The sequence below is a fragment of the Cavia porcellus genome, unplaced genomic scaffold, assembly GCF_034190915.1.
Source record: "Cavia porcellus strain 051 isolate PalLab524CR breed Dunkin Hartley unplaced genomic scaffold, mCavPor4.1 scaffold_34, whole genome shotgun sequence".
Classification (NCBI taxonomy): Eukaryota; Metazoa; Chordata; class Mammalia; order Rodentia; family Caviidae; genus Cavia; species Cavia porcellus.
The window spans coordinates 6,117,035-6,189,123 of record NW_026947517.1 but is presented as its reverse complement, the minus strand read 5'-3'; the positions used below and the strand labels follow the sequence as shown (position 1 = coordinate 6,189,123).

The window sequence follows — 72,089 nt, the reverse complement described above, 5'->3', positions numbered from 1 at the left end:
CACAGTGTATTAACCACTATTCTGTTATGAAAAAAATTAATCTATTTATAAAAGTGTTTTCATACTTTATTAATATCTACCTGTGCTACATTAAAATAAAAAAGAAGAAAAAATTGTTTGTTTGTTTGTTTTATTTTCCTTTGAGACAAAGTATTGCTATGTACTGCATGCTGACCTTGACTCAACATGTATTTCAGGCTAGCCTTGAACTCCCTGTGATCCTTGTGTCTAAACCTCCCATGTGCTGGGATTACAGGCATGCAACACCATGCCTTGAAAGAAAGTTTTTTTTTAATTGTCAAGAGGATAAAACCAAATGAAATAAAACAGAATAGAGTGAATCAAAACAAAAGGATGATCATGGTGCATCAGTTAAAAATAAAATCCAACAGTAGGTTGTGTTGCCTCTCAGCTGGTATAGAAAATGACTCAACACCTTGCTGAACTCCAAATTTCTCCAGATAATTGTGAAAATACCTAAATTTTGCAAGGTGTCTATTGTTAACATGTCTTGTCTAAGAAGCAATTCATATCAAGTACCACGGAAAGAACACAGAACTTTGACTTACTATTTCCAATGTCTAGAATTTATCCCAAGAAAAAAAAGATATATTCTCAATGCAGTTTTTCTAAGACGAACTAGACTTGTGTACATGGTCAGTAACAGGATAACTAAGTAAAACTCTACCTATGCATATAATATAAATATTCAACTGTACGCAAATACACAAAAGATGTGAGCAGAACTGGGGAGTATGGTAAGAGACAGCCGAATACGGACAAGATGGGTATTTTGCAGTAGGTTCAACAATCTGCGTGAATTATTTTTATTTGTGGATATAAATTGTTAAACTGCTGATCACACTTCCTCATCCCTCAAAGCCCCATGCCACATTCAAACTCCTCACAAAGCTTAAACACCCAAGAGGCGCCAATATTAAAACAAGCAGAAAGCCCTTATCAATGGAATGGACTGGAGACAAAGCATGTGCAGGTAGAATAATAACTGCTATCTTAGTATAGCATCTGGGTCCTCTCTCAGTCTGCAGGGAGAAGCTCCATGTGGAATAAAATCGTCCTATTGGGGTAAATGTCCTTGGCTCAGCAGGGCCAGGCTAACTGAGAGCAGAGGCCATGTGAGACCCTGAGCTGCCCTGCCCACAGGTCCCACACCAGGGCTGGGCTCTCTATAGCACCTGGGGGAGGGCGCTGCAAGGATCTCCGGCTACCAGCCAGGCCTGGACCCCGACAGAGAGGAGGGAGAAAAGGAGAGAGAGCCCTGTAGACCTGATGCGAGGTCGCCCCAGTGCCGCGCCCACCGCCTCCCCGGACCCCCGACAAAGGGCACCTGTGCTGCTAAAGTCGGGGCCACCAGGCCGCGCCGCCACTCAACACCGGCTGCCCTGGCCCGGACCCCAGTCCCAGCCCAGCCACAGCCTAGGCCAAGGAAGGAAGGAAGAATGCTCAGGTCTCCAGAAGGGGTCGCTAGCGGCAAAATGGCCACTCCTTGCATCCACTGTGAAGGGAGGCCAGAGGCGGGGCGGGACTGAGTGGGATGAGGAGGCCAGGGGCTAAGGGACTGTCCCTGGGCGCGGACCGCCCAGGTTGGGCCGGGTGGAGTGTAATCTTCGCTGGCGGACAGGGGGTGGGGCCAAGCGATGTGAGGGGCGGGGCCAGAAGCTGGGACCCAGGAGGTGCAGAGCCCTCCAGGAGGCAAGAATGAGGCGGTGGGCGTGGCAGTGGGGGTTAGGGTTTCTCTGACGCTGGGTGTGGCTGCAGGTTGAGCTTCTGAGAGACTGAGCCCCAGGCCTGCTGTGAGAGGAAGCAGAGGAGTGGGCTGAGTCTGAGGCTTGGAATTTATAAATGTCTGGACTCAAATCTTCCAGGGCCAGACACTTAGGTACACTGCTTCTCTTCTGGGAGCCTCAGTTTCCATTATTGTTATTCTATTATTTTGCTTTGAAATATTGCGTGTTTTTTTCCATTAAAAAAACAAACTGTGATGAATGGCAATACTCCTCTCTTGGCACTGTTGTGAAGATTCAATGAAAACCCTGCAGAGTCTTCCCATGGTTCCTACCATACAGCAAGTGCTCAGATGCCATTGTTATTTGCATTGTTGCCCTTCTTTTATTACAGAGAAATGAGTGCTTTTGTTATCTGTCATCTGATATCTTCATAACTTAAATATATGTTTACATGTTAATATAACATACTAACAAGCATATGTAACACAGGTGTAAGGCTATGGCCTCTCTGAGGTACTTTACATATGTTAATTCTTACAAGAGTAGGAGTTAGGAATTATCTTCATTTTCATAGCTGTGTGAGCCAAGACACCAACATTTAATACCTTTTCCAATGACAAACGAGTGGACAGAATTTTAACCCAGTGGGCCTCATATCAACACCTCTCTTAACTATCCTATACTTTGCACAGAACTGCTACATGGATTTTTCACATGAGTGAGGCATGAAATTGTTCATGGGAGGTTTCACAGGTAGCTAGAGGCAATTTGTGTCAGGGTTCACCAGAAGGTCAGATTTAATTTGTGTATGTGTGTGTATGTGTGTATGTGTCACACGTAAAGGATTTATAAAGTAGGATTAGAATGGCCATCTGCAGAGTCATGGGGAGAACACAAAAGGGCCATGTTCTCCTTGGAAATGCAGAAAAATTGGCTGAAGGTTACATGGGATGTTCAAGGGCACTGTGGGAACACTTGTTGGCTTGCCTTGGGAACTCAAGGAAGATTTTTTTGGATGAGGTCCCAAGGTTAGAGAATGTACATGTTCAAGACATCAGCAACAGTGGTAGTTAGTGTGGAGCAGAGCAGAGAACCACTGTTTTTGTTGTATAATTCTTACAGTTTGTTATCTCATATTTACATTCTTGTATAGTGCTCTAAGCAGTCCATGGTGGCCAGCAGAGTAGAGGGACAGCACCAGGGAGGAAGGAGCCACAGACCAGATGGAGTACCTAGCGTCATTCCTCCATGACCCATACAGATGAACCCAGAAATACACTTTACTAATCTCTTGGACAGCTCTCAAGGCCATAAAGTTGACAATGAAGTTAATCATCACATAGCAGAAGTTTTGTGATGTTAAAATTATAGGTGATTTACATATGTGCATATATACAGTATTTTGGGTATTTTCCACCTTTAAAATTCTATCCAAAGTCAAAAAATGCTGAATTTTATGTTATAGAAGTAAACTTTCCTTAGATAAATTTTATAAAATGAACTGAAAATGACTGAAAAATAAATGAACAAGAATTTTAAAAAGAACAGGGTTTAAAAATACTCACAGGAAGAGCCAGAAATCTTTACTCTGCTTTGAACAACTACTTGAAAGACAGTTAAACAATTTCTGAGTTAAATATGCAAGACTTGAAATATTCAACCTCAGACTAAGTATCTTGCCCTTGGAAATCAGTGCTACAGCTATACAAACACAAGAATGACTACAGCAACTTTATTTCTGAGATCAAAACTGGAAACACCACACAGGGCCTCAGCTGATGGACACATGATGATCTGTGGTTCATCCACACAGTGGGAAGGGATGGCTCAGCCACTGACAAGGAGCAGCACATAAGAAACTTAACATGGCTATGAGGATTGAATAAACCCTACCAGCTCCCCCCAAAACAAAAACAAAAACAAAACACCCTGCATCCTGTGTGATTACAGACCTGTCACCTCTGGGAAATACAAAGTGTTTCCCAGAGACAAAATGCAGACATATTGCTTGGGATGGAAGGAAGCAATTATAAGGAGGCATAAGGAATATGTGAAGGTGATGTATACATCACCACTTTGGTGACTATTTTCAAGGGGCTCATGTATGACAAGATTCCTAGAGGATTTTTGTTTGATTTTAGGTTTAGTTTTGTTTATTTTGGTACCAGGAACCAAATTCTGGACCCTGTCCTTGCCAGGGAGCACTTTGCCACTGAGCTATATCCCTGGCCCATGTCAAGATTCATCCAATTTTGTAGTTTAAACCTGTAAGTTCATTGTATGTCAATTATAATGAAATAAAATTGCTTTTAAAACACTTCTCATCTGAGCTACCCACAAAAGATTTATTTACCTATAGATTTCCTAATAAGCAATTGTGTTTATAGATTTATTTCTAAGCAGTTTTATTTATTTATAGATTATTTTATAAGAAGTTTTATTTATTTACAGATTTATTTACTTTTTGCTGCACTGAAGACTGAATCCAGTTCCTTGCTCCTTTTATCATAATTTATTCCCAGACAGGGCCTTGCTAAGTTGCTAAGTTGTTTACATTGGGCTGAAATTTTATTACATTTACTAACATTTTTGTATACTGAAGTATAACAAATGTAACTAAATTGAATAGTCTCCAGTAAATCAATAAAAACAGCTTAACAAAAAATTGCTGGGTGTGATGGTACATGCGGGTAATCCTGGCACTTAGGAAGCTGAGGCAGGAGGATTTTTGTAAGTTTTAGGTCAGCCTAATTTACATAGTAAAATGAAGTCCAGCCTGAACTACACAGTGAGAGTCTCAAAAACCAAATTAATAAAATAAAATAAGATAAACCCTGGACTAAGGCAAGGAATTATCTTCTAGTCCAGAGCATGGACATCTTCAGAGGATTTACTTTCAAAGGTGTTATGGTTTGTATCTGGGTGTCCCCAAAAGCCTCATGAAGTCACAGAGCTAGCCAAACCTAGCATCTGTCATTGGTTCATTATTTAGTGCTATGATTGGTGATGAAAGTGCTTCACCTTCCCGGGGTATGAATTACCGGAGTAAAAGAGGTCTCACCAGTCCATTTTGTGAGAGAAGTGAGGAAGTCTTATAATTCAAAACCACCACCTGTGGCCAACAGCTGCAGAAAACATTCAGCCTCCCAAAGTTGATTCATGCAGGCACAAATCACTGAGATGTGCTGTGTCCCCATCCAATGTCACATTTTAAGGCAGTAGCTGAACAGCACTGGAGAGAATATCAGGGACAGAGCAGAGTCCCGTCCCGCAGCTCCCACCACAGCTATATTCGGAGCCATCCTTAGACCTCACAGGACTAAAAGAAAGGTTTCTCCTACACAGAATGCTACAAAAATGTTCAAGATTTCTTTTCAAGAGTTTGATTCACAGTACTGTTTGAAGCAGGAAGGAACTGGGACCCTCCCTAGGCTTCACGTAGGGCATGCACAAGAAAGCTGTTGGAGAATGTCTTGCATGATTGTTGGAGGGAACTCTGGCCAGGGCCATAGAGGTGCAGGTCTAGGGGTGAAAAACTCATAGCACAGCAAGCTTTTTCATGGGCTAACCAGTGCGCTGGGAGTCTACACTGCAAACCAGTGCTTCCCAACACCAGGGACAACCCCAAGCAAGGGCATTTGGATCCAGAGTGGCCAGTCATGTGAGGGGCAGCCCTGACTGACACAGCTGAGCAGAATATCCCTCTGGATCTGAACCCCCAGCAGGTCCACCTCACTTCCTTTTCAGGTCTGTCAGCAAGGACATCACACAGAAGCAAGGCAACACAATTGAAGTTTGCTCAAACTAAATCATTTAGCTTCCTTTTGAAGAAATGATTGAAAATGCACACGTGTGAGAAAAACAAGGCTGAGAACAGCATTCTGCATGTTGTGTAAATAAACTGACCCTTTACATGTCGTGGAAATAATGCCTGTGGGTGAGTCTGCAATGGCAGAGGTGTGAAACCTCATGCATGCAGGTTTCACAATTGCAAAAGAATAACTCCAAATAAATGCTACATAGACATGACTTCCCTTTGGAACTGCACTACAGCAACCTAGATTTAATGAGCCACCTCAGTAAACCCAAGGCAAAACCCACCAGGTGATTGCATCACCCAAATATGAGGGTTCAGGAGCTCTGCTTCCTGCTTGGTGCTGCTGCTGGTTAACGATTTCAAGGTGTTTCTATCATCACAAGCCATCTCTGCCCCTGTCAGCTCATGATTGCCTGGGTGTGGATCAGACTATGTCTTTACATAAAATCCCATCATGATTTCAGGATGAGTCTCTTGTTTACTGGAAATCATTTTTGAAGTTTGGGTATAAGAATCCTTAGACCATGTGCTTAGCAAGTTGAGGGGAAATGAGATTGTTTGAAGTAAATGTAGGAAACTCATTTGTCAGTGGCAGATTCAGTTGGTACTGAAGCCCATATGTTATGGGTAAACAGGCATGATTCAGGGTTTGCTGTACAAAATGCTGGAAGGCACAGCAGTGACCCCAAGTTCAGTTTCTGCTTTGCTTCCCTCATTCTACCATCTTGAGAGTGGATTCTCAGCATTCAAGCACATAGGGTTTGAACTACAGTAGAAATCTGTAAAAAGTCCTGTTAACTAGAAAGTGAAAACACAAGGAAATGATTTTGGCAAAATGCAGTTCTAAATATATGCTTACATAAACAAGGAAGCCAGAAAAAAAAATAACAACAAAAAGAAATGTCAACAATAAGAACCCAAATGTTTATCAAATCAGAAAGGAAGAATTAAGAGGTGTCTCTGTTTTCTGAGGACACAATGTTTCATATAAGAAACAAAACTCCACTAAAAAACTTTTAGAATAAACTGGCAAATAACTTCACTTTCAAGGTGCAAAATCCACAAGTCATAATCAATTTATATCTATGTGCTTCAAACGAACTGCAGCCCCAAATAGTAGGAACACCATTCATTTCATAATTCATGAAAAAGAGTTAATACTTATGTAAAATTTAAACCAATATCACCTGTTCTTGGAAAATTGTAGAAATTGAAGCAATGAGTGAAGTGGCACTAAGAGAAGAAAAGACAGATTGTGGTGGTGGATGAGAAGAATTCATGTTGTTATAATGTACATACTACCCAGAGCAACCAGGTGTTTAAATGCCATTCCTGTAAAAATATCAGTGCCATTTTCCTATAAATAGAAAAAACAATATGAAAATTCAAATGGAAGGACAAAGAGTCTATCCTATAGCCATGGGAAAAATATTAAAGTTAGAGGCAACAAAATAGAGAGTTATCTGGTATATAATAAAGTGACAACAGTCAAAAGGGTCCTATACTGCAAGAACTGGACCACAGACTAAAAAGGCCAGCCCAGTAGAGACCAAATCATACAGTCACCAGGAATTTTGTTTTGTTTCTCCTTTTTCCTTCCCTTCCCTCCCCTCTCCCTCCCCCTCCGTTTTCCTTCATTTCCCTTTCCTTTAGTTTTCTTTCTTTTTCTTTTTAAGTTTTTGGTCAAGTTCTTCCTGTGTAGCTCTGGCCTAAGCTGAACCCAGAGTGTGTTGCAGGCTTGTCTGGAACTCCCAGGAATCCTGCTGCCTCAGCCTCCTGAGTGCAGGCATTGCAGGCATTTTCAACATTCCATGCTCAGCCAATGAGTTTTTAACAACACTATGATGAAACCAGGTTTGGTGGAGTGTCTTGTAATGCCAGCAGTCTGGAAGGCTGAGGCAGCAACATCACAAATTTAAGGACAGCCTCAGCAGTGCAACCACTTATCCAGAATCTGAATGAAAACAAAAAGAATTTTAAATGTGGAAAGCCATGGAGCTAAGTGAAAATCTCAGTATTCAATCCATAGAACCTGAACGCAAAACAAAAAACTTGGAAAGTCCAATGGTAGAAAAAAATAATATTTTACACTTTCCTGGCCTTCTGGAGGGCAGTGTGCCCCTAGTGGCATTAGCTTTCACACTTTTCTTGTGGTTTCACTTCAAACAATCATGAAAATCCATGAGGGATTAAGAAGAAAAAAAACAGAATGTGCTTCAAGGACACCAAGCCTCAGTCCTAGTGCAGAAGGCATTTGCAGTGATATTCTGAAGTGCATGATGACCACAGTTACAAAACAGAGAATCTACAGTGTTAATGGGATTTTCAATCCTACTTACTTTGAAAAAACTGCTATTTAGGACGTTGATAGATGGCTTAACTAGATCCACTCATTCTGCAAAGTGTCTAAAGATCAAAGCCAAATATTTCATTCTATGAATGCACAAAATTACTGCTGATTACCAACTCAAGATAATACCTGTAATCCTAGCACTCTGGGAGAGGGAGGGAGATTGAATAAGGAAAGGTTTAAGCCTGGCCTGGGAAACTCACAATCTTAGTGAGATCATGCTTTAAAATTTGTAAAAAAAAATAACACATTTTATAAATGTATGAAAATATAGATCATTAAGAAATCATTGTCCACAATACAGTAGCCAATGTTATTCTCCCATTATTCTTCTGTATTTTGTCCTTTTATAGACTTAACAATAGCATCTTTTATGTGGTCCTTATTAATATGTACTTGAGTTACATTAAAATAAGACAAGAAAGTCTTTTCAAAAAACAGTAATCCTTTGCTCAAATCCTACTTCCATATATAAAGTTAGTACAAAAATAAAAAGAACCATCAAATTCTCTTTATACTATGCTCTCCAAATCCTAAGAGTGTATACTCAGTAGCATATACTACACTCATCTCAGTTAAAAGGTCAAAAAAGTTGAAACAGTGCAACTTCTTGGCAATAGATCAATGTCTACCTCATGGTAAACATAATGCTCAGTGTGCGGACTAATGTATGTATGTAAGAAAAATTCACCAAGATTTGATTTGTTGATTTATAGATGATTTTTGTGTCTTTTTCAACCTTATAAATGTATTTTTTATTTTGATTTATTTATTTATTTTTGAGACAGATTTTGCTATGAAGTTTAGGCTTTCATTGAACTCACATTATAGCCCAGGCTGACCTCAACTCACAGCAATCTTACTGCCTCAGCCTTGTAACTTCTGACATTAGAGATGTTTACTACCAAACTTGGCTCTCGTTTACTTTTTAAAATTTTTCCAAAATTAAATTACCCAGGATCATGTGATATGTCATAGTTTATCAGGCGAGTTTTACAAAATGAAATCAGAAAGCACTGAAAATGCACTGAAGGAGACTCAAAATCTTCACCAACATTAAACAGAGTGTAACATAACATAACATAACAACATATTATAGCATAAAAAACAGGATAAAACAAAGCAAAACAAAATAATAAAACAGGGTTGGAGGTTTAGTTCAGCGGTATAAGTGCCCACTTGGCAAACCTGAGGTCATATGTTCAATCCTCAGTACCAAGAAGAAAACAACCACCTAAATCTGATCTTAAAAAATGCTTCCAAGTGTACCTTAACAGTTTGTAATCTAATCACACATAAGACATATAATCTGGCAATTTCATATCTAAATACTTTTTCTTTGAAATAAAAGTCTATGTTCACTCAAAACCATGTATAAGAATGGTGGTGGCAGCTGGTTTTCCAGGGCCAACCCAGAAACAGAGCAAATGGGATCAGTAGATGGGTGACAGATGCATGAACAACTTGCAGTTGGTGGGTTGAGCCCCATGAGAGTGTGTGGTGGCTCCACTACCAATTAGCAGCAGTATGTGGAGAGCCCAGCACAGAGATGCTGCTTGAAGGAGACCAACCAAGAGCATTGACACTGAACAGGCTCAGCGCCATCACCTCCAGGAAAGGCAAACTAACCAGCCCATGGTCTGCTTGGGATGGGAGAACAGGAAGTGAAAACAGTGATTAGGAAACAAACTCCCCAGGAGTGATGCCCATGTGTCCTTCATCAGCACAGGGTTATGATGTCCACAGCCTTGCAAAGCCTCCCCTGGCCCTCACCACCCTCCTCAAAGAAGGTCAGAGTACAGAGCACTACAGTGTGTGGTTGAGGTAAACTTCTACGGATGAGTAAATGATCAATCATAGACATGTGAGAGTAAAACTTGCTATGAATCCTCCTTTCCTGGACACATGGGCGTTATAACATGAAACATTTCATATCCTTCAAGGAAAACTATTATTGGCATTCTGGGAACATCTCTATGCTCCTTAATGATAATGAAATGAAACTAACATAAGTCCAGAAAAGACAGTCAAAATAAAATTTGAGAAATCTCTAAATGAAGAAACTGTGCACCTCATCCTCAAGGGAAAGGATCTTATGGATGAAAAAATCTAAACACACAAACATTTTGCTAGTTTTTAAACTTACTATTTCTAAGGAGGACACAGATTAGCTCACAATAAAAACAAAGGAGGCATCAGAGGGGCAGCCTCAAGTGTGGACGCCAGTAGATGACCACACTTCCTTGGTGACAAGTCCAAACAGAACTCTGAAGGCTCTGGTCACTAGGCACTGTGATCTGGTGATAGTTGGCCTTCATAGATAGCTGGCTTGAGAGAGTGAACAAGGAACATGCTATACTGCTTTCCCAGGGCTAGTGGCCCCAGCATCAGGACCCCGTGTCAGGGAACCACGTGGGAACATATGGAGAGGATGGTTCACTTGGTCCAGATGCTTCAGGAAGCTCACCTGGAAACAACCAGGTGTCAGCAGCTCATGCCAGGACTCATTGGCACACAGAGGCACCCAGAGGCACCCAGAGATAAGAGGAAGCCCAGAGCACATATCCCTAGGCTCAACCACCAGCCACTCAGAGACACTGAGTCCAGGGCTAGTTCAGATACAGGGAAGTTAAGTTCTCACTTGAGCAGCCACATGGGACTTGGCCACCTGTGTATTGATGTCCTGGCCATGTGCAAGCTCCTCAGTCTCTGTTTACAACACTGAACTCTGGGTGCTGAGTGGATCCAGAGTGCAGGGTCACTGAGGATGAAATGGCGATCCATGGCAAGGGATTAGCTGTGGCCTTGGCCCCATGAAGTCCTACTACAGAGGCTGTCCTGATTCCCAGGGATGACCTTCCACCCCCCTCACTGACACACACATGGGGAAAACTGTTCTGTTCTTTGGAAAGGAGATTGGAGAATCACTCTAGGGGTTTCAGGGTATGCTCAGGGCAGGAGTTCTTAGGGATGGCAAAGTGTCCATGGTCCACAAGTATCATTGCAAAGAGGGTGGGTGTCATCAAGCCAAAATACACATGAAGACACCCTGTGTGAAGACACTTTTCTGAGTATTATCTATGATCTTGTAAGCAGAACACGTGCAACCACTGCCCTTTTGAGTTTTGATGTTCTTTGCAGGGCACAGAGTCAGCATTGGCAGTAGAACAGATATAGTTCACCTCAAGGAAGTATTTCTATGTCCATGGCCTCCCTTAGAAGTGGTTATGTACCATCTAGGAGGAGTTCTACAGAGACCAAGAGAAGTGGGCAGCAGATCTTTGCCTGACCTAGACACTGCAAAAAGGCGGGATAGACATCGATGACTCCTCACTTCTCAGATATTCATGGAGCACCAGCCCCAGTGCAAATACATGGCAGATATCAGTCTTTGCCTTTGTTGAGCTGACCTGCAGTGGGGAAGGGCAGGGAGAAACTGTGTCATGCTTCCCTAAAGAAAGGAGTGGTGTCATAAGCAAGGACTGCCTTCAATGGAGCATTCTGTCAGCCTCTCAGGGATCCCAAGGCCCACATTGCCACACTGTAGTTGGGAGAGGGCAAGAGGGGACAATAACTTGCTGGGCTAGAGACCTATGTGCCCCCCCTAAGGTAACCTGTGTAGGTAGTGTTAGAAGAGAGGCCAGACCTCTCACTTTGCTACCTCCCTGTTTGCTCAAGGTCCACATCTCCTGTCCTTCACTCCTCACTGGAGCTGAACTCCAAGGTCTGTCACAAGCCCAAGCTTCTCCTGGACCAGCTTGACCCTCCTAAATCCCTGGCACCTAAGTCTCAGGGTAAGGAGCACTGGGATGTGGGTTGTGGCCTTGAGAGGATGGAATGTGCTAGGGAACTCAGCAATGTGTCCAGATGATGGGAGACCCAGGAACATGAGCCCCTCAGCAGTCAGTGTGGGGATGCAGTCTGGGAGGCTTTACTGGGGCTGTGTTCATGCACACAGCTGCCTCTGACAGGCAGTGGGAAGGTTTGGCCCTGAGAAGTCCCTGGAAAGTCAGTGATGTTTTCTTCTCCTGCAACTGCAGAGGCAATTCCAGTGCATGCTGAATGTGCACCAGCAGAGCTCATGCCAGCTCTACCTGCAGCTCCTTCACCAGCTCTAACCCCACAGCAAGAGCAGACACATGTTTTCCTTTCTCCACTAGCTGCAGAGCTGGATCTCCTGGTGGCTCCCCAGAAGGAGTCATCTCTTGACCTCTACCTGCAGGCAGCTCTTGACCCACACCTGCCATTCCCCTCTCTTCCAGATTTAGTTCTTATTCTATTTATTATTATTCTATTCTGGGCTGCCAGTGATAGAATCACTGTAAATGAAATTCAAGGGTTTATTCTTGTTTCAGTTGATGAGTTTGGTACGATTTAGTGCATTCTCCATATAGTGAATCCTTCACCAGTGTCCTCTTCCAGAACATTTTCATCAACTCACTACCCAAATATATTTTCTTTTACTTTCCTTCCTACTAGATCCTGGCCACCACTCATCCAATGTCCTGGTAACTTACCTGTCCTACTTTTTCAACATTACTGAAGTTATATTTCTCCTCTGCCTTACCCTGCTGTAAGTAACTGTTTATTCTCGCCTTGTCTGAGAAGGGAAAATCCAGACAGACTACATCAATTTGTCATTCATGTATTCATGGACTCTTGGCAGGGCATAGAAAAAGAAATCAGGAATTTTTTGTAATTCTTAGGATTCTTTGTTTTCTTAATTATGTTCCTGGCTTTATAGACATATACACGTCAAAACTGCTCCATGTTTAATTACATGTAGGTCATTTCATGTCTATTTCACATGAAGGAAATTAACACACTCTCTTTTGTTACAGAGCAGCACTATGGGAGAGTCTCACTCATGTTTATACTTTAGATATTTTTAATGATAAATTATTAATTTTAATTTATGAGTGCTTAAAAGGAAAAAATCACAGAAGTAATGTATTGTAGTTATAATACAACCATTAAAATGTGAGGCACTGTTTGGTTCCAAGGAAAGTCTATAACCCAGTATAGAAACTGCAGTGTCACAAGCAGCATGTCCATTGAATTCCCCTGTGGTTTATTTCCATACAATGTCATTAATATGGCTGCCTATGTCCTCTTCTCTAGACAGAGTAAATTTGCATAATGTCTGGGTCAGCATGTCACCACCTACAAATTTCAGTTCTTACCCAGTAGTTCAGTCAAAGAACAAGACACATGAACACAGCCCAGTTAAGAATAATGAGGCCTTGTTTACATAAGAAAAGAAACATAATGTTCAAGGAGGCAAACAAGTGGGAGAAATGAGCACTGGGAAACAGCAGTGGTATCAGGTCCCAGGTAGTAAAAGCCAGCCCAGAACGCGAATCCACCAGGATCCTGGCAGGGCTGGGGTAGATGGGGGGACCCAAGAGCTCTCCATGACTCCTCAGGGTCTGGGGTGCAGTCTTCAATCACAGATCTGCTGTGTCATGGTGTAAACCCCTGCAGCCTTCACAGAGGCCAGCTGACTGGTTGCTCCAAGCTATAAATGCTCCAGGCTGAAATTTCTCCCCCAAGGCCTGGCTGCACTGTGCTGCCACTGGGGGCTGGGCAGCAGGAGAGGTTAGGTCACTGATTCAGCAGCCACTAGCCTTCCCACAAAGAAATAGCTGAGCATGTGGGTTCCCCAGTGTGAGCTAAGTTGTGGCTCCTGAATTCTATGGATGATAGAAATTTTCCCATGGTCTTTGAACCAATTAGGCCTATAATGTGTCACAGGCTTGGGGCTAGGCATCAGTGACAGTGAGTCGTGAATTCTAAGTCCAGGCTTTGCCCTGCCCAATGGACTGCATGTGACAATGGCAATGTGAGGTAACCCAAAGATGATGGCCTTAGTAGGGATGGTATCAAATTACAGGCAGGTGTGGATGGGGACAGTGCCCAGGAGAAGAGAACCCCATGTGACACTCTAGTGCCTCACCCCAGAGCATGCTAGAAACTCCACAGTAAAGGACCATGTGTGTTATTCCAATCCCGATGGACATTTCAGAACCATTGACCAGAGAGGGTCAATGCCAGGTCCTAGGCACAGGACATGGGCAGAGTGAAGAGGATAGGGGAGAAGTCCAAAGGAGAAAGACCTCCTAGCACAGGACCCAGCCCACTCCCAAAGGCATTAGAAAAGCAGCCCCCAAGCTCCTGGGACCTGAGCCTGAACATGTGGGACTGATTTCAAGCAGCATCCCAAGGGATACACACACATGTGCACACACACACACACACACACACACACACACACACACGAACACACAGTATTCCCTTGTCAACTTAGAAAAGACAGCCATGGACACCCACTGGGTTGCTCAGAGGAAAAGTGATCTGATTTATTCAAGCTACATGCCTCAAATTCTCACCTTATTCCTGGGCTGAATTATGCTGGCACCAACACAGAAAAGGACAATATGTCACTGGCCACCCAGAAGGTGGAAGGCTGGAGGAGAGGGACAAATCACTGCAGAATGTAGTGGAAGCGAAGACCCAGCACTATATCCCAATAAAGCAAGGGAACACAGAGGCTGAGGTCACTGCATGGGGTATCTGAACAGCCTCACTGAGATGGAACTGATGCCGGAACCTGAGACATGTAGGCCCTAATGCTGTACAGAGTTGAGTCTGTGTGGCAGAAGACAGAGGACCAACAATTTAGAGATTCAAAGTCAAATTATTTTTAGTCAAGAAAGAGATGAGAAGCAAGAACAGAGGGCCTGGCGAGAATAAGGGAGGGGAGGAGTGGGCAAGGGACAGGGGTAGGGGCAGAACCTCACATCTGCTATAGCACATCAGTGACCACTGATGAATGTGTGGCTGCAAACTTAGGTACAACAGGTAAACTTCAGTTCTCTCAGGTTCTATGGGTTAGGAATTCAGGAGGTGCTGCTGGGGGATCCACCATAGTTTCTCCTGACCAGGCTGCAGGCTCGGTGGAAACACAACTGTGGCAGAATCTGTTCTCAGGCTGTCTCCCTTGCTAACAGGAAGGAACACAATTAGGATGGGGGTCTGATATCTCCTCTCTCTGTTATCCTTCTGCAAAGAGTTAGCATCTCCTCAGGGAAGATGCAGAGATAGTCAGAGATATAGAGAGGAAGACAGAACAAAACAGAGAGGAAGGAAGGAAGAACAGAGGAGGGAGAGAGCAGGAGATTAGTCAGCCATTTTATGTGTCAATCTTGATAGTCACATCCCATCATGTCTGCCATGTTCTGTTATTAAGAACAAGTAAGGAATTGGGGAGAGAGCTCAGGATAGAGCGCTTGCCTACCATGCATGAGGACTTGGGCTCAATTTCAGCCTGGCTAATACAAACCAGAACAAAATCACTATGTGTGACCCATGCTCAAGGAATGGGCTCCTCAGGATGTGGCCATCAGAAGGTGAGCTGTCAGCAGTTGAGTATGCTTGCCATGGGTGTGATGATTCACACAGATGTGAATGTAGGCAGTGTGCTAGTAGATTTGGGGGTGCAACTGCATGCATAGTGCTTGCTTAGCCTGTGTGAGGTCCTGACTTGAGGCCACAACACCAATCCATAGAAGAAATTGAGATGCTTAGGGAACATAATGATGGCTGATCTGATTAACTTCTATCCCCTCATGCCACCAGGGAAACCTGTCCAGGAGGTGAGTGTCATTTACACCACCATACATCAGGATCTGGGCCTGTGGGCAATGTGTTCACCTCCCTCCCAACCCTTCATGGATTTCACCTCCAATTCTGTACCCTGTGTACACATGACACCAGGTCACAAGCTTTAAATGTGTCATCTCTCACCTCTGATGATGTCCCTAGGAAGCAGATGCCAATATGACTTCCATAGTTCACGGGGACACACTGGAAAGGACCTGAGGGGCATGGTGTCTTTTCTAAGTTGACAAGGGAAGTAGAAAGGAGGAGTTGGGTCTAAAACTAGGTCTTCTCAGACTGGGGACTCTGGTTTCATTGCGGTTTTTCCTTTCCCATGGGAAAGCTTTGCCTCCTGCCAAGGATCCATCACTTGGGTAGAGCTGAGGTCTTCACTCTGAAGGACACTGGGCAGTCATTCCATGTGCTTCCATGGTATCCAGAGCAAGAATCTCTGGGGGATGCCAGATGACCCAGTTCCACACAGACATCATGGAGGGAGCTGGTGGGTGCCTTAAATCATCAGTGTACCAGGCATTGAACATGATGCAATGACCAGAGCAGATACAAACACTGGTCTCTTGTGCTTCCATGTTATGAAGTCCACACAGTCACCCTGGAGATCAGACCAGGTACTACCCACATTATGGTGAATGTGCCTAACTTCTCGGCCTCTGTACCCAGGGACATAAATAGGGGAAATGGAGACTCACAAAGGCTCACAGAATGGGGTTATGCATCAGTATATGAACTGAAGGTGGACGAAAGGCAGGCAGGATGCACTCCCACTGTCCACTCACTTCTCAGATAGTTATAGAGCAGCACCCTGTGGAGCACCCATGATTAGAGTAACACTGCAGACTCCACTCTCATTCTCACAGAGGCAACAGGCCACAAGGGTGGAAAAGGGAGTTGCATTTCAGGCTTCCTGCAGAGTGGAGGACTGATGGTAACAGCACGTCCAGGGACCTCTGACAGCAAGTGAAGGCTGATTATGTTTAGCGCACAGGATACCCTAGGAGGACAGTTTGGGAGGGAGGACAGACCTGTAGTGCTGCTTACAGCTGTCCTCTTTGGGATCAGAGTTTCCTTTCTTCGCTCCTGGCAGGTGCTGCTGAGCAAGGTGTGACAACCAGCCCAACCTAATCTGACTGAGTTGGGCCAAGCCTAGCTCACTGAAAATGAGAACTACAGTGAGAAGGAATTGGTCTGGGTCTGTTGATTTCTGAGGAGGACATGGGGCACTTTAAAGGGAGAAAGACTCTCAGACTTGGGGACTCCTGCAACACATCATCAATTGGTACAATCTTCACATCTGTCGAGTTCCAGCTTTCTGCTCAGTGTTGGACCCATCCATACCCATGTTCTCTCCTGCTAGTCACCACCCAACACTCACCTTTCTCTCACTGTGATTTACTACCCTGGGTCTTTCATATCAGTGCATCAGATTCTGTTTGGCCAAACATTCCTGGAGGAGACTGGCTGCTATTGCTCTTTGATAGAAGAGAAAATCCTAGAGAAACAAACTCTACAGGGAAAATGTAGAGACCATTGTGTATGTATTCATCTTTTCATGTCAGAAAAAGTTTTCCATGATTTCAGTGATACAAAGGGAGCTACAAAGGGCTGATTCATTGCATTTGAAAAACAACAACAATGCAAAAACCACAACAGGAGACTTTTCTTTACAACCAATACTCACATAAATGGTTTCTATTACAAGTGTGAAAGAGGTCTCATGAGTCCATTTTGTGAGGGAAATGACAAAGTTTTCTAACTCAAAGAGAATCACCAGACATGGCTAACAAGCACAGAAAACACTGAGCCTCCCAAACTTGATTCATGCAGACACACATCCCTGAGATGTGCTGTTTCCCCATCAGCTGGAACCTTTTAAGGCAGGTTCTGAACAAAAATGAGGAGAACATGGGGGGCAGCACACAGTCCTGTCCTGCAGCTCCCATCAGAGCTCTACACAGCCTTCCCTAGAACACCTAGGATGAAGAATAGAGTTTTCTGCCACACAGAATGCTGCAAAAATATTCAAGTGTTTGATTCACAGTCCTGTCTGAAGCAGGAAGGACCTGGGACCCTCCCTAGACTCCATTTAAAGCATGCACAGGAGAGCTGTCTGGAGGATGCTGTTCACTGCAGCTGGGTGAAACCCTGCCCTGGCCCCAGACCCACAGAGGTGCAGGACTAAGGATGACAAACTCATGGCACAACAACTTTTCCCCAGGGCCAGCCAGTGCTCTGGGCATCTCCACTCCAATCCGGCGCCTCCCAAAGCCAGGGACAACACTGGGAAAGGGCATTTGGATGCCTGGGTGGCCAGTCAGGTGAGGGGCAGCCCTACCTGGCACAGCTGTTCAAAGTGTGTCCCTCTGCAGCTAAATCTCCAGCAGATCCCACGCATTGCCTTCATCAGCTCTGGCAGCAAGGACATCACTCAGAAGCACAGCAACACACTTTAAGTTTACTCAAACTAAATCATTTAGCTTCCCTTCCAGAAATGACTGAAAATGCACACATCTGGAAAATCAAGGCTGAGAACATTACTCTGCATTTTGTAGAAATAAACTGACCCTTTACAAGACATGGTGGTAATTCCCCTGGGTGGGTCTGCTATGGCAGAAATGTGGACTCTCATGAATACAGATTTCATAACTGCAATAGAAAAATTTCAAATAAATGATGCATGTATGTGACTTTCTGTTTGTACTGCACTGAAGGAAGAGGGATCCAGGAAGCACCTAGATTTACTGAGCTTCCTCAGTTAACCCAGGGCAAAACCCACCACATGATTCCATCACGCAGTTGTGAAAGCTCAACAACTTGGTTCTTGCTTGTTGCTGCTATTGGTTGACAACTTTGAGGAGTTTCTATCTGTGCCAGCCATCTCTGCTTCTCTTAGTTTCTGTCCCCAGGGTGTAGATCAGACTATGTGTTTACAAGAAAGTTCCATCATGATTTCAGGACCAGTCGCAGCCTCTCATGTACTGGAAATAATTCTTCAAGTTTGGCCATAAGAAACCTGATACAATGTGCTTGAGAGGAAATGAGATTGTTTGATATAAATGTAGGAAATTCATTTTGTCTGTGACAGACTCAGCTGCTCCTGAAGCCCATAATTTTGAGGTAAAAAGATATGAGTCAGGGTATTTGAAGGCACAGTAATGTCCCCAAGTTCAGTTTCTGCTTTGGTTCACTCATTCTACTAAGCTGCAAAATGGATTCTGAGTGTTCAAACACATAGGGTATGAACTGCAGTAGAAATCTGTAAAAACTTCAGTTAACTGGGGAGTGAAAAGACAAGGAAAGCTTTTGGCAAAATACACCTCTAAATATATGCTTAAAGCATCAAAGAAACCAAGAAGAAGACAAAGATGAAGACAAAGATGAAGAAGAAGAAGAAGAAGAAGAAGAAGAAGAAGAAGAAGAAGAAGAACAAGAAGAACAAGAAGAAGAAGAAGAGGAGGAGGAGGAGGAGGAGGAGGAGGAGGAGGAGGAGAAGAAGAAGAAGAAGAAGAAGAAGAAGAAGAAGAAGAAGAAGAAGAAGAAGAAGAAGAAGAAGAAGGAGAAGAAGAAGAATGAGAAGAAGAAGAAGAAGAAGAAGAAGAAGAAGAAGAAGAAGAAAAAGAAGAAGAACAAGAACAAGAAGAAGAACAAGAAGAAGAACAAGAACAACAAGAACAAGAACAAGAAGAACAAGAACAAGAAGAAGAACAAGGAGAAGGAGAATGAGAAGAAGAAGAAGAAGAAGAAGAAGAAGAAGAAGAAGAAGAAGAAGAAGAAGAAGAAGAAGAAGGAGAAGAAGAAGAATGAGAAGAAGAAGAAGAAGAAGAAGAAGAAGAAGAAGAAGAAGAAGAACAAGAAGAACAAGAAGAAGAAGAAGAAGAAGAAGAAGAAGAACAAGAACAAGAAGAAGAACAAGAAGAAGAACAAGAAGAAGAACAAGAACAACAAGAACAAGAACAAGAAGAACAAGAACAAGAAGAAGAACAAGGAGAAGGAGAATGAGAAGAAGAAGAAGAAGAAGAAGAAGAAGAAGAAGAAGAAGAAGAAGAAGAAGAAGGAGAAGGAGAAGGAGAAGGAGAAGGAGAAGGAGAAGGAGAAGGAGAAGGAGAAGGAGAAGGAGGAGGAGAAAAAAGAAGAAGGAAAAGAAAGAAAAACAAGAAGTAATGCTAATGTGTGGGGTTTTGTTTCCAATGTCTCAGCCTCATTTACAAAGGAAAGAATCAAAATTTGCAGAATGGAAGTGTCGCTGTGGAAAATGGACTTTGCACCAAGGCACTGATGGTGTGTCTGGCCCACTATGAATGTCCAATCCATGGCAGAGCCTGGAACCTGGTGGAGGCTGAGGCCATGACCCAGGAGTTGAGGCCCCTGGGGCTGAGGTGGCAGAGTCTTTGCTGCACCCTCATGGCTCTGCCTTATTGGGCCTACAGGGCTGAAGCATGGATGCAGTGGTGGAAAAGGGTGTAAGGCAGGAGGTGCTGGGCTCCTCTGCATGCTGCACACTCCCTGCGTGGCCTGAGCACAGGAAGATTCAAGTCCTCCTTGCTGGAAAAAAAGACTCTGAAGAAGATTCTGGGTGTCCTCTACCAGACACAGATGAACACAGTGACTTCTCAGGTAGGGAGGACAGGACACCCACCACAGCAGGATGCACATGGCTTCATGTGTTGGGGGTTTAAAAGTAAGTCGTGAATGATGTGTTGCCTTTCTAAATAAAAAGACTCCTTATTTTATATATCTATAAAGTGAAGCTTGAATGTTCTACTATATGCTTATCCTACATTACACATAAAGGAAAATTAAATCATCCATTTCCACTTACCTATTCAAGAAAATACCAACTATTTATTCTGAACTGAATTGAACAGAAGAGAAGCAATATTGAATGGAGCACTATGAATAATGCAATGGAAAATAAAATGGAAAAACCATAAAGGCATCCCTCCCAGGATGAGAGGTCTGCCATTGACCAGTTCTTCTCTCCTGTCCTCACCTGCTGTGCAGGCCTGTGTCTCTTCACTGCTGGGTGGAGAGAGAGCCAGAACACAAGCTCTCTTCCATCTCAGGAAAGATCAGGGACATGGCCTAGGACATGGCCTTCTTTTAGCATTTTCAGTGGCTGTCATTTATAATTAACTCAGCAGCTGTGCTGTGCAACATTCATGGTATCTAATTGTCCACATTTTACCTGATTAAGAAGAGAATATGGTGGCTGTAAATCTCATTTTTTATAATGACCCTTAGGAGTGGGATTTCCAGGTTAAATGTATATAAGATGAAATTGAGAGTCATAGATTTTTCACCTGAGGACTCAGCATAGAGTTAGAGCCTGGTAGAAGATGACTGAGTCTGCTCACATCTCTGTGGAAATCTGAAGTCAGAGAGATGGTCCAGGCAGAGGCTCAGGACACCATGGATCCTAGCAGGAACCATGGCTAAAAAATGCCCAGGTCCAGGCTGCCTCCTCCATCAGTGAATTCTCAAGAATCCATCACACATTGCACACTGGACAGGGGAGAGCTGGAATGGTTCCAGAGCTCCTTCCTACATGCCTGTCTCACTCAGGGGAGCTCTGTATGAGAAGGCCAGTCTGTTAAAGAGCCCAACATGACTGAATGTTTTCCACCCAGGTGCAGATCTGAACTGCCACATGTGGATTCACCATAGCTATGGAGCAGGACAGATGCTTACAGGGAGCAGATCAGGAGATGGGGACACTGCAGGCAGGTCAGTGTATGAAGCCTTAAATAAGAGACCAGGCCCTCACCAGCCCCAGTTTCTTTTTTTTTATTTATTTAAGAGGAAAAAGAGAAAAACACAAAACAAACCAAAGCGGCGTAAGGGTACACACAATACAGAACTACAAAAAAAAAAAAAAAAAAAAAAAAACATAACAGTAAGAAATCACCTGCTAGTAGATTACACACTATCATCTTGAAAATAGTTCCTCAAATCACAGTATCAAAGAACACAAGGTGGACATTCAAACAGGGAGACTGCAAACAGCTGTGTTCAATGATCCAAACACATTGATATGGTCAGCTATTTAACACCCCCAAACACACTTGCTGTTATATCCGTTAGAGCTCTTTTTCTTTTTTTTTTCCCTCTCTTTTTTACAACAAAATTTACACATCTTGGATTTTACTACTCCTTAGTGCTTATTACTTTCTTTGGGGGGGGGGAGAATACAGTCAAATATGGCAAAACAAAGCTGTCAGTCAATACCAAGGATAGACATAGCACATGGTGTAGAACAGAGTACAAGTTTATCAACAATGGTTATCAACGTTGTCCCTTGTTTCCTTAAAAAGAATTGTCTATCAGCCCCAGTTTCCTCCAGCAGTAACCAAACCCTGCAAGAGTGTGCATTAAAAACTGAGTAACTGAAAGGAGTTACTCACAAAATTACATATTATAGACAATGTTTGAAGATACAAAAGTCAATGTTACCATCCGTAAATAAAATGACATGTGACCCTTAATGGATATGTGGTGAGCATTGATGTCCTGGAACCACACGCATCAGAATGAAATAGTTTGATGAACAGAGCAATAAGGAGCACAGGCAATGGGTAAACATCACAGCTGCTTAATAACAACAACAAAGAGTGGGTACAATAAGTGCGCTGGTGAATTTTATCCAGTATATAATAAAGAATAAATACTGATCATTTTTCAATTCTTTCATCAAGTTGAAGGAAAAACCAACCCCAACTTCTTTTAAGTGACAAGTCATCCTGAGAATGAAGGCAGACAATAATATGTTAAAAATAAATGAAAACACTCTGTTGGCTAATATTCCTAACAAATATACACAAAAGTGTTCAGCTAAATGTTTGCCATGTTAACTCACTAGCATATTCAAAATTAACCAACATGATCAACACTGGGCTCAATCTCAGTAGTGGAAGAATGGTCCATCTCACAAAAACTATTAAGTGTCACTTGCCACATTCACAGCATAAGGTACAGCTAACCCCTGAAGAGATTTGGAAAAACAGCTTTGAGAACCACAAAAGTTCTTTCAGGATAAAAATCATTCATAGACTATATGTAGGAGGAATGGACCTCAGCACAGCACGAAAAGCCTATCATTGACATGGTGCTCAGAGGCTGACAAGCTACAAGCTTTGCTTCTAGGGTCAGGAAGAAGACAAAGCTTACAACTCTTTTTAACATACAGTACTCAAAGTCCTGGCCATAGAACTTAATCCAGAAAGAGAAAGCAAAGCCTTCCAAATCAGAAAGGAAGAATTAAGTGTTGTCTCAGTTTTCCTGAGGGTGCAGCATTGTATATAAGAAATTTAAACTCCATTGACAACCTTATAGAACAAATTCATAAATCACTTAAATTTCAGGATACTTGAGCAACATGCCCTAATCAATTCATTACTATGTACTAGAAACAAATTGTAGCCCCAAATACAAAGAACACTATTCATTTCACAAATCATCAAAAATAACTAATGATTAGGGAAATTGAAGCAAACTCACATCTTCTTGGAATGCAATAAGTAGAAGAGCACTAACAGAAGAAAAGCCATACTGTGATGAGGGATGGGAAGAATTCATGTTGTAATGTACATGCTACCCAGAGCAACCAGGTGTTTCAGTGCCATTCTTGTCAAGATATCAGTGCCATTTTCCTAGAAACATGAAAAAAAAACTGAAAATTCACAAGGAAGTACAAAGAGTTTTCCTATAGCCATAGAAAGAACATTAAAAGTAGAGGCATCAAAATACTAGTTTCAGGTATTATAAAGTAACAGTAGTCAAAAGGGTTTTACACTGGAAGAAAAGGACACAGACTAAAACAGCTAGCCCAGATGCACACCAAGTGACAAAATCCCTAGGAATTTTATTTTATTTCTTCTTTCCTTTCCTTTCCTTTCCTTTCCTTTCCTTTCCTTTCCTTTCCTTTTCTTCCCTATTTTTTCATTTTATTTTTATAGGCAGGGTCTCCCTGTGTCATTGTAGCCTGAGGTGAACTAAGAATTTGTTGCAGGCTTGTCTGGAACTCCCAGGAACCCTGCTACCTCAGCCACTTGAGTACAGGCATTGCAGGCATATTTGCCATTCCTTGCTCAGCCAATAAGTTTTTAACAACACTATGATGAGACCGGGTATGGTGGTGTGGCTGGTAATCCTAGCAGTCTGGAAGGCGGAGTCAAGAGCATCACAAATTCAAGGTGAGCCTCAGCAATTTAGCCATTTATTAAGGACCTGGCTCAAAACAAGAAAAGTGTTAAAAGGTGAAGACAAAGAAGCCAATGCAAAGCTCTGTATTCAAATCCTAGAAATTGAACAACAAAAAAAAAAAAAAAAAAAAAACCCTTGCAATTGACACCAGGAGGGTAAATAAATTTTTACACTGGCCTGGCCTTCTGGAGGGAAGTGTGCCCCAAGTAGCTTTAACCTTCCCACCTTTCTTGGGATTTGACTTCAAACAATCATCAAATTCCATGAGGGATCAAAGAAAAAGAGAATGTGCTTCAAAGACACCAAGCCTCAATCCTAGTGCAGAAGGCATTTGGAGTGATCTTCTGAAGTGCCTGCTGACCACAGCTAGAAAAGCAGAGAATCTACTAACAGTGTTAATGGGATTTTAAGTCCTACTCACTGTGAAAGAAGCTGCAGGCTAGGAAGGTGGCAGACAGCTTAACTAGAGTGACTCCTTTTACAAAGTGTCTGAAGACCAAAGCCAAACATTTTATTGCATGAATACACAACATTGCTACCAATTGCCAACTCAGGATAATATACACCTGTAATCCCAGCACTCTGGGAGGGGGAGCAATAATGAGGAAAGGTTTAAGCCTAGCCTGGGACATTTAGAAAATTAGTGAGACCATGTCTTAAAATTTGTACCAAACCAAAGCTTTTACAAATGTATGAAAATATTGATCTTTAAGAAATCTCAGAAGTCACTGAACAAGGTACATTAATCACTATTGATCTATACTTATTTTATCTCTTAATAGACTTAAAAAGTGTATCTTTATATGATTCTTATTATTATGTCAAAATAAGAATAGTAATCTCTTGCTCAAATTCTGGTAGTAAATATAAATTTAGGACAGAAAAAAAAAACACACAGAAGGATCAAAATCTCTTCATACTGAACTACCCAAATCCTAAGAGGATATATTCAGCAGCATATCTGCCATCATCTAAGTAAAATGCCCTAAAAAATTGAAAGAGTACAAACACCAGGAAGCACATCAATGTCTCCATGATGGTAAACCTTATGCTAGGTGTGCTGACTAAAGTACATATGCAAGACAACCTCACAAAGATTTCTCACTAGAAAGTCTATTTTTGACTTTTCATTTTTATCATTTTTTTGCTCTCTTTCTTATTTCATTTTTCTTCAGACAGGGTTTTGCTATGCTGTTCAGTCTGGCCTTGATCTTCCCTTGTGGCCCAGGATGACCTAAAACTCACTACCAAATTTCTTCCTCAGCCTTCAGAGTCCTGGAATGACAGGTGTGCACCAACATCCTTGATTGTGTTTTCCTTTTTAAATTTTCTCCAAAACAAAACTCCTCAAAGTTTTTGACATTTTCAAAGTTAATCAGGTTGGTTATACAAAACCAAATCAGAAAGTACTGAAAACACCCTGAAGGACTTTCAAAATCCTCACCAACATATAATATAATATAACATAACAGAGCATAATATAGTATAGCATAATAACACAAAACAAAATAAAAAAGGAACCACATAACTCTGCTTTAAACATCTGCTTCCAAAGATACAGCAAGAATTTCTAAGTTATCCATATACCAGCAATATGATGCACTTTCTTTGAAATAAATGTCAGTATCCATTCAAATGCTTGTGTAAGAATGGGTGTGGCAGCTTCCTTTTGAAGTCCGACCCAAAAACATAAAAAATGGCCATCACAAGATAGGTGACAGGTGCATGTGCTTGGTTCAGCCACATAATAGTGGGTGGTGGCAGCACAGAGAGAGCCCAGCATGGAAACACTGCTTTAAGGAGACCAGCCAAAGAGTATTACAACTGAAAGGGCTCAGCACCATCACCTCTAAGAAAGGGAAACTACCCATCAGGGACAAAAAGCCCATGGTCTGATTGGGATGGGAGGAAAGGAAGTGACAGCAGCAGCTAGGAGACAAGTTCCCCAGGAGTGATGCACAGGTGTCCTTCATCTGTATGGGGTGATGATGTCACCTCCCCTTGTACTCACCACCTGCTGTCCCCCCTTCGTGGAGGTCAGAGTTTGGAGCACTACAGTGTATAGCTGAGTTGAACATCTAAGGATGAATAAATAATCATTCCTAAGCATGTGAGAGTAAAACTGGCTATGAATCCTCCTCCCCTGGATATATGGAGTTTATAACATGAGACCTTCACATTGTTTGGTAAAATTATTTATGGGTATTCTGCTTCCTAATGGAACTGAAATGAAACTAACATAAGCCCAAGAAAGGAAGTCATCCTAACATTTGACAAATCTTTAACAGAAGACAATGTGTCTTTCATCCTCCGAGACAACGGATCCTTTGGATGGGCATTTGTGTTTGGCACCTAGCCAGACACATCTGAAGCATTTACATGTTTGCTGCATTAAAATTTTCAAAGTGCAGCAAAGTGTATACACTGTTTTCTAGCATTTTAACTTGTTGTTTTTAAGGAGGACATAGATTTGTTTCACAACAAAAAGAAAGGTGATATCACAGAGGAAGGCCAAACTGTGGATGCCAGTGCATGACCTCACTTCCTTGGCGATAGGTCCAAACAGAACTCTGAAGGCTCAGGTCACCAGGCACCTCGGTCTGGTGACAGTTGGTCTTTACAGACAGTTGGCTCAAGACAGTGAACAGGGAGCAGATTACGGTGCTTTCCCAGGACACAAGACCCCAGCCTCAGGATCCCGCATAGGTAGACCACCAGGAAATGGCTGAAAAAATGGTTCACTCATCCCAGAGCCTTCAGGATGATTGTGGGCAAATGCCAAATGACAAGGGCATTAAAGGACAGGGCTCACTGTCCTCAGCCTTCTGGCCCCCAGAGGCAGGAGAGAGACCAGGACAGGTGTTACTAGACTCAGCCACATACCACTCAGACTCACTGAGTCCAGCAGAGTAACATTAAGGCCTGACCACCACTGTGAATCCCCCTACACAATTCCTGCCCTAAGTCAAGTGTGACTGGGTCTGACATGCCCTGAGGGCAGATCCTCATGGGCTGGTGCAGGTCCGGGGGTATGCAGGCCTGGGCCACTGTCAGGTTCCCACCCAAGACCGGGCTGGCAGAGCAGAAGGGCAGCAGCCCTGTTTAATTCACAGTCTCCAGATTTCTCTTCTGTCTTCCTGGGTAGAATTATGGGACAGAGCTGTCTGTCTTACAGAAATATAATATTATCTGTGTTCACAAAGAAAAACTAGTGTTGTCTCAGAGCCTCAGAGCCTCTGGCTTCCTGCCAGAAGCTGTGCTCTGTCTCAGCAGAGTGGCATATAGGACACCAGTCTAGAGGCGGTCACAAAGCTATGTGTTCCATGGCCTTGCAGCAGACTCTGGGAACCACAACAGGTGCTGGCTCAGGCACAAAGTGTGTGTACAGAAAGGACTATAGAGACTCTCAGATGACAGAGAGTATCTTCGGGTCAGTGCTACACTGTACTTAACTGTCAGCATTTGCATGAAATTCTAGCCAGGGTTACTGACCCTCTGATTATTCATGGAAATTTTAAAAATATTTTCTAAGGAAAGTAGAAAAAGAAACAGTTATGTACAGCTATGTTTCACTGCAGTACACTGACAGCTCTGAACCCAGCAGACAATGTCATGAGGCTGGTGATATGCACATCACCACCTCAGTAAGGCCAAAGTTTCTACAAATGCTGGAGGTAAAATAGGGAAATACTTTAACAACAAAAACCGTTGAAATAAAATATCCTGAATATGCACTTAATATACCAAATATAAACTAGGCCTGGTGGCTCTTGTGTGGAGCCCAGTACTTGAGACACTAAGGAATGAGAATTGTTTGAGACCACTCTGGGTTATAATGTGACCTCAAAGCCAGCCTGAACTTCATAGCAACATGCATCCTCAAAAAGATAAATACATCAAATCTAATGAATGTAATAGTGTACTAGTGATGGCCTTGTGACTTTAGCATGACTATCATATTTATACTGACCTGTAGTCTACTGGAAAACCTAAGTCACAGCCGACTTCACAATAAAATATCATATCATTTATCAAATGCAGTACACTAGTGAGTATTTGTTGTTCGTCATTGGTATTTGGTGGTGATGGAACTGTGCTTGCTGCTGCTCTCCACAGAAAAATGACTATTGCTGCAGTAATAGGAACCTTCATGAATCACTGCAATATGTCCTTAGCTCTTTGGGGAAGAGACCCACTAAAGGAAGCTCTGCACTAATGAGAATTATTAATTTTAGTCTTCTGAATACTTTAAAAATTGAATTTAGTAGTAGTTGAACTACTTAGCTACATTTCCACAAAGAAGATTAAATATTTCCTTTTCTCCTGTAGTCTCCTGAATGTTCTTTAGATCTTATGGTGATTAGTTCTCTCTGCAATGAAATGATGTCCCTATTTGCATTTCTTTATTGTGCAAAAATGTTCAATAGTTCTTCAAGTATTTCTTGGCAATTTGTACATATTCTGAAAAACGTGCATTCCTTTCACGTTCCTATTGGTTTTACATGTTAGCTGTCAGGGATTAATAGGCAAAATTTCTCTCATTCTGTAGTTTATTTCTTCATCCTTTTGGTTTGACTTTTTTGTGGCTTCTATGTTTATGCAGGAGGATTAAAATCTTACAAAGTCCTTTTTGCTTGTTTTGTCACCCTATCTTATTTTCTACACAAAACAGCAGCAATAGTATTAAAAAAAGGTTTTTTAATGCCTCTACATTCAGAACACAGAATGTCTGGCTCTTTCATGTTTCATTATGTTTTAGTCCAATAGAGGCATATTTGAGACTGCTGCACAAATTACCAAAAAAGTACACTTCCGGAATAAAAGAAAAATCACAATTTGCAGTCGTGATTCTTTTACCCTATCGTACATTTATATTCTTGACCTGAATGTACTTGTTTCCTTAAACTTCAAATGCAGGCATAAAAACAACTCTTTCATACTCTGCTAAACCATCTAGCAATTGACTCCCAAAGTCAGCTTTAAAGCCATTATCATCCCATCTCATTCTCTCCTGATGCTTGAACTAAAGAAATCATCTTTAGCCTAATCTTTATAGGTAACTCCTTACCAATGCAATTATTTAAATACAAAATGATCAAAAATTGCATAATTTTGTTAGTTTTTATAAAATAACAAGAAATATAAAAGTGAAAATTCTACTGTATTCAATACAAGAATGAATGGGTTAAATTGACAACTGCCCAAATGATGCTCATGATGGTCACTGCAAAAACAAATGTGTTTCACAAATGATTCTCCGGAATAACTGCTACATGGCCAACCAATAAAAGGACAACTACTGATGTGCAATTGTATTAAAAAATGTTGATGCTGGAGAAGAAAAGGAGGAGATCTAAAGCATTAAGCAACATCTGCAGAACTTGAAGATATATTTTGAGACAAGGTCACTCTAATTGTGTGGGTTAGACTCAACTTCCTCTTCCACTAGTTTAAGCCTGCTGAGGTCCTAGGATTACAAGCATGCATCAACAGGACCAGCAAGATTTACTTTCATGGTAAAATGAGAAAGTGCATGTACTCAGGATATATGTCTTATAGATTCAGTATTCTATTATTAGCTGTAATACAAACTCCAAATATTCCCATTAATGCTAAGCAGAAATATGCTGCAGGGGGTCTGGCCACATGCTGTAGTGCATAGAGGCTGACAATGTACTTCACAGTGTATTTTACTTTGTGAAGTATATCGGGTTCTTCAGGTACAAAATAGATATAGTTTTAGTGGTGATTACATAAGAGGTGAGTAATTTATTTTCCCAAGGATAATTGAGACTTGGGCAAGCTATCTTCACTGGGTTAGGGGTATTTAATGCAGTGTTCACTTGTGTCTTCATGACACCACTCTTTTTAACAACATAATTCCTAAGCAGATTTTGTATTCAACAACACTGCATTAAACATGTTACAAATTACATGAATGTTAAAATGGAAGTGAAAACCACAGGCCACAGGAAACCAACTGGGACTCATGGCCCACTGTATGTGTTTAATCAGTACACACCACAAACATCATGCACTGGTCCTTATAAATAAAGTGATATGCCATTGTATAAATTCACAATTCAGTAAAACAGAACACAATCTGAATCTTAATTTAGCAAATTTACTTTTTCCTGTGTTGACAGCTCAAAATTTAGGTTTCCCTTCATGCCATTACTTCCGTATTTTAGGAAAAAACAGTAATAATTGCAAAATATATAATGCATTCACAGCATCAAGGAATAAAATAAAGGCATTTGCATGATACATCCAATAACAACATTTTCCCCCAAAACAACCCATATTTAAGAACAATTGATTTCAAAGTATGGTTACTCATAAATCACGCCAAATTTTATAATTTCTGGAGATATTGATATATATATTGTGATGTGCTATTGGAGACAAGTTATGATTCTCTCAGTATGGCACAATCAGAAATTCACAGTAGTATGGTTTACATTTGGTACATGTGGGGAAACTTTACTAGCAAATAAAGATGTAATATGAACATAACAAGTAAAATTCTGATGGTTAGAAAAACAAAGGTTTACTTAAATGACAAATATTGGCTCCACTGAGAAACAAAATCAGGCAACATAATTTACATGGTATGATATCCAGTGATGTTAGGAAATCAGCAGATGTCTTGTCACAACTTGGAAAACTTAACATTCATTAATGTACAAGTTATGTGAAAAGAACACAACTTTGTCAAAAACACATACTCCAAGCCTCTACAAATGCATATCTTAATGCCAAATATTGCCTCAATTTCAGGAACATTATTTATGAAAGAGAAAATGAAGCATGTGCATCAAAAGATTAAAACAACGCCATGTTAAAATTACAATTCCCAAAAAATTAGGGACTAGACTAATATCACTCTGAACAATGAATAATAGTATTGCTCAATTTTATATCATAATGCTACAGAATTAGTATTGGGTTTCTTAGTGTCACTTCTTCAGAGTATCTGTTCATTACATTATGCATTATATTATTTGTTTAAATAAATAGGTTAGAAATTCTTCCGATGTGTGAATCTCTATGTGTATATCTATCCTTTCTGTGTTATGGGGGAAAACGGATCAAAATAAGACAACAAAACAAATTCCTAGAAAATCATGATATGAAAGAGACATATAAGACCACAATATTAGGTGATATACACTACTTGCTATGCTTTCTCTTGTTATTTTCAATAGAATTGTCTACATCATCAGGGACTATACAAGTAAGCATAACATTATAAAGCTATTTTTATAAAAATGCAACTTTGAAGATGTTGTAGGATGTGAAAGCAATTAATAATCAAACCTGATGTAGAACCCGTGGTTTCCTGCCAAGACCAGCAAGTCAAGCCAATAATGATCAGAAGGGATGAAGAAGGCCACTACATACTGCTTAGGGGAAAACTCCAAGAGGAAGAGAAAACTATCTTAAATTTACATGCACCAAACTCCAGAGCACCCAATTATACAAAACAAGTACTAACAAAAATGAAAAATCAAATTAGAAGTAACACAATTCTAACAGGAGATCTTAACACACCACTGACACCAATGGACAGATCAACAAGACAGAAAATGAACAAAGAAATGAAAGAACTGAATCGCACCTGTGAATAAATGGACTTAATAGACATATACAGAGTATTCTACCCAACAACAACAGAATACACATTCTTCTCAGTATTACATGGGTCATTCTCTAAAATAGACCATGTGTTAATTCAGAGAGCATATTTAAATAAATGCTAAAGGGTTGAAAGTATCCCTTGCATGCTACCAGACGATACCACTATGAAATTAGAAATTAATGATAAAAGATACTGCAAAAATCCCACAAACACATGGAAACAGAATAACACTCTTGAGGAATCAGTGAGTCACAGAGGAAATTAAAGAAGAAATTAAACAATACCTACAAACAAATGGAAACACAAATACAACGTACCACAATCTGTGTGATGCAATGAAATCTGTCCTCTGAGGAAAATTTATTGCATGAGTTCCCACATTAGGAAAACAGAATGAATACAAATAAATAACCTGATGTTATACCTCAAACATCTAGAAAGAGAAGAGCAAGTCAAGCCCAAAGCCAAAAGAAAAGAAGAAATTATAAAAATCAGAGCAGAAATCAATGCAATAGAGACTAAAAAAACAATCCAAAAAATCAATGAATCAAAGACCTGTTTCTTTGAAAGAATAAATAAAATTGAAAAGCCCCTAGCCTACCTCATTTAAAAAATGGAAGAAAAAGTTCAAATGCAAGTTATAAGGAATAAAAGAGGTGAAATTACTACAGACCCTATTGAAATACAGAAGATCATCAACACCTATTTCGAAAACTTCTACTCTCAAAGTTTTATAACACAGAGGAAATAGACGGATTCCTAAAGCATATGAAGTACCACAGCTAGGTCATGAAGATGTAAAACTACTGAATAACCCAAATTCTATTAATGAAATTGAAAACATAATAAAATCATTACCTACAAAGAAGAGCCCAGGCCCAGACGGATTCACTGAAGAATTCTACAAGAAATATTCTAAAGAAGACCTAATGCCAACACTCTGCAAACTCTTCAGTGAAATGGAAAGGGAAGCAATCCTTCATAAATTGTTCCTAGAAGCAAATATTACTCTAGTACAAAAACCAGAGGAGGACTCAACTGAGAAAGAGAACTACAGACCAATCTGCATAATGAAGGAGGATGCAAAAATCCTCATTAAAATTTTGGCAAATAGGATGCAGCAAATCAACAAGATCATATATCATGATGAAGGGGGATTCATCCCAGGCATGCAGAGATTGTTTAATATATGTAAATCAATAAATGTAATACACCATATCAATAGAGCCAAAAGTTATAATCACACGATCATTCCTATAGATACAGAAAAGGCTTTTGATAAGGTCCAACATTCATTTATGATAAGAGCCTTGCAGAAAATTGGAATAGATGGTCCTTACCTCAATATAATTAAGGCTGGCAATGACAAAACAACAGCCAGTACCATACTAAATGGTCAAAAATTGAAGGCCTTTACTTTAAAATCAGGCATAAGACAAGTATGTCCCTTATCACAGCTCCTATTTAATATACTACTGGAAATACTGGGCAGAGCAATTAGACAAGAGAGAAATAAAAGGCTTAAATATAAGAAAAGAAGAAGTTAAATTATCATTATTTGCAGATGACATGATACTTTATATAGAAGATCCCCGAAGCTCTATTGAAAGACTCCTAGATATAATAAATTCAGTAATGTAGCTGGATAGAATCAATACTCAAAAATCAATAGCATTCCTATACACTAACAACAAAGTCACAGAGACAGAAATAAGAGAGGCCACACCCTTCACATTAGCAACCAAAGAAATGAAATATTTAGGAATTACTCTCACGAAAGAAGTGAAAGACCTATACAGGGAAAATTATAACACACTGAAAAATGAAATTGAAGATGATCTCAGAAAATGGAAAGACATCCCTTGCTCATGGATAGGAAGAATAAATATTGTGAAAATGGCCATTCTACAAAAACTTTTATATAGATGCAATGCAATCCCGATAAAAATACCATCAACATACCTCATAGAACTTGAGAAATCATCCCTAAAATTCATCTGGGATGAGAAGAAACCTAGAATAGCAAGGACAGTTAGAGGCAGCAAAAGCAAGGCAGGAGGTACCACAATCTCTGACTTGAAGTTATACTACAAAACAACTGTAGTACAATCAACATGGTATTAAGTGCAATGGTTTTACCCTGGGTTTTTTGATTTTAGTATCAGTGATAGTATGAATAGCTATTCTGAAGAAAATAACACATCATAAAAGCTAGTGCTGATTTAATATCATCTTCTTTGGAACTCCCATCAAGCTGTTGTACATGTTACCACTGGTTTTAACATGTTGTATCTTAATATATTTTACTGTATGTGATAGTATAAATAAAATTTTTCACAGGCAAAGAGATAATATAGAAATCGTTGTCCATTTTCTGTTAACTGGCTCTAAATACCCTGTAATTCTTTCATTCTCTTGAATGGCTTCACACTGTCTTGATATGATTGATTCTATAGTATATGACATTACACTCAAACAATTCAAGGAAAGAGGCACTATGGTGACTACTATTATGTTAGATTATCTGGTGGTGAAACAAAATGCTTTAATTGTGCAGTTCTGACCTGTGTTGTTCTATGACAATGTCTCTTTTATCTCTATCTCCACCGTTTTAAAAAATTATTCTGTTTTCTTATTTTTTTTTCAATTAAAATAAAACTAAATTAAAAAGTAGCGGGATATATTATAGTACCTTTTTTGTTTTCCTGTTAACCTGATTTTAACCCCAGTATTGCTCTCCCCATCTTTTTCTGCCTGAGATTACTATATTCTATTTTGTTTGATAGTATCAAGTTTGAGGGTATAGGCAACCACTTTGTAGGCAATAAGATTTACTATGATGCCCATTATGGTTTGACTATTATCTTCTTTTGAAATCATGTAAGGTCTCCAGTGTAGATTTTATTGGTCTTGTTCTGTACTGTTTTGATCAATTCTATTATACCTGATGATATAGCAACTTTTAAAAAAAATAGCAAGAGGCACAATGGTAACCATTTTTGATCACCTGATATTCTATTTTTGCATCAAGTACTATGGCCATCCTTATGTTCTAACCAACTCTTTTTTTTTTAACTAACTTGAGGTTTTATTCTCTTCAAAAAAAAGTAATAAGTACTATGGGAGTAAAAAAAAAAACCCAAAAGTGTAAATGTAATTGTGAAGAAGAGAGGAAAGGAAGGTAGTCTAAGAGATATAATTGCCTGTTTGAGTGTGTAGGAAGGAAAACCATATTACTGAGCTTTGTTGGTTCATTGAATGCAACTGTCTGGAATCTCGCTGTAGGAATGTTCACTTTATATGCTTTAATTTTATAATTTGGACAACTGTTTCTAAGAAGACAATATGTAACCTATTAACTAGTGATTTCTTACTGTATTTTTTTCTTGAAATTCTGTATGATTTGTACTCTATTACTGCTTTGTTTTTTATGTTCTTTTTTTTCTCTTTAAGTAAAAAAAATTAAACCTGGAATTTGTATCTTTTATTTATTTTTTGGTACTGGGGATCAAACTGATTACCTAACACTTGCCAGGCAGGGGCTTAAGCCACTGAGCTAAATCCCCAGCCCCCCAATATATATCTTTCACATATTATCATCTTCAGAGTAGTGGCCTATGCTCTTGGACTTGATACCAGCAAGCATACCAAATGTGAATAAAATCAGTCAAGGCCAAATAATATTCAAACAAACCTGCTTCCAATAAGATCAGTCATAGTAAGACAATGTAAGTAATATAGGGTTTCAGTTTTAGTTAATAGGAAATTAAGGACAGTTACCATCATGGTATAACCTGCTATTTTTGGGTTACCTCTCTGTGCCCTCAAATCCAATGTGAGTAGACAGACCAGAACAAAATATAATCAAACTAAACAGAGCAACAGAACTACTGTAGCTTTTAAATCCTGATACACTTTAACAATGTCCTCTGCCTTCTTTTTTTAGGCAATTCCTCACCTTTCTCCTTCTCAGGATACTATTATTCACTGTTCAGAGTGATATTAGTTTAGTCTCTTATGTTCAGTTTCAGCATACATAAAAATAAAGACATCTACTATGAAGAGAATGAGACACATTATGGTAATCATTATCAACTTCCCCAACATCAGTCTTGAAGTTCAAAAAAGCCTGCATCATCCTATAATTATTTGATTAGTTCTATAATGTTCAGTATATATTCAATGCTTCTCAAGATGGGAACAGCTATTTGGAAGAAAACTAGAGACATTAAGATAGAAAATGAACATCTCAGTGGACTTGCTTTGAAACCTGTTTCCTTAACTTGTTTCCTTATGAACTGTTCTGTTTTGTCATGTTTAACTTTACCATCTTTAAGATAAAAAACAAGTTTGTAGAACAGATAAGCATATTAATAAGTTTTTTTGGATCACTGAGGTAAATTGTTCGCAGTGTCATTATTTGAATATCACTTTGTATGCTTTAATTTTGTAACTTGAACAATTACCTCTAAAATAACAATATGTAATTAATCAACTAGTGATTTCTTATTGTTTATTTTTCAGAAATTCTGTATTATTTCTACACTTTTTGGTTTTTTTCTTTAAATAAAAATTCACAAAAATATGAAAATTAAGTTTTAAAGACAAAATGTTAAGTACATAGACACTATCCATACTTGAAAGTAAAAAGCCCATTTCAGTTCACCATGTTTAATTACAAGATGCCATGTTGAAGCACAAAGACACGTTAAAAAATCTAAAGAGGTATAAGTGATTAACTGAAACCCATACAAAATGTGTACTTGAGTAGAGCTCCACTTCAGATTTGTCATTTCTGGAAAATTCTTGAAGAAATATTGACATCAAACTTCTGTATTGATTATTTCTTCAGGTCTACTTGGAATTTTTAAAATAAACTTATATCTAAACTATCTGAAGAGTGCTGCTTTTTCTATGTATTTAACAACAAACATGGATTGCCATATGTTCCACACTGTTAATACACATAGGATCCAGTGAGCTCTTTCAGATATGTAACAATGATCATGTGTGATGAGAGTATTCCCATAACACATAGGATTTATCTCTTGTGTGAGTTTCTTCATGTATTTCACTTACAATTTGGATGCTGAAAGTGTCTCCACTTGCTTACGTAGCCAGTGATTAATCCTAGTGTGAATTGTTTCATGTGTTTTGCAATGACTGTATGTGGTAAAAGCTTTGCCACATTGTTATATGCATAGGGTTTCTCGACCAGTTTGGAGTCATTGATGTATTTTACAAAATCCATGTGTGGTGAAAGCTTTCCCACATTCTTCACATAAACAGGGTTTCTCAACAGTGTAAATTTTTTTCATGTATTGGACAATGAGCATTTCTGCTGAAACCTTTCCCACATTCCTTAGATATATAAGTTTCCTGCCCAGTGTGAAGTTTTTCATGCATTATGCAATATGTAATTGTAGTCAAAAAATTCTCATGATGCTTATATACACTGGTTTTATCTTGAATATGAACTTTCATGTTGCTTACAATGTCCATGTCGGGTAAAAGCTTTCCCACATTCCTTACATACATATGGTTTCTCACCAGTGTGAATTCTTTCATGTTCCTTACACTGTCCATGTGTGTTAAAATCTTTTCCACATTGCTTACATACATAAGGTTTCTCTCCAGTGTGAATTCTTTCATGTCGCTTACAATGTCCATGTTGGGTAAAAGCTTTCCCACATTGCTTACATACATATGGTTTCTCGCCAGTGTGAATTCTTTCATGTGCCTTACACTGTCCATGTGTGTTAAAATCTTTCCCACATTGCTTACATACATAGGGTTTCTCTCCAGTGTGAATTCTTTCATGATTCTTACAACCTCCCCGTCTGTTAAAAGCTTTCCCACATTGCTTACATACATAAGGTTTCTCTCCAGTGTGAATTCTTTCATGTTGCTTACAATGTCCATGTGTGTTAAAAGCTTTCCCACATTGCTTATATACATATGGTCTCTCTCCAGTGTGAATTCTTTCATGTTGCATACAATGTCCAGAATTGGTAAAACCTTTTCCACACTGCTTACATACATAGGGTTTCTCTCCAGTGTGAATTCTTTCATGATTCTTACAACCTCCCCGTCTGTTAAAAGCTTTCCCACATTGCTTACATACATAAGGTTTCTCTCCAGTGTGAATTCTTTCATGTCGCTTACAATGTCCATGTCGGGTAAAAGCTTTCCCACATTGCTTACATACATAGGGTTTCTCTCCAATGTGAATTCTTTCATGTCGCTTACAATGTCCATGTCGGGTAAAAGCTTTCCCACATTGCTTACATACATAGGGTTTCTCCCCAGTGTGAATTCTTTCGTCTATTTTACAACTTGCCTGTGTGTTCAAAGCTTTGCCACATTGCTTACATACATAGGGTTTCTCTCCAGTGTGAATTCTTTCATGTTTCTTAAAATATCCCCTTGTGTTAAAAGCTTTCCCACATTGCTTACATACATATGGTCTCTCTCCAGTGTGAATTATGTCATGTTGCTTACAATGTCCAGATTTGGTGAACTGTTTTCCACATTGCTGACATACATAGGATTTCTCTCCACTGCAATATTTTTCATGGATCTGAATATTGTGGTGTGTTTCTGCTTCTTTCACATTCACATTACCTTCTGCAGTACAAGGGAATAATTCTTTACACTGATTCCAAGATGTATGTCCATAGGATTTCCCTAGCTTGTCATTTCTGTAAAAAAAAATCACATATCGGCTTGATAACCATATTACTAAGTTTTTATGGCAGAGTTGAACAAAACTGTTTGCAGTCTCGCTGTTTATCCCCACTTCATAAGTTTCACTTTTGTATTTCATTAACTATTTCTATGAGTAGCATATGTAATCATTGTCTAGATTTCTTACTGTTTGTTTTCACTTTGAAAGTGGTATCATTTCTACTTATTTTGGTTTTTTTAGTCTTTTCTCACATTAAATAAAAAAAAGAAACACACAGTGAAATGGGTCTCAGTTTTATGACTGCATTAATGTCAAGTTCTGTTTTTAATGCCTTCTAAGAAATTCTGACCGTGAAGTAACAAAATGGCCTTGTAAGACATGTTGAAAACAACCATTCCCAAAAGACTGGTACACATTTGGAAATCTTAAAATGTGGTACCTTTTGAAATGCAGAATCTTTACCTTCACTTTGGGCATGGGTACATATGTGTATCACATACAGATCATTCTGATATGTTTCCCCATCACAATCTCCCTTCTGTCCTTAGCCTGCAGTTCCCTTTTCCATATGGTCAGTCTTACTTTTCTCTATTAACTCTTTCATTTCATTCCACAATTTATATTTTGGTTTCTCATCTAAAATGTACCCTGTGAACTTTTAGGTTTTATAGCTGAGCTATTTCACCGAATTGATGGGAGAAAGAACCACCTATTTCTTATGACAAATGACAATATATTATTTATTTTTTGACATTATATAAGACATTTTTTTCTTTTCCATGCTGGGAATGAACAACAGCTATTAGCATAAAATCTATAGCTTTTAAAATGTGTTTTAAGTGATTTTCACTGATCATTAAGCTGTGAAGTTTGAACTTGAATTTGCCATTCTGCAAAAGCTGATTCCTAGTGTGCTAGGTTTACAAGAATGCACCCTCCAGAGAGTCTATTAACATTTTCCTTCTCCACAAATCCAGTGATAGATAGCTAAGCTTCTTCAAGTCCTGATCTATTATACCTTGATCTGCTTTGTAAATGAGTAAGCATGTACCAGTATTTTATGTGCACCTTGAATTTTTAAAAATATATCCAGGACAAGTATGAGGGGATCAATTTCTAGAGACAACTGCACACTGATATTCAGAATGAGTGCACTTAACATTCTACCAGCCTTCTAAGAATTTTAGTCAGAATGGCTGATTTTATGAGCATGGCTTGGAAACACAAGAACTCCATTTTATTTCAAATTCTATTGCAATCTTAGTAATGTTTAGATGATGAATGTGTTGTATTCACATGTATATATGGGTAGAAAAACTGAAGGGAGAATGTTATAACTCCTTATACATCTTCGGAGAATATTACTGACAATAAATTGAATGGTGCCTCATTTCTTTGGCGGTATTTTTCTGCTAACTCACTAATTACTCAGGAACATTCCTTCTCCTTATGAGTGCGAATTACCTTAAGGATCTCCAGTAAATTTTGCATTCTTTTTCAGGTTCCTGGATATTCCCAAGTCCTCCTGAATTGTAGACATAGAAATACCAGTGCTCATTAGAATAATACATACAAATTAATAGATTTTGTTTAGAGTTACGATAATGTGTCCAGGTCTGAGTTATTTTTAAAAATATTTTCACATTGTGTTTAATGAAACAGCACTGATGAGCGACATACAACATTCTGACAGCATGAGTGACAAAAGTATTTTGTCCTTACCTATTGCAGTCATGTTCCTAAAGGTTTCGCCCATCACATCTCTGTAGAGGTTCTTTTGGGATGGACTTAGCAAAGTCCACTCCTCATTGCTGAAGTTCACAACCACATCCTCAAAGGTCACCACCTCCTAAAGGACCACACATATATTTCTCACATGAAGGTTGAGACACCAAGTTTGGCATATCTTAAATTCTCTCCTACAAATCTCAATCAAAAGCAAAGTGTGGTGGTATATATCTATAATGCCAGCACTCAAAAGGCTTAGGCAGGATGGTTTCAGTGAGTTCAGGGCAATTCTAGGCTCCATAGGGTACTCAAATCCAGCTGATATACATATAAAAGCTTGTCTCAATAAAACAAAACAAAAATAAACAAATGCAACCAAACAAAACAGCTGAATGAAGACTGATGTCTTCAAATTTAAATCTATGTCTTGGTCATAAATTTTGTGTATATACACATTTTTGAAGACAGCAAATTTGATGATAGATTGCAATGCACTGCTATTGTAACAGTGAAATAGGAGCACTGATTCTTGTGCTGAGTCACTGCAAGATTCCCTGTGTACTGTCTCTAATGCAGAGCTCACAGTGAGAAGCCTGCAGGACCAGCATCCACAAAGCACAGAGACAGATAAATATCCCATCAATCAACTGGGAAGCCAAGCAAGCACCTCCATTCCCTGGTAAGTGGTGGCAGTGTGGCAGACTGTGGCCCATCCAGGGGGCAAACCAGCTGCAGCTCCTGAGATCCATGCCATGCTGTAATTTAGACACTTGGAAGGCAAGCAAGCAACACTTCTCCCTGGTAAGCAGTGGCGGTCTGGCAGAATGTGGCCCTTCCAGGGGAGAACCAGCAGCAGCTCCTGAGATCCACGCCATGTGGGAACTTAGGATGCTGTGAAACCAAACAACCAGCTGTCTCCCTACTAAGCAATAGTAAACCTACTGACGCAGGGCCTAGAATCAAACATCCCACTTCCCTACCCCTCTTCTCCTGTCACCCCCTGTTAGCAAATGGGGAACAGAAATCTGAGTGTCTCCTGGGAAGCAGAACATAAAAAATAAGGGGAACTTCCTTCTACTATCTCTTTGAAGGCAAATATTTTTATTACTGTTTTACTCTATTCTGATTAATGGTATTGCTCTATTAAAAATTCTGTTTTGATAAGTACTATAATGTTCTGTATTTCATCTCATTTTGATATATGTGTTTGAAAGAACAACTATTATAAAGATAATAAAATATACTGTGATACGTATTACTGTTATCGCAGTAACCTGTTGTGAAGTTGTGTACCAGTTTCACTGTATGATCTTAGTTGGCCTTATTCTGCCTTGTTCTGTTTTATTTTACCACTTTCAAAATTTGAAAAAAGGAAAAAAAATCTCATCAATCACTTTGATAGGCTGCAGATAATGTCTCTTCAAATCTCATTTAGGCCAGTGAGTACTTTGTTCTTAATGTACTTCAGCAGCATTTTGAAACATGAATTTGGCTTCATAGAACAAAACATAAATAACCTCCAATATGGTATACAAATAATAACTCAAATGTTAGTGGAAATGCTGTTTTTAAAAAATAAGTATATAAAATGGAACCAGGCCGAAGCTGTAATTTATAGCTCACTGTCACCAAGCAACACTTGCAATTCAGGTATAAGAAATATATCTTGTGAGGCTGGTGAAGGACTTCTTCCTTGAATTTGGGACTATCCTAAGTTACAGAGCTGTCTAAAGTAGATAAACCCTGACTGAGACACCCCACAGACAAAGTGAAACTTGAAAAGAGACCGCATAAGACACCTTTAGTTTGTTTTTAAAAATTATAGCCATACAATATGGGAAAATTCCAACAATATTCAACACTTTATGAGAAACAATGTAGATATCTTCCACACAACAAAGAGAAACTTGGGTATTTAGCTCAGTGGCATGAACACCTGCCTGGAAAGCATAGGTCATGAGTTTGATCCTTGGTACAAAAAAAATGCACATTTTACCTTCATGACACTGGGGGCATAATTAGACATAATTCAAATTAGATCTCAAGTATGGAACACAAAATTCATGGGTTGACAAGGATGTGAAATACTGATTGTTGCCAGAGCTGGTGTTGATCACCTCCAGGAAGCAATCAGAAACCAACTTTAACTTTACACTTACTCTAAGAACTACCTGAATTTCAGTGAAGACCCTCTCTGTTGTATGTCCTGCTATTGGCTTCCTGAATTCTGTCAGTCACTTGCACATTCTTTCCACACTCCTCTGATCCATCCTCAGCAGGAAACCCTTCATGCCTAACTATTGATATCACTGCAAAATTTCTGTTTAGAGCTTCTCCTTTACACCACTTTATAAATTCCATTGCAGAGCATTTCCATATTTAAACTGTCTATGAACAACCAAGACACTAAATCAGCTCTTAATTCAGAGATGACACACCTATTCCTTTCCATTCAGAAGGATATCACGTGTATATGTGCATGCAAATGCCTGAATTTCAGCATTTTTCGATGAGAATTTAACAGGTAGCCCTTTCTGGAATTTGTCCTCCACAAATTTTTACCCTTTCCTTGATAACACTTTCATATTTGCTTCATTTTTCTCAGACTTCAAAACTCTATGGCTGTGCTCACAAACCTAGTCTGTGAGCAAGGGTGCCACCTAAATAATTAAGTATGTTCAGAAATTATTTTGCACTGATCTGTATAATACACAGGAGTTCATGAGTTGTTTGGGAAGCCTTTTTCCACTGAGGCACACTACTACACATCTCTGAATTCTCAGGACCTTTGCGACTACCTGTCATGAGGATGGAAATATGAGAACATACTATAAATTGAGGAGATCACTATAAATACAAAAAAGCCCATGTTTAAGTTGAACCATTGTGGTAATGAGACCCTGAATTGCAGACATTAATAAACTTTGGACATTCCAGATCTTCTATTCTGAGGATAGAGAGCAGAGACCTAGCTCATTACTGCTCTACAAGCTACCAAAAGCATCATAGTCAGGGTCTTCTCAAGCTCCTTCCAATGCCTAAGATTGTGGAGTTTCTAGGCCAGCAGTGAATTCCAAAGATGATACTTGAGTCTGCTGCTGTAATAGTGAAGCCAGGGTTCTGGGGACCCCAAATCACCCTTGCCAACAGCAAGAGGCAAAAGGGAGAGTGAATGACCCATGGCCAATGCTGGAGGACCTCAGGAGCTGAAGCTAACTAAATACCTGAGGTTCCAGAAACAGGAATTACTTCTACATACTTGTAACTGGTTTCACCAAATCCACCCTAACTCTGGGCTCCCATCCACAACCTCATCATTCCATGGCTCCAGGATCTCTAAGGTTCTTTGCTAATCAGGCCACAGGACATCGAAAGTACTAAATGAGATGCAGCAAGTGTTTTGCTACCAGTATCGTACTCAGAAAAGGTAAATCATGCTGAGATACCAGAAGAGACAAAAGTCACAGCCAGCAATGGCCTGAAAATTGGACAGTTCATATAGCCTGTGTCTTCATCACTGATTGACTCCTGCTCTACTGCTCTCCTTCTGAGTCAAGAATCAACAGGGAAAGAAACCCCTCCCTGCAAGAGAGGATCTCAAATTATAGACTGTAGTGCAGAGACTTCAGGAGCTGCCGTTCTTCTACAGTGGTGATCTCAGCTTGACCAGAGGAGTGTTTGTACTGAAGAGCATTACCTCAGGCTTTTAATTTTCAAATCCATTCTATTTCAGTGAAAAAAGAACACAACAACTAAAATTAAATTTAAAAACATGTCAATCAGGGGGCAACACTGGTATATACACTGCACACTGTAATCCCCAGATCATTCACCCACAGCACAAGACATCTCTAATCAATTATCCAAACAGTACTGTTACAGGCACCTGAGTTATTTAAATAGTATTGGCATAAGGCAGGGCTAGGTCCTCCAAGGAGTCCATGCAGGAGACGAGACACTGTGCAACTATGGGGAAGACTGACACCTCATGCTATGGGCCAAGTCTCAAGACAAATGATAAGCAAATTCATCCATATCCTAAAGACTGATATTCTAAATAGTCCCATAGCACTCTGAGGAGGTCAGGAGTCACCATTCAAAGAAAAGTATGCTTATCCTAAGGACTGACATTTTAAATATTTCCTATCATCCTGATGAAGTCAGGAGTCACCCTCCCAAAGCCCTAAGGGAAAAGTCACTGCTTCCTAAGAATGCCTGCTTTCTATGTGACTCCCTTTCCCTCTTTTTCCCAATTTAAGCAACTTTACATGAACTTATAATCTTATTGGCTACCATAGCTCTGTCCCATCTTATGCCCATCTGGATTATAAGTTCCGATTTTTCCCCACCTTAAACTCATCTCACCACATGATTTTACTCTATAAAGGTCCCCAGAAGGACAATGTTTGGCATCATGCTCAGGACCCCTTCTCTCTCTCAGGTAGCTTTCTTTCTCTCAATAAGTATATTGTGCTCTTAATTTCTGTTGTTCCTAAAATTTATTCTTTGACTTTAGAGAACACAAACTCATACCAAACATATTAAACCAGGAGATTCATTACTCTATAGGAATATCATTATAAATTTTTCTCTTTCCTGAAGTCAGATAAATCAGTAGTAGTTTGTATTCTACAATGTTGATCTCACCTTTCCAGGGATGCTTGCACTGAAGGGCTTTATCACTGACTTTAAGTGCTACTTTTGTTTTCTGAAAATGAAATGATCTGTAATTTTGGTTATGGTATCTAAAATGCATTAAGGAAATGACTAACAGTATTTCTTATGAAGGGTTTACTACCAGCCATAGAGGAAGACAGGTGGCAAAACTTCATTGTTTTGATTTCTTCCTTGAAACTGAAGGATGACTTGAAAGAGTTTTGCCCTAGAAACAATTATAGAACCTCATGGTGGTGGTTCAAGGTGGAAGAAGGCAAAATCAGGGATGCTTACTCATATGGCCACTTCCTCTTTTCTCCTTGATTACAACTTCCTCTTTCTTTCTCAGGGCCCTAAAGAAAATTCCCATCAGTCCTTGCATCACATCAATGTCCCCTCCAAGCACCACATCCACTCAAAAGTCACATATACCTCTGTTGTACTCTAGAAAAAGAGCTTCATTATTTTTGTATCATAGCAATACCTGTAACTTGGCCTTACTGTATATGTGTTTTTCCCTTCCCCCTCTGGATGACCTAATTAATATGTTAATCAATGTTCTCCTGTGTAAAGAATTGTAAATACCTAATTGATATGTTAACCATTGTTGCTCTCTACAAATAACACATGTGATGCTAAGATAACGTAACAGAAATTGTTAATCACTGCTAGACTTCTAGTCTCTGCTGAGGAAAACAGGATTTCTTATTATCTAAACTTGCTTGTTTACAGGAAAACTTGTTACCCGAATCTTGCTCTTCCCATGAAATGTAATGCACCTATGTTTCTGTTTTGTAGTGCACGACACCCCATCCCCCTCCTTGCATTTTGTGACCAGCAGCTGTTTGTTGATGTACAAGATAAAGCCCTGACTAATTCCTGTCAGGTGTCCAGTCTCCAAATTTGCTCCCGGAGACACCTTGCCAGGTCTGGCCTAAAATAAAACCTTTGCTCCCTAAATTTTAATTTCTTGCTTCCTTGGATTTTATTCCGGGGTCTGAGTTATCACAACCACAAAACCCCATAGTTAGTCCAGGGAGAGGGGAGTCAAACCCTTGGTGGTTGTGGGCTCCTCTCCACATTGTTTAAATAAAAGGCCACTTTTACGTTTCTTATATTCTGCTTCTCTATTGTGCTAATTTACCTCCTCAGTAACCTCAGTAATCTAACCCACTTTAAACCTATCTCACTGTTGTAACTTAGTTCAAACCGATGTGCCCCCTTCCTGTTCTATATGCGCCATTTCAATAGAGATTAAAATTCCATCTCCAGTAAAGACTTAAGTTTCAGCTCCTTATAAATTCCCCTCCCCTCCCCATTCTTAGGTTAAGTCTCCATTTCCCATAAAAGCTTTAAGTTTCAGTTTCTTGTAATCCCCCCCTTCAGCCTATCTGCAATACAATGTACTGGCCCTAAGAAATATTTAACTACAAGAAAGTTATCAAACTGGGTCAAAGTTCACAACATTCCTGTGGTTTTCAGCTTTAAAATACAACCTTTTTAGCTATAAGGCACACAATCTACAAATTGGCTCCCTGAGATTGCGTCACCTAAAATGGCCTAAAATAAAGTATTTGTTCCCCAAATTTTAATTTCTTGCTTCCTTGCATTTTATGCTGGGGTCCGAGCTATCGCACTCACCACATGATTTTATTGTATAAAATCAGAGTCCTTTGCTACTGGCTCAGAATCCCTCCTGTTTCTCTTAGACAGAAACTTTCTGATATTATTTTTGGTGTAGTAAAGAAGAGAATATAAATTCAAAATGGCCTTTATTCTAAGACCATGGAGAGAACCCCATGACCACTGGGGGTCTGGCTTTCTTTTCTGGAAGTGTGTGGGCAGCATACATATAGTTTTTGACTTGGGCGCTGCTTAAAGTTGGCATTGCTGATATGCAAGTACCTGATTGAGATGCTTTTCTGGCCACAGGTAGGTTGAATAGGGGAGAGGAAAGTGACTTCAAGGTAAAAGTCCTCTGGTTCCACCTCCCACTTCCAAACTATCCTATTTAGAGCAAAAGACTTTCACTTTCTTTCTCTCAATATATGTATTCCGCCTTTCAACTCTGTTGTTCCTAAAATTCATTCTTGCATTTTAGAGAACACAAACTCATACCAGACAGAGAAGTTCAGGAATTTCATTCCACTATATCATGGTATGGTTGCCTCTATTTCTAACTAACTCAGCTGCCTGTAAATTTAAGAATTGTTTATCAATTTGATTTGGAGTAACTGTAGCAAATAAAATGTTCTTAATGAATATAGGGAAATATATCATTAAATTGAAAAAATGATTATCACAGTTTTTCCACCTAGCACCAGCCAACATTTTCAACTTTCAATTATGTGGGAAAACAAAAAATAAAGACAACTCAGAAAATAGCAATCCTATAATGGACAGTATATCATTCACTGTGATTGCCATGTTATCTGCAGGTATTTCATAGACGACAAAAGAAACATTGAGCCTATTAAATACCAAGTATCCATTTCAATAAATGTGCTCACAGCACTGCATCGTTGACAACTGTGATTTTTTTTTCTGTATGAGGGATTGAACTCATGACCTTGTGCTCTCCAGGCAGCTCCTTGTATACCTCCGCTCAATCCCCAGACCCAACAACTTTAGATAGTAAATATGACTATTAACAATGTTTAATTTGCCATTGACATATTTAGTTATAAATTTTGTAAACTTCCATTTTCACAAATGAAATTATTTTCTTTCCTTGCGGCTTAAATTACTTTTTTTTTTTTTTTTAGGTACCAGGGATCAAAGCTACAACCTAACACTTTCCAGGCAGGCGATTCTGCCTCCTGAGCTAAATCCCTGGCCTGTATTAATGAATATTTCAGTTTATTCATTCAAATAGAACTGTGATTTTAGCAAAGGATGTCAAGGTAGACAGAAATTGATATACAATCAGAGAGGAACTGGAACCTCAAATAGTCAATGCAAAATACTAAATACAACAATCAGTGCTACAGGCACAGCTGAAGAAAGCCCGACCTGAATGTGAAGATGCAGTGACTAGGTCTACATGCTCCTGAAGAGAAAAACAACAGCTTGAAATGTACTACAGTTACCACCACCCCCTCCAGGAAGTCCTGATAGGCATCAATTACCATACTCAATGACCAGAACAACTGGACTATTGTTCGCACAAAGTGCCTTGGCTCTTTCCACATACCTTTTCTGGCTGACTTATTCCTTGTTGAATAACATTAGTTAAGCAGCTATAAGCTTATAGATTGATTGTAGTCTGAGATGCACACTGTACCCACATTGTGACTTTCCTGTATAAATGACCCCTGACAATAGGTCTAAACACCGAAGACCACTCCAGATAATTCAGGGCTATTCTTCTCTCTTTTTTTCTAAGAAAATTTTTGAAATTTTTTTGGTTTATGACTTCATTTCTCAGTGTTGTGAGTCATTAAACTTGATGCATTTGATATCAAACAGGGCAGGATTATATTTCTCTTATCTCAATTTAAATATGAAATGTCTGCTAAAGGCATTGTTCCAAAGCCAGAATTTCAAGCTGCTTGTTTGCCCTGAGTTTAAAATTTCAATGAGCTTTTAGAATTCCTCAGTCTAATGAACTGCAAATGTATTGGAGGAAGGAGGTCACTGTTGTCCTGTAGCACAATAGGTGCCATTCCTAAGTATGTGTTTGTCACTGCCTCCTGGATGCCACTACATGGCCTTCTTTCCTCTGCAGCATCATTCAATAATTCCCATTTTACATAAGTCAAATTTCACTCAGCTCTATTATTGTTTGTTTTCAATAGTCTTTCTGTCTAACTGGTTGGTTTTTTTTCATTTTACTTTTTGATTTAAAGACATAGTCTCACTTTGGAGTTCTGGGCAGCCTTGCACTCACTATGTAGGTTAGGCTGTCTTTGAATACATGGCCATTCTCCTGTTTCAGCTTCTTCATTGCTGTGGAAAAGAGGTGGGCATTATAGCACATGGCATTTGTCTTTTTCTCTTCTCCTTTTCACTACTATTCTTTCACTCCAGGGGCACTGTCATTTAATCCTGAGGTTTGCTTGTGTCAGTAAGGTTTCTGCAGCTCAAGGTGATTTTGTGAACAATAATATAGGAAGCCAAGCAACCCAATTGAGAAATGTGGAATTTCATTATCTGGGCTCAGCACCACTTACATACAGAAACCCTAACCCCATTTCAGGATCTAAACAAGAGGCTCTGAACTGGAAAGTTAGAGATGTTTTAAAGATAGAATCACAAGAAGATCCTGTTGGAAATCATTTAGCTAGAATCCTATAATTTTTGAATGACAACTCTATTCAGCTTCTTTTGTTGAGTAGGATAATTTTTTTTCTTTGGGTACAGCTCATTTTGCTTTTCTCCTGGGACTTATACTCTCAGTGATTTTCCATTTTTCTGAGTGAAATACAAGGGCACTAGTTAAATGCAAAGCTCAAGATGGCATCTATTAAGCCAACCTACAACACAGCTAAGTTACAAGTCTCAATATTTTTTAGGGTAAAAACACACATATCTATAATCCCATACTCAAGATGCTGAGATAGGAGTGCTGCTTTGAGGTTAGGGCAATTCTGTGCTCCATAAAGTGTTCAAATCTAGCTCATATACATAGAGAAAACTTGTCTCAATAAAACAAAACTAAACTAAACAAATAAAACCAAACAAAACAGCTGAATGGAGACTGATTTCTTCAAATCTTAATTCCACATCTTGGGGATTAATTTTTGTATATACACATTTTTTGAGACAGCAAATTTAATGCTATATTGCAATTCACAGCTAATCCAACAGCCAAATAGGAGCACTGATTCTTATGCTGAGTCACTGCAAGAGTCCCTGTGCACTGTCTCTAAAGCAGAGCTCATAGTAAAAGTCTGCAGGACCAGCATCCATAAACACAGAGGCAGACAAATATCTCATGAATCACTTTGATGCACTAACAATGATATCTCTTCAAATCTCATTTAGGCCACTGAGTCCTTTGTTCTTAATATACTTAAGCAGCATTTTGATATTTAAATTTGGATTCATAGAACAAAACATAAATAACATCAAATATGATACATAAATAATCTCAAATGTTCATGGAAAACTGCTGTATGTAAAAAATGTATAAACAAAGAAACCAGGTACAAGTTTCAAATTATAGCTCAGTGTCACCAAGTGATCACCAAGTGATCACTCTCCATTCAGATATAAGAAATATATCTTGGGAGGCTGATGCAGGAGATCTTCCTAGAGTTTGGGGCTAGCCTAAGTTACAGAGCTGTCTGAAATATAGAAACCCTGACTGAGACACCTCAAAGACAATGTGAAACTTGAAAAGTGACTGCATAGGACACCTTTGGTTTGCTTTAAAAATTATATCCATACAATATAGAAAAATTCCATAATATTCAACATTTTCTGAGGAACAATGTTTATATCATACATAGTATACAGAAAACACTTTCAGAGCTGGGTATTTAACTCAGCAGCATGAACACCTTCCTAACAAGCTTGAGATCATGAGTTCGATCCCTGTTAAAAAAAAATTCAAATTTCACCTTCATGACACTGAGTCATAATTAAAGATAATCAAAACTAGATCTCAAGTGAAGAACACAGAATTCATGGGTTGACAAGGATGTGGAATACTGATTCTTACCAGAGCTGGTGTTATTCACCTCAAGGAAGAAACCATAAGCCAACTTTAACTTCATGCTTACCCTAAGAACTACCTGACTTTCAGGGAAGACCCTCTCTGTTGTACGTCCTGCTATTGGCACACTGTGCCCTGCTAGTCACTTCCACATCCTTTCCAAGCTTGTCTGATCCACCCTAAGCAGAAAAGCATTCATGCCTTAACTACTGATTTCCCTGCACAATTTCAATTTAGGACATCTCTTTACATGAATTAGTAAAGTCCATTACAGAGCATTTCCATATTTAAACAATGTATATGATCAACCAAGCTATTAAATCACCTCTTAATTCAGATATGACACCCATATTCCTTTCCATTCAGAAGGATATCACGTGTATATATATGTTCATGCAAATGACTAAATTTAGGCATTTTTCAAGGAGAATTTAACAGGCAGCCCTTTCTGGAATTTGTCCTTAGTAAACACACTTTTCCCTGCCCTTGATGACAAATTTATATCTGCTTCATTTTTCTCAAAATTTAAACCTCTACGGATGTTCTCCCAAAGATCGTCTATGAGCACATGTGTCACATCAAGTATGTTTAGAAATTCTTTGCATTGTTCTGTATAATACAAAGCAGTTCATCCGGTGTTTGGGAAGCCTTACTCCACTGAGGCACATCACTACACATCTTTGAATTCTCAGAACCTTTGCCTCCACCTTTAATGAGCATGGAAATATGAGAACATAGTAAAAATTTAGACCATCACAAAATACATAAATGCATAAGTTTAAGGAGAGCAGCTGTGGCTATGAGGTCCCGCAGCACAGACATTTATAAACTTCTGGCTTTCAGATCTGTTGCTGACAGGAATGAGAGCAGACACGTAGCTTATTACAGCTGCACCCAGCTTGAAAACACTTAGGAATCAGGGTTTCCTCATGCCCTGTCCTGGGCCAGACTGTTGGAGGAGAAAGGGCAGCAGGCGATTTCAAAAATGGCATTGTGGCCTGGTGATACCACAGTGGCGACAACATTCTAGGGACCCAGAAATATCCTGACCCCAGCGAGAGGTAAAAGTGACACAGAATGACTCCCTGCTAGCACTAGAGCACCTCAGGGTCTGAGGCTAACAACACAGGCTCTACACAGAACAGCTGCTTCTCACTACTGGTTTTTTTTTTTTTTTTTGGTCTTTTTACTTTTTATCAGTAACGGGGATCAAACTCATGACTGCCTGCTTTCAAGGCAGGTGCTTATGCTGCTGAACTAAACCCTCAAACCCTTCTCACCACTTCTAACTGGTCTCAAACGGATTCCACCCCATTTCAATGCTCCCATCCCATATCATCACCATTGCGTAATTTGGAGGTCACCCAGGTTTTCTCTAAGCAGTCCACGGAGAACAGAAGCAAAAAACAGTTGTCTAGCAAACATCTAGTACTCCCTTATTGGCCTTGGCCTTGCAATTGACGCCATGACACCGGAAGAGACAGCCTTTATTGGCCCTCCTGATTGGATACTTCTTACAGCCCGCCTCTTCATCACTGATTGGCTCCTGCTAAAAATTAACAAACCTATGAAATTGAAGCTTCCCTACATGAATGCCCCTGCTCTTTAACCAAGAGGAAATAACTTGTTCAAAAAGGTCCATTTCTGATGACCCATTCTCAATCCCTGCCTATATGCCACTCCCTGCTACTTTCACTTTTCACTTACTCAGGTCCTCTGTAGCAGCGGACTTCTAGGAACTGCCGATTCTGCTTCCACTGGAAAAACGTTCTGAATGCTTATATTCCAAGCCCCAAGTTTGGGCGCCAGGTGCCAGGTGCCAGGTGCCGCGGCCAGCGCGGGGAAGGAGTCAGGTGAGAGACTGAAGACACAGGGAGACCAGTTGCTCAGGAGGCAAAAGGCGATTTATTGAAAGACTACAGAGTTTTTATAATGTTTCAAAACAAAGAGCAGTACAAGTCACTTCAGGACACTTTCTTGTGCACACAGCAAAGGTAAACATGTTCCTGGGCCCGTGAGGAACTTCTATGTTGTGCAACCCAGGAGGTAAACATGTTCTTGGGTCCATGAGAAACTTCTATTTTTTATGTTATGAAGCTATTCCCAGGTTAATATCAGCGCGATGCTTTGTCTAGAAGGTTGAAGTCACTGCAGGATGAGGAACTGGTTGAGGTCCAGCTTCAGTGTGTGGTTTCCCACACCGGTTCACTGCGGGACCCCTGGCTGCTGCTCCCAAAGTATCCCCCTTATTTCTTAGACTAAGCCTCGCATGGCAATTTCATTAGCAGTTGATTCTAACTTAAAAGGTTTCAAGTCCAAACGCACATTTCTCATTTGCCCAACAACAGTTCTCACAAAATATGGAAAAATTGTTATCATGACAATAAATGCTAGAGCTCCAATACCAGCTGGAATGATAAAATGCGAAATGCCTGTGAGGCTTGGGAAATGGCTGGTTAATGCGTTGAATATTTGCTCAGTTTCTTTTGCTAGGTCAACTTTTATTGCTGGTGCATTCGTTATATCTTGGATAGTCTTATGCAGCTTAAGCAAATCTAGAGAAGTATTGGAATTATGCCATATTCCTAGCAAATGATTTTTCACCCTATCCCAAGGTACATCACTTTCATTATATCGATGTGAAGTAACACAAATATGTTCATAAAGGCATGACATTTCAAAGATGATTGTACTTGCAAAACATATAATTGATCTCCTAAGGTTATTACTGTATATTGTAGAGCATTTAATTTTTGTTCAATCAGACTATCCCAACTTTCCTGTATTTTCAAAACCAAAGAAACATTATGGGATAACTCATTAACATAGGATGCAGTTTGCACACTTTCTGTAAGAGATATTATGGACATTGCAGTGGAGGCTATCAAAGTAATAAGTACAGCAATTCGTCATTAACATCCCAACAAATCGTTTGGCCCGATTTAAAAGCTTGGTTAATTATTGCAAAATAATCACTGAAGGATCTTGATACAACTCAGGATATTAACATGATGATATTAACATGTAAAAATATAACGTGATGATATTAACATGTAAAAATACAAATGGAGGTTGTTTGACCAGTAATATGGATGAGTGGTTTCGTGAAGCATTAACACAATTGGATAAGATGCGATCTTTACAAGTAATTTCATAAGATTCACTGTTCTTATTTACAGTAAGTTCTCCACTTATAACACCCCCTATGGTTCAGAAATACAAGCTATGATAGTTACATTTTTTACTGTGCCATTACAAAAATAGCATCCTGTGTCCCTAACTGTTGCCATACAACTATTTCCTTTGCAACAGCAATGTAATCAAGTGCTGCAACCAACTTCCACAGCATTGTAAAAAAAGGTGATGTTATTCCTTGTCCATATTCCATATAATAAATTTCGGGGCCTGTAGGTTGTTTCTCTGTAATCACTCCAATCACATAGATCTTTGTAACATTTGGTGTAACTATGATGGCACAAATGCCATGAGGTCCATATACACTTTTGCTTGGATATTTTTGTCTACATTCTGGAATATGCTCAGGGGGATTACCTTTTCCCACTCTAGTTTCACTACTGTTGCGAAATACATACATCATATCTACTCCCCAGTGCATTCCATTAGTAAAGTTTCCATCCCAATCAGAATATCTTTCTATTAATGTACAATCCTTATTTTTTTAGAAAAACATAGGGGTAATGAAGCAGACATTTCAGTGTAATTATATACAATAGAGATAGGTTGTATATGAATGGAAGAAGGAAAACTTAAGACACGAGTATTTTTTACATAAACAGTAACATCATGGTCGTCGCCCCATGACATAGGGTGCAACAAAGGAGATTTAGGTACAAATGAGCAATAATTATCTGATCACACAGGCATATAAAATATATGCAAAACCCAAATAATGCTTAGCAGTTGAGCCAAAAACAGAAGAGTTTCATCTCTTGTCGCAGGAGGACTCCTGGTCTTTGTTCTCCTCCTCGAGGTCATGGTTAGTCGAAGCATCATCCTGCTGCAATTTTTCTATCTTGCTTTGGGGCATGTCCTACACAGCGTTCTGGGATTCACCTGGGTGTATCAGCGTCTTTGGGAAAAACACAAACACACCCTCTTCCCCATATCAATACTGGGTCAGGGCCATGTAATAGATTAGTTAATGGGCCTTTCCAATAAACCATTGGCTTGGAGGGAAAATCAGGAGACCAATGTCTCTCAGCTGCAGATCTATTGGAAGCATCAAAAGTTAAAAAATTAAGAATGTAAAGAGCATGGTTAAGAAGGGTTTTGGGAGAATACTTATACCATCTCCCCCTTTTTAATTTCTTTAATGTGTTTTTTAGTGAGAGATTAGCACGTTCAACAATTCCTTGTCCTTGAGGATTATAATGCGGTCCAGTAACATGTTTAATATGGAATGTCTGACAGAATTTGGCAAAGGGTTTACTAGCATATGCTGGGCCATTATCAGTTTTAATGGATCGAGGAATGCCCAGGAGAGAGAAACAATATACTAGGTGTTGTATTACATGGGTGGCAGTGTCTCCAGTCATATGTGAAACAAGCACGTAATGAGAAAAGGTGTCTATGGTAAGGTGTAGGTATTTTAATGACCCAAAAAAAGGATAATGAGTGACATCCATCTACCAGATGTCATTTGGACGGAGTCCTCGAGGGTTGACTCCAAAATGCGTTACTGGAAGGAGAGGCTCACATGAGGGACAGTTTTTAACAATTTCTCGTGCCTGCTGCCTTGTTATACCATATTGATAACGTAAAACCTGTGCAGCTTGGTGAAGAAGAGCATGTGACTGTTGTGCTTGCGAAACAGCAGACAGTCCAATATGCGTGGCTCGATCTGCAATTGCATTTCCATGAGTCAAAGCGCCTGGAAGATTAGAGTGACTGCGAATATGTCCTACAAAACAAGGTGCAGATCGAGAATGTGAAGATGATTGAATAAGACCAAATAACTGTGCAACAAGGATATTAGCAGTGTTGATAACAGGGACGCATTCGAAAACAGACAAGGCTTGTACTACATATTGGTTGTCTGAAAACCAATTAAAGGGAACATCAAAGAAAGAATAAAAGCCTGATGAACAGCATAAAAGTTCAGTCTCCTGAGCTGAATTACTCCTCAATTGCCATACAGAAGTTGGATTTCGGGATACCAAAGTAGCTTTTCCATTGGAGCTTCCATCTGAAAATAAAGTAATAGCATTAACAAGGGGTTTCATGTGTATGATCTGAGGAAATGAAAAGGTAACTTTGGAGGCAAATGGAAGAATTTTAAGCTTGGGATAATGATGTTGGATTTGACCGGTATAGGATGCTAGAGAAAGAGGAAAATAATCAGTCATATGAAGCAACCATTCAAGCTGTTCAGATGTATAAGGGATTATAATAGAGTGAGGGTCTCCTCCTAAATGCATTATAGACAATTTTCTTCCTTGCATAATCCTTTCTGCAACCAAAGAGGCATAAGGGGGGAGAGCCTTTTTCGGGGAATGCAAACCATGAATCCATGAGAGAACTCCCTGCTGATAGAACACACCTGTAGGGGAAAAAGACGTGGGTATGATGATAAGAGACCAGGGAGTGGAATAATCACAATAATGAAGCTGCACACTTTGAAGAGCCTTATTAACCAGTTCAAGAGCTCTGCGAGCTTCTGCCGTCATTTGGCGGGGTGAACTTGGGTCAGAATGTCCAGCTAATAAGGAACACGATGTGTGGAAGTCTTGAGTAGTTAACTTTAGAGATGGCCGGATCCAATTAATTTCACCTAAGAGTTTTTGAAAATCACATAAGGTACGCAAGTGAGAAGTATTAACAGACAATCGTTGAGGAGAAAAATGCCATGGATACAAGTGAAAACCTAGATAAGAAAAAGGAGGTGAAGTTTGGACCTTCTCAGGTGCGATGACCAGCCCATTATTTGTTAAATCCTGATGAAGAGAGGCATATACTTGCAAAAGCATCTCAGAATCTTGATGGACTATTAAAATATCATCCACATAATGAATAATGGTGGCAGAGGAAAATATACATCTGGTACTGGCAATGGCTGCATGTGCAAACTTTTGGCACAAGGTGAGGCTCGAACCCAGGAGCCTGAGATTATGGGTATCACGCTCTACCTACTGAGCTAGCCGGTCTGCTTGTAACTGGGTGGCTCAGAGACTGCTGGCAGAGCAGAAGGCGGGGGTGGGGGAGCATAAGGAGGATGCCACATTCTCTGAGGATTTGGTTTTTCTTATAAAACTTTCTCGAGTTCTTTTTTTCCCAATTACTAGACTCAGAGTCCCCTTTCAAACAGTCCTTAATTACAGCCCAAATTGGAAACACATCCACAGGAACCTTCTCAGGACCCCAAGCACAATAATAATCTTTAATCTTTTCTCCTACTGTTTTCCAAGTCTCAACATTAACCGTTCCCTGTTCGGGAAACCAGGGGCAACCCTGATTCACAAAATCAACAAACCGATGAATTTGAAGCTTAGCTACAGGAATGCCCCTACTCTTTTACAAAGAGGAAATAACATGTTCAAAAAGTTCCCGTTCTGATGACAGGGAGTTACCCCTTCTCAATCCCTGCGTATATGCCACTCCCTGCTACATTCACTTTTCACTTACCCGGGTCGTCTGTAGCAGCGGTCTTCTGGGAACTGCTGATTCTTCTTCCACTGGAAAAACGCTCTGAATGCTTATATTCCAAACCCCAAGTTCGGGCGTGAGGCGCCAGGTGCCAGGTGCCTCGGCCAGCTCGGGGAAGGAGTCAGGAGAGAGACTGAAGACACAGGGAGACTAGTTGCTCAGGAGGCAAAATGCGATTTATTGAAGGACTACAGAGTTTTTACAATGTTTCAAAACAAAGAGCAGTACAAGTCACTTCAGGACACTTTCTTGTGCACACAGCAAAGGTAAACATGCTCCTGGGCCCGTGAGCAACTTCTATGTTGTGCAGCCCAGGAGGTAAACATGTTCTTGGGCCCATGAGTAACTTCCATTTTTTATGTTATGAAGCTATTCCCAGGTTAATATCAGCGCGATGCTTTGTCTAGAAGGTTGAGGTCACTGCAGGATGAGGACCTGGTTGAGGTCCAGCTTCAGTGTGTGGTTTCCCACACCTGTTCCCTGCGGGACCCCTGGCTCCTGCTCGCAAAGTATCCCCCTTATTTCTTAGACTAAGCCTCGCATGGCAATTTCATTAGCAGTTGATTCTTACTTAAAACGTTTCAAGTCCAAACGCGCATTTCTCATTTGCCCAACAACAGTTCTCACGAAATATGGAAAAATTGTTATCATGACAATAAATGCTAGAGCTCCAATACCAGCTAGAATGATAAAATGCGAAATGCCCGTGAGGCTTGGGAAATGGCTAGTTAATGCATTGAATATTTGCTCAGTTTCTTTTGCTAGGTCAACTTTTATTGCTGGTGCATTCGTTATATCTTGGATAGTCTTATGCAGCTTAAGCAAATCTAGAGAAGTATTGGAATTATGCCATATTCCTAGCAAATGATTTTTCACCCTATCCCAAGGTACATCACTTTCATTATATCAATGTGAAGTAACACAAATATGTTCATAAAGGCATGACATTTCAAAGATGATTGTACTTGCAAAACATATAATTGATCTCCTAAGGTTATTACTGTATCTTGTAGAGCATTTAATTTTTGTTCAATCAGACTATCCCAACTTTCCTGTATTTTCAAAACCAAAGAAACATTATGGGATAACTCATTAACATAGGATGCAGTTTGCACACTTTCTGTAAGAGTTATTGCGGACATTGCAGTGGAGGCTATCAAAGTAATAAGTGCAGCAATTCCAGTCATTAACATCCCAACAAATCGTTTGGCCCGATTTAAAAGCTTGGTTAATTTTTGCAAAATAATCACAGAAGGATCTTGATACCACTCTGTGGTGATATTAACAGGTAAAAATACAAATGGAGTTTGTTTGACCAGTAATATGGATGAGTGGTTTCGTGAAGCATTAACACAATTGGATAAGATGCGATCTTTACAAGTAATTTCATAAGATTCACTGTTCTTATTTACACTAAGTTCTCCACTTATAACACCCTATGGTTCAGAAATACAAGCTATGATAGTTACATTTTTTACTGTGCCATTACAGAAATAGCATCCTGTGTCCATAACTGTTGCCATACAACTTTTTCCTTTGCAACAGCAATGTAATCAAGTGCTGCAAACAACTTCCACAGCATTGTAAAAAAAAAAAGGTGATGTTATTCCTTATCCATATTCCATATAATAAATTTCGGTGCCAGTAGGTTGTTTCTCTGTAATCACTCCAATCACATAGATCTTTGTAACATTTGGTGTAACTATGATGGCACAAACGCCATGAGGTCCATATACACTTTTGCTTGGATATTTTTGTCTACATTCTGGAATATGCTCAGGGGGATTACCTTTTCCCACTCTAGTTTCACTACTGTTGCGAAATACATACATCATATCTACTCCCCAGTGCATTCCATTAGTAAAGTTTCCATCCCAATCAGAATATCTTTCTATTAATGTACAATCCTTATTTTTTTAGAAAAACATAGGGGTAATGAAGCAGACATTTCAGTGTAATTATATACAATAGAGATAGGTTGTATATGAGTGGAAGAAGGAAAACTTAAGACACGAGTATTTTTTACATAAACAGTAACATCATGGTCGTCGCCCCATGACATAGGGTGCAACAAAGGAGATTTAGGTACAAATGAGCAATAATTATCTGATCACACAGGCATATAAAATATATGTAAAACCCAAATAATGCTTAGCAGTTGAGCCAAAAACAGAAGAGTTTCATCTCTTGTCGCAGGAGGACTCCTGGTCTTTGTTCTCCTCCTCGAGGTCATGGTTAGTCGAAGCATCATCCTGCTGCAATTTTTCTATCTTGCTTTGGGGCATGTCCTACACAGCGTTCTGGGATCCACCTGGGTGTATCAGCGTCTTTGGGAAAAACACAAACACACCCTCTTCCCCATATCAATACTGGGTCAGGGCCATGTAATAGATTAGTTAATGGGCCTTTCCAATAAACCATTGGCTTGGAGGGAAAATCAGGAGACCAATGTCTCTCAGCTGCAGATCTATTGGAAGCATCAAAAGTTAAAAAATTAAGAATGTAAAGAGCATGGTTAAGAAGGGTTTTGGGAGAATACTTATACCATCTCCCCCTTTTTAATTTCTTTAATGTGTTTTTTAGTGAGAGATTAGCACGTTCAACAATTCCTTGTCCTTGAGGATTATAAAGCAGTCCAGTAACATGTTTAATATGGAATGTCTGACAGAATTTGGCAAAGGGTTTACTAGCATATGCTGGGCCATTATCAGTTTTAATGGATCGAGGAATGCCCAGGAGAGAGAAACAATATACTAGGTGTTGTATTACATGGGTGGCAGTTTCTCCAGTCATTGGTGAAACAAGCACGTAATGAGAAAAGGTGTCTATGGTAAGGTGTAGGTATTTTAATGACCCAAAAAAAGGATAATGAGCGACATCCATCTGCCAGATGTCATTTGGACGGAGTCCTCAAGTGTGGACTCCAAAATGCGTTACTGGAAGGAGAGGCTCACATGAGGGACAGTTTTTAACAATTTCTCGTGCCTGCTGCCTTGTTATACCATATTGATAACGTAAAACCTGTGCAGCTTGGTGAAGAAGAGCATGTGACTGTTGTGCTTGCGAAAGAGCAGACAGTCCAATATGTGTGGCTCGATCTGCAATTGCATTTCCGTGAGTCAAAGCGCCTGGAAGATTAGAGTGACTGCGAATATTTCCTACAAAACAAGGTGCAGATCGAGAATGTGAAGATGATTGAATAAGACCAAATAACTGTGCAACAAGGATATTAGCAGTGTTGATAACAGGGACGCATTCGAAAACAGACAAGGCTTGTACTACATATTGGCTGTCTGAAAACAAACTAAAGGGAACATCAAAGAAAAGAATAAAAGCCTGATGAACAGCATAAAAGTTCAGTCTCCTGAGCTGAATTACTCCTCAATTGCCATACAGAAGTTTGATTTGGGGATACTAAAGTAGCTTTTCCATTGGAGCTTCCATCTGAAAATAAAGTAATACCATTAACAAGGGGTTTCATGTGTACGATCTGAGGAAATGAAAAGGTAACTTTGGAGGCAAATGGAAGAATTTTATCCTTGGGATAATGATGTTGGATTTGACCGGTATAGGATACTAGAGAAAGAGGAAAATAATCAGTCATATGAAGCAACCATTCAAGCTGTTCAGATGTATAAGGGATTATAATAGAGTGAGGGTCTCCTCCTAAATGCATTATAGAAAATTTTCTTCCTTGCATAATCCTTTCTGCAACCAAAGAGGCATAAGTGGCGAGAGCCTTTTTCGGGGAATGCAAACCATGAATCCATGAGAGAACTCCCTGCTGATAGAACACACCTGTAGGGGAAAAAGACTTGGGTATGATGATAAGAGACCAGGGAGTGGAATAATCACAATAATGAAGCTGCGCATTTTGAAGAGCCTTATTAACCAGTTCAAGAGCTTTGCGAGCTTCTGCCATCATTTGGCGGGGTGAACTTGGGTCAGAATGTCCAGCTAATAAGGAAAACGATGGATGGAGGTCTTGAGTAGTTAACTTTAGAGATGGCCGGATCCAATTAATTTCACCTAAGAGTTTTTGAAAATCACGTAAGGTACGCAAGTGAGAAGTATTAACAGACAATCGTTGAGAAGAAAAATGCCGTGGATACCTGTGAAAACATAGATAAGAAAAAGGAGGTGAAGTTTGGGCCTTCTCAGGTGCGATGACCAGCCCATTATTTGTTAAATCCTGATGAAGAGAGACATATACTTGCAAAAGCGTCTCAGAATCTTGATGGGCTATTAAAATATCATCCACATAATGAATAATGGTGGCAGAGGAAAATATACATCTGGTATTGGCAATGGCTGCATGAGCAAACTTTTGACACAAGGTGGGGATCCAACCCGCGAGCCTGAGATTATGGGTCTCATGCTCTACCAACTGAGCTAGCCGGTCTGCTTGTAACTGGGTGGCTCAGACACTGCTGGCAGAGCAGAAGGCGGGGGTGGGGGGGCATAAGGAGGATGCCACATTCTCTGAGGATTTGGTTTTTCTTATAAAACTTTCTCGAGTTCTTTTTTTCCCATTTACTAGACTCAGAGTCCCCTTTCAAATAGTCCTTAATTACAGCCCAAATTGGAAACACATCCACAGGAACCTTCTCAGGACCCCAAGCACAATAATAATCTTTAATCTTTTCTCCTACTGTTTTCCAAGTCTCAACATTAACCGTTCCCTGTTCGGGAAACCAGGGGCAACCCTGATGCACAAAAGCAACAAACCGATGAATTTGAAGCTTAGCTACAGGAATGCCCCTACTCTTTTACAAAGAGGAAATAACGTGTTCAAAAAGTTCCCGTTCTGATGACGGGGAGTTACCCCTTCTCAATCCCTGCGTATATGCCACTCCCTGCTACATTCACTTTTCACTTACACGGGTCATCTGTAGCAGCGGTCTTCTGGGAACTGCCGATTCTCCTTCCACTGGAAAAACGCTCTGAATGCTTATATTCCAAGCACCAAGTTCGGGCGCCAGGTGCCAGGTGCCAGGTGCCGTGGCCAGCGCGGGGAAGGAGTCAGGCGAGAGACTGAAGACACAGGGAGACCAGTTGCTCAGGAGGCAAAAGGCGATTTATTGAAGGACTACAGAGTTTTTATAATGTTTCAAAACAAAGAGCAGTACAAGTCACTTCAGGACACTTTCTTGTGCACACAGCAAAGGTAAACATGCTCCTGGGCCCGTGAGCAACTTCTATGTTGTGCAACCCAGGAGGTAAACATGTTCTTGGGCCCATGAGTAACTTCCATTTTTTATGTTATGAAGCTATTCCCAGGTTAATATCAGCGCGATGCTTTGTCTAGAAAGTTGAGGTCACTGCAGGATGAGGACCTGGTTGAGGTCCAGCTTCAGTGTGTGGTTTCCCACACCTGTTCCCTGCGGGACCCTTGGCTCCTGCTCGCAAAGTATCCCCCTTATTTCTTAGACTAAGCCTCGCATGGCAATTTCATTAGCAGTTGATTCTTACTTAAAACGTTTCAAGTCCAAACGCGCATTTCTCATTTGCCCAACAACAGTTCTCACGAAATATGGAAAAATTGTTATCATGACAATAAATGCTAGAGCTCCAATACCAGCTAGAATGATAAAATGCGAAATGCCCGTGAGGCTTGGGAAATGGCTAGTTAATGCATTGAATATTTGCTCAGTTTCTTTTGCTAGGTCAACTTTTATTGCTGGTGCATTCGTTATATCTTGGATAGTCTTATGCAGCTTAAGCAAATCTAGAGAAGTATTGGAATTATGCCATATTCCTAGCAAATGATTTTTCACCCTATCCCAAGGTACATCACTTTCATTATATCGATGTGAAGTAACACAAATATGTTCATAAAGGCATGACATTTCAAAGATGATTGTACTTGCAAAACATATAATTGATCTCCTAAGGTTATTACTGTATCTTGTAGAGCATTTAATTTTTGTTCAATCAGACTATCCCAACTTTCCTGTATTTTCAAAACCAAAGAAACATTATGGGATAACTCATTAACATAGGATGCAGTTTGCACACTTTCTGTAAGAGTTATTGCGGACATTGCAGTGGAGGCTATCAAAGTAATAAGTGCAGCAATTCCAGTCATTAACATCCCAACAAATCGTTTGGCCCGATTTAAAAGCTTGGTTAATTTTTGCAAAATAATCACAGAAGGATCTTGATACCACTCTGTGGTGATATTAACAGGTAAAAATACAAATGGAGTTTGTTTGACCAGTAATATGGATGAGTGGTTTCGTGAAGCATTAACACAATTGGATAAGATGCGATCTTTACAAGTAATTTCATAAGATTCACTGTTCTTATTTACACTAAGTTCTCCACTTATAACACCCTATGGTTCAGAAATACAAGCTATGATAGTTACATTTTTTACTGTGCCATTACAGAAATAGCATCCTGTGTCTATAACTGTTGCCATACAACTTTTTCCTTTGCAACAGCAATGTAATCAAGTGCTGCAAACAACTTCCACAGCATTGTAAAAAAAAAAAAGGTGATGTTATTCCTTATCCATATTCCATATAATAAATTTCGGTGCCAGTAGGTTGTTTCTCTGTAATCACTCCAATCACATAGATCTTTGTAACATTTGGTGTAACTATGATGGCACAAACGCCATGAGGTCCATATACAGTTTTGCTTGGATATTTTTGTCTACATTCTGGAATATGCTCAGGGGGATTACCTTTTCCCACTCTAGTTTCACTACTGTTGTGAAATACATACATCATATCTACTCCCCAGTGCATTCCATTAGTAAAGTTTCCATCCCAATCAGAATATCTTTCTATTAATGTACAATCCTTATTTTTTTTTTTAGAAAAACATAGGGGTAATGAAGCAGACATTTCAGTGTAATTATATACAATAGAGATAGGTTGTATATGAGTGGAAGAAGGAAAACTTAAGACACGAGTATTTTTTACATAAACAGTAACATCATGGTCATCGCCCCATGACATAGGGTGCAACAAAGGAGAATTAGGTACAAATGCCCAATAATTATCCGAACACACATGCATATAAAATATATGCAAAACCCAAATAATGCTTAGCAGTTGAGCCAAAAACAGAAGAGTTTCATCTCTTGTCGCAGGAGGCCTTCTGGTCATTGTTCTCGTCCTCGAGGTCATGGTTAGTCGAAGCATCATCCTGCGCAATTTTTCTATCTTGCTCTTGGGCATGTCCTACACAGCGTTCTGGGATCCACCTGGGTGTATCAGCGTCTGTGGGAAAAACACAAAGATACCCTCTTCCCCATATCAATACTGGGTCAGGGCCATGTAATAGATTAGTTAATGGGCCTTTCCAATAAACCATTGGCTTGGAGGGAAAATCAGGAGACCAATGTCTCTCAGCTGCAGATCTATTGGAAGCATCAAAAGTTAAAAAATTAAGAATGTAAAGAGCATGGTTAAGAAGGGTTTTGGGAGAATACTTATACCATCTCCCCCTTTTTAATTTCTTTAATGTGTTTTTTAGTGAGAGATTAGCACGTTCAACAATTCCTTGTCCTTGAGGATTATAAAGCAGTCCAGTAACATGTTTAATATGGAATGTCTGACAGAATTTGTCAAAGGGTTTACTAGCATATGCTGGGCCATTATCAGTTTTAATGGATCGAGGAATGCCCAGGAGAGAGAAACAATATACTAGGTGTTGTATTACATGGGTGGCAGTTTCTCCAGTCATTGGTGAAACAAGCACGTAATGAGAAAAGGTGTCTATGGTAAGGTGTAGGTATTTTAATGACCCAAAAAAAGGATAATGAGCGACATCCATCTGCCAGATGTCATTTGGACGGAGTCCTCAAGTGTGGACTCCAAAATGCGTTACTGGAAGGAGAGGCTCACATGAGGGACAGTTTTTAACAATTTCTCGTGCCTGCTGCCTTGTTATACCATATTGATAACGTAAAACCTGTGCAGCTTGGTGAAGAAGAGCATGTGACTGTTGTGCTTGCGAAAGAGCAGACAGTCCAATATGTGTGGCTCGATCTGCAATTGCATTTCCGTGAGTCAAAGCGCCTGGAAGATTAGAGTGACTGCGAATATGTCCTACAAAACAAGGTGCAGATCGAGAATGTGAAGATGATTGAATAAGACCAAATAACTGTGCAACAAGGATATTAGCAGTGTTGATAACAGGGACGCATTCGAAAACAGACAAGGCTTGTACTACATATTGGCTGTCTGAAAACAAACTAAAGGGAACATCAAAGAAAAGAATAAAAGCCTGATGAACAGCATAAAAGTTCAGTCTCCTGAGCTGAATTACTCCTCAATTGCCATACAGAAGTTTGATTTGGGGATACTAAAGTAGCTTTTCCATTGGAGCTTCCATCTGAAAATAAAGTAATACCATTAACAAGGGGTTTCATGTGTACGATCTGAGGAAATGAAAAGGTAACTTTGGAGGCAAATGGAAGAATTTTATCCTTGGGATAATGATGTTGGATTTGACCGGTATAGGATGCTAGAGAAAGAGGAAAATAATCAGTCATATGAAGCAACCATTCAAGCTGTTCAGATGTATAAGGGATTATAATAGAGTGAGGGTCTCCTCCTAAATGCATTATAGACAATTTTCTTCCTTGCATAATCCTTTCTGCAACCAAAGAGGCATAAGTGGCGAGAGCCTTTTTCGGGGAATGCAAACCATGAATCCATGAGAGAACTCCCTGCTGATAGAACACACCTGTAGGGGAAAAAGACGTGGGTATGATGATAAGAGACCAGGGAGTGGAATAATCACAATAATGAAGCTGTGCATTTGAAAAGCCTTATTAACCAGTTCAAGAGCTCTGCGAGCTTCTGCCATCATTTGGCGGGGTGAACTTGGGTCAGAATGTCCAGCTAATAAGGAACACGATGGGTGGAATACTTGAGTAGTTACCTTTAGAGATGGCCGGATCCAATTAATTTCACCTAAGAGTTTTTGAAAATCACGTAAGGTACGCAAGTGAGAAGTATTAACAGACAATCGTTGAGGAGAAAAATGCCGTGGATACAAGTGAAAACCTAGATAAGAAAAAGGAGGTGAAGTTTGGACCTTCTCAGGTGCGATGACCAGCCCATTATTTGTTAAATCCTGATGAAGAGAGGCATATACTTGCAAAAGCATCTCAGAATCTTGATGGGCTATTAAAATATCATCCACATAATGAATAATGGTGGCAGAGGAAAATATACATCTGGTACTGGCAATGGCTGCATGTGCAAACTTTTGACACAAGGTGAGGCTGGAACCCAGGAGCCTGAGATTATGGGTCTCACGCTCTACCGACTGAGCTAGCCGGTCTGCCTGTAACTGGGTGGCTCAGAGACTGCTGGCAGAGCAGAAGGCGGGGGTGGGGGGGCATAAGGAGGATGCCACATTCTCTGAGGATTTGGTTTTTCTTATAAAACTTTCTCGAGTTCTTTTTTTCCCATTTACTAGACTCAGAGTCCCCTTTCAAACAGTCCTTAATTACAGCCCAAATTGGAAACACATCCACAGGAACCTTCTCAGGACCCCAAGCACAATAATAATCTTTAATCTTTTCTCCTACTGTTTTCCAAGTCTCAACATTAACCGTTCCCTGTTCGGGGAACCAGGGGCAACCCTGATGCACAAAATCAACAAACCGATGAATTTGAAGCTTAGCTACAGGAATGCCCGTACTCTTTTACAAAGAGGAAATAACGTGTTCAAAAAGTTCCCGTTCTGATGACGGGGAGTTACCCCTTCTCAATCCCTGCGTATATGCCACTCCCTGCTACATTCACTTTTCACTTACCCGGGTCGTCTGTAGCAGCGGTCTTCTGGGAACTGCTGATTCTCCTTCCACTGGAAAAACGCTCCGAATGCTTATATTCCAAGCCCCAAGTTTGGGCGCCAGGTGCCAGGTGCCAGGTGCCGCGGCCAGCGCGGGGAAGGAGTCAGGAGAGAGACTGAAGACACAGGGAGACCAGTTGCTCAGGAGGCAAAAGGCGATTTATTGAAGGTCTACAGAATTTTTATAATGTTTCAAAACAAAGAGCAGTACAAGTCACTTCAGGACACTTTCTTGTGCACACAGCAAAGGTAAACATGCTCCTGGGCCCGTGAGAAACTTCTATGTTGTGCAGCCCAGGAGGTAAACGTTTTCTTGGGCCCATGAGAAACTTCTATTTTTTATGTTATGAAGCTATTCCCAGGTTAATATCAGCGCGATGCTTTGTCTAGAAGGTTGAGGTCACTGCAGGATGAGGAACTGGTTGAGGTCCAGCTTCAGTGTGTGGTTTCCCACACCTGTTCACTGCAGGACCCCTGGCTCCTGCTCCCAAAGTATCCGCCTTATTTCTTAGACTAAGCCTCGCATGGCAATTTCACTAGCAGTTGATTCTAACTTAAAACGTTTCAAGTCCAAACGCACATTTCTCATTTGCCCAACAACAGTTCTCACAAAATATGGAAAAATTGTTACCATGACAATAAATGCTAGAGCTCCAATACCAGCTAGAATGATAAAATGCGAAATGCACGTGAGGCTTGGGAAATGGCTGGTTAATGCGTTGAATATTTGCTCAGTTTCTTTTGCTAGGTCAACTTTTATTGCTGGTGCATTGGTTATATCTTGGATAGTCTTATGCAGCTTAAGCAAATCTAGAGAAGTATTGGAATTATGCCATATTCCTAGCAAATGATTTTTCACCCTATCCCAAGGTACATCACTTTCATTATATCGATGTGAAGTAACACAAATATGTTCATAATGCCATGACATTTCAAAGATGATTGTACTTGCAAAACATAATTGATCTCCTAAGGTTATTACTGTATCTTGTAGAGCATTTAATTTTTGTTCAATCAGACTATCCCAACTTTCCTGTATTTTCAAAACCAAAGAAACATTATGGGATAACTCATTAACATAGGATGCAGTTTGCACACTTTATGTAAGAGATATTGCAGACATTGCAGTGGAGGCTATCAAAGTAATAAGTGCAGCAATTCCAGTCATTAACATCCCAACAAATCGTTTGGCCCGATTTAAAAGCTTGGTTAATTTTTTGCAAAATAATCACAGAAGGATCTTGATACCACTCTGTGGTGATATTAACAGGTAAAAATACAAATGGAGTTTGTTTGACCAGTAATATGGATGAGTGGTTTCGTGAGGCATTAACACAATTGGATAAGATGCGATCTTTACAAGTAATTTCATAAGATTCACTGTTCTTATTTACACAAAGTTCTCCACCTATAACACCGTATGGTTTTGAAATACAAGCTATGATAGTTACATTTTTTACTGTGCCATTACAGAAATAGCATCCTGTGTCCCTAACTGTTGCCATACAACTTTTTCCTTTGCAACAGCAATGTAATCAAGTGCTGCAAACAACTTCCACAGCATTGTAAACCAAAAAGGTGATGTTATTCCTTATCCATATTCCATATAATAAATTTCGGGGCCTGTAGGTTGTTTCTCTGTAATCACTCCAATCACATAGATCTTTGTAACATTTGGTGTAACTATGATGGCACAAACGCCATGAGGTCCATATACACTTCTGCTTGGATATTTTTGTCTACATTCTGGAATATGCTCAGGGGGATTACCTTTTCCCACTCTAGTTTCACTACTGTTGCGAAATACATACATCATATCTACTCCCCAGTGCATTCCATTAGTAAAGTTTCCATCCCAATCAGAATATCTTTCTATTAATGTACAATCCTTATTTTTTTTTAGAAAAACATAGGGGTAATGAAGCAGACATTTCAGTGTAATTATATACAATAGAGATAGGTTGTATATGAGTGGAAGAAGGAAAACTTAAGACACGAGTATTTTTTACATAAACAGTAACATCATGGTCGTCGCCCCATGACATAGGGTGCAACAAAGGAGGATTAGGTACAAATGCCCAATAATTATCCGAACGCACAGGCATATAAAATACATGCAAAACCCAAATAATGCTTAGCAGTTGAGCCAAAAACAGAAGAGTTTCATCTCTTGTCGCAGGAGGACTCCTGGTCTTTGTTCTCGTCCTCGAGGTCATGGTTAGTCGAAGCATCATCCTGCGCAATTTTTCTATCTTGCTCTTGGGCATGTCCTACACAGCGTTCTGGGATCCACCTGGGTGTATCAGCGTCTGTGGGAAAAACACAAACACACCCTCTTCCCCATATCAATACTGGGTCAGGGCCATGTAATAGATTAGTTAATGGGCCTTTCCAATAAACCATTGGCTTGGAGGGAAAATCAGGAGACCAATGTCTCTCAGCTGCAGATCTATTGGAAGCATCAAAAGTTAAAAAATTAAGAATGTAAAGAGCATGGTTAAGAAGGGTTTTGGGAGAATACTTATACCATCTCCCCCTTTTTAATTTCTTTAATGTGTTTTTTAGTGAGAGATTAGCACGTTCAACAATTCCTTGTCCTTGAGGATTATAAAGCAGTCCAGTAACATGTTTAATATGGAATGTCTGACAGAATTTGGCAAAGGGTTTACTAGCATATGCTGGGCCATTATCAGTTTTATTGGATCGAGGAATTCCCAGGAGAGAGAAACAATATACTAGGTGTTGTATTACATGGGTGACAGTTTCTCCAGTCATTGGTGAAACAAGCACGTAATGAGAAAAGGTGTCTATGGTAAGGTGTAGGTATTTTAATGACCCAAAAAAAGGATAATGAGCGACATCCATCTGCCAGATGTCATTTGGACGGAGTCCTCGAGTGTTGACTCCAAAATGCGTTACTGGAAGGAGAGGCTCACATGAGGGACAGTTTTTAACAATTTCTCGTGCCTGCTGCCTTGTTATACCATATTGATAACGTAAAACCTGTGCAGCTTGGTGAAGAAGAGCATGTGACTGTTGTGCTTGCGAAACAGCAGACAGTCCAATATGCGTGGCCCGATCTGCAATTGCATTTCCATGAGTCAAAGCGCCTGGAAGATTAGAGTGACTGCGAATATGTCCTACAAAACAAGGTGCAGATCGAGAATGTGAAGATGATTGAATAAGACCAAATAACTGTGCAACAAGGATATTAGCAGTGTTGATAACAGGGACGCATTCGAAAACAGACAAGGCTTGTACTACATATTGGCTGTCTGAAAACAAACTAAAGGGAACATCAAAGAAAAGAATAAAAGCCTGATGAACAGCATAAAAGTTCAGTCTCCTGAGCTGAATTACTCCTCAATTGCCATACAGAAGTTTGATTTGGGGATACTAAAGTAGCTTTTCCATTGGAGCTTCCATCTGAAAATAAAGTAATACCATTAACAAGGGGTTTCATGTGTACGATCTGAGGAAATGAAAAGGTAACTTTGGAGGCAAATGGAAGAATTTTATCCTTGGGATAATGATGTTGGATTTGACCGGTATAGGATGCTAGAGAAAGAGGAAAATAATCAGTCATATGAAGCAACCATTCAAGCTGTTCAGATGTATAAGGGATTATAATAGAGTGAGGGTCTCCTCCTAAATGCATTATAGACAATTTTCTTCCTTGCATAATCCTTTCTGCAACCAAAGAGGCATAAGTGGCGAGAGCCTTTTTCGGGGAATGCAAACCATGAATCCATGAGAGAACTCCCTGCTGATAGAACACACCTGTAGGGGAAAAAGACGTGGGTATGATGATAAGAGACCAGGGAGTGGAATAATCACAATAATGAAGCTGTGCATTTGAAAAGCCTTATTAACCAGTTCAAGAGCTCTGCGAGCTTCTGCCATCATTTGGCGGGGTGAACTTGGGTCAGAATGTCCAGCTAATAAGGAACACGATGGGTGGAATACTTGAGTAGTTACCTTTAGAGATGGCCGGATCCAATTAATTTCACCTAAGAGTTTTTGAAAATCACGTAAGGTACGCAAGTGAGAAGTATTAACAGACAATCGTTGAGGAGAAAAATGCCGTGGATACAAGTGAAAACCTAGATAAGAAAAAGGAGGTGAAGTTTGGACCTTCTCAGGTGCGATGACCAGCCCATTATTTGTTAAATCCTGATGAAGAGAGGCATATACTTGCAAAAGCATCTCAGAATCTTGATGGGCTATTAAAATATCATCCACATAATGAATAATGGTGGCAGAGGAAAATATACATCTGGTACTGGCAATGGCTGCATGTGCAAACTTTTGACACAAGGTGAGGCTGGAACCCAGGAGCCTGAGATTATGGGTCTCACGCTCTACCGACTGAGCTAGCCGGTCTGCCTGTAACTGGGTGGCTCAGAGACTGCTGGCAGAGCAGAAGGCGGGGGTGGGGGGGCATAAGGAGGATGCCACATTCTCTGAGGATTTGGTTTTTCTTATAAAACTTTCTCGAGTTCTTTTTTTCCCATTTACTAGACTCAGAGTCCCCTTTCAAACAGTCCTTAATTACAGCCCAAATTGGAAACACATCCACAGGAACCTTCTCAGGACCCCAAGCACAATAATAATCTTTAATCTTTTCTCCTACTGTTTTCCAAGTCTCAACATTAACCGTTCCCTGTTCGGGGAACCAGGGGCAACCCTGATGCACAAAATCAACAAACCGATGAATTTGAAGCTTAGCTACAGGAATGCCCGTACTCTTTTACAAAGAGGAAATAACGTGTTCAAAAAGTTCCCGTTCTGATGACGGGGAGTTACCCCTTCTCAATCCCTGCGTATATGCCACTCCCTGCTACATTCACTTTTCACTTACCCGGGTCGTCTGTAGCAGCGGTCTTCTGGGAACTGCTGATTCTCCTTCCACTGGAAAAACGCTCCGAATGCTTATATTCCAAGCCCCAAGTTTGGGCGCCAGGTGCCAGGTGCCAGGTGCCGCGGCCAGCGCGGGGAAGGAGTCAGGAGAGAGACTGAAGACACAGGGAGACCAGTTGCTCAGGAGGCAAAAGGCGATTTATTGAAGGTCTACAGAATTTTTATAATGTTTCAAAACAAAGAGCAGTACAAGTCACTTCAGGACACTTTCTTGTGCACACAGCAAAGGTAAACATGCTCCTGGGCCCGTGAGAAACTTCTATGTTGTGCAGCCCAGGAGGTAAACGTTTTCTTGGGCCCATGAGAAACTTCTATTTTTTATGTTATGAAGCTATTCCCAGGTTAATATCAGCGCGATGCTTTGTCTAGAAGGTTGAGGTCACTGCAGGATGAGGAACTGGTTGAGGTCCAGCTTCAGTGTGTGGTTTCCCACACCTGTTCACTGCAGGACCCCTGGCTCCTGCTCCCAAAGTATCCGCCTTATTTCTTAGACTAAGCCTCGCATGGCAATTTCACTAGC

The 72,089-nt window shown here is 40.0% G+C and overlaps 1 protein-coding gene across 1 annotated transcript; it reads right to left on the bottom strand.

The window, feature by feature from the left end:
• Nucleotides 1–34,742: 34,742 nt before the first annotated feature.
• Nucleotides 34,743–51,643, bottom strand: LOC134474642 (zinc finger protein 709-like). The gene is made up of 4 exons (XM_063243150.1): nucleotides 51,507–51,643; nucleotides 39,844–39,970; nucleotides 39,586–39,646; nucleotides 34,743–38,134 (listed from the first exon to the last, which is right to left on the bottom strand). The coding sequence occupies exons 1-4, from the start codon at nucleotides 51,507–51,509 to the stop codon at nucleotides 36,895–36,897; spliced, it is 1,431 nt and encodes a 476-aa protein (XP_063099220.1). The 5' UTR covers nucleotides 51,510–51,643; the 3' UTR covers nucleotides 34,743–36,894.
• Between the last annotated feature and the right edge of the window lie 20,446 nt (nucleotides 51,644–72,089).

Coding starts and splice junctions, on each gene's coding strand:
- LOC134474642 (XM_063243150.1), bottom strand. Junction 39,647..39,843: donor TAGGAACATGACTGCAATAG/GTAAGGACAAAA, acceptor TCTACAATTCAG/GAGGACTTGGGAATATCCAG. Junction 38,135..39,585: donor ATTTACTGGAGATCCTTAAG/GTAATTCGCACT, acceptor TTTTTTTTACAG/AAATGACAAGCTAGGGAAAT.